At 38.2% G+C, this 71,937-nt stretch overlaps 2 protein-coding genes across 5 annotated transcripts in view; one reads left to right on the plus strand and one right to left on the minus strand.

The window, feature by feature from the left end:
* The first annotated feature begins 9,816 nt into the window (after positions 1-9,816).
* CEP162 (centrosomal protein 162) lies at positions 9,817-54,269 on the plus strand. Of its 4 annotated transcripts, none has more exons than XM_059842520.1 (28): positions 9,817-10,098; positions 10,635-10,811; positions 11,642-11,738; positions 16,385-16,520; positions 25,284-25,436; positions 25,693-25,879; positions 26,813-26,865; positions 28,064-28,179; positions 29,115-29,145; positions 29,518-29,640; positions 30,332-30,523; positions 30,690-30,771; positions 31,627-31,891; positions 33,055-33,322; positions 35,012-35,148; positions 35,977-36,204; positions 36,837-36,971; positions 37,875-37,987; positions 38,781-38,886; positions 39,622-39,748; positions 40,638-40,801; positions 42,208-42,312; positions 43,344-43,568; positions 44,712-45,382; positions 46,186-46,327; positions 47,306-47,404; positions 50,179-50,313; positions 51,978-54,269. In XM_059842520.1, the coding sequence occupies exons 3-28, from the start codon at positions 11,679-11,681 to the stop codon at positions 52,185-52,187; spliced, it is 4,263 nt and encodes a 1,420-aa protein (XP_059698503.1). In that variant the 5' UTR covers positions 9,817-10,098; positions 10,635-10,811; positions 11,642-11,678; the 3' UTR covers positions 52,188-54,269. The 4 variants fall into 4 exon arrangements, with proteins under 4 accessions (XP_059698503.1, XP_059698500.1, XP_059698501.1 ...); XM_059842517.1 differs by having other exon boundaries at positions 9,818-10,098; positions 16,385-16,523; XM_059842518.1 differs by having other exon boundaries at positions 9,818-10,098; positions 11,659-11,738; positions 16,385-16,523.
* Positions 54,270-58,193: 3,924 nt separating this feature from the next.
* Positions 58,194-71,937, minus strand: part of MRAP2 (melanocortin 2 receptor accessory protein 2) — a 15,063-nt gene continuing 1,319 nt past the window's right edge. The window contains exons 3-6 of the mRNA XM_059842521.1: positions 69,317-69,421; positions 68,777-68,926; positions 63,754-63,853; positions 58,194-59,453 (exon numbers count right to left, since the gene is read on the minus strand). Coding sequence (XP_059698504.1) covers positions 59,102-59,453; positions 63,754-63,853; positions 68,777-68,903 — 579 coding nt within the window. The 5' untranslated portion in view covers positions 68,904-68,926; positions 69,317-69,421 and the 3' untranslated portion in view covers positions 58,194-59,101. The remainder of the gene's footprint in view (positions 59,454-63,753; positions 63,854-68,776; positions 68,927-69,316; positions 69,422-71,937) is intronic.

Here is a 71,937-nt window from a genome sequence, read left to right on the forward strand (position 1 = left end):
ACCTATCCATGCTGGGAACCCACCAAGCTGTAGAAACATAACTCACACTGCCCAGAAGTGTAGGGAAATGACAGTCATGCTTCTTCTTTCACTGCGGGATCAATGGAGAAAACAAATCCCTTAAATTCTGTTCATTTTTGGCAATTTGAACAGTCTGCTCAGAAAAGAAAATAGTTATTTAAGGCATTTCCCATAGACTGCCCTCATTTTGAATATTCAGGCCACTTTTTGCAACCATTAATCTAATTTCAGGCTGATCTCTTACAAAATATTTTGACTTAAGCATTTTTTTTCCTGTGATCAGCCTGTCATATCTAATTTCCATTTCTAATGTATTCCCCCCCGGTAGGCATGTAATCTTGGAACCCAGCCTGGAATTATCCAACCTAATTCTTGGCAGAAAATTTCCAGCAGCATGGAAATGGGCACCTCTTTAGAAATGATTCTTAGCTTCTTATTCTTAAGTAGTTTGCACCTTCACACAGAGTCCGTAGATACTGACATTAAACATTCTATATTTAGAATCAGGGGAACGTGTGTGCCTTTTGTCCTCAATGCCTGTCCCCTTTGCATTCCAGATCTATATTTCATACTATGTCTTTGCTAAACTGTCCACATTATAGAGACACAAGCCCATGCTCACCTCCTCTGCTTCATTCTCTGCAATCCAGGGAACCCCCCCCCCCTCGAGAAGGGGATGAAATGCCCTATAGATGTGAGCATGTGTGTGCATGTATGTATGTTCATGGACACACACTCACTCTTTAAAGACATGCAGCAACTCTGCCTGTCTCTCTCCCGCAGATGACACTGGAAATACTGATCCTATATAAAAGCTGGGGAAGCAGTGGCAGGGAGAAGGGGTGGTAGGCAAGTGTATACATACGTTTCTTCAAAGGAAAAGAGGAATGGTTAGTGGAATATATACAGGGTTTTAAAATGGAAAACCAGAGAGGAAAAATAAAGCAATGGGAAAGTTTACTTGTCAAAGGTAGAGGACACAGACAAAGTAGGTTTATGAATATGGAACTGGGGACAGCTTCTGCTGTTCACATGCAAGTGTTTATATATAAGGTTGGAGTAAGGGAAAAGCATGCTGCAAATACAGAAAAATCTCTCCTGATTATCTCTGTACACATCCCATGTGAATCTAACAGCAGCTGGATGAGGCAACTAACAGAAGATGAGGTCAGGCAAGAGATAGGATACAGTCTTGGTTAAGTGAACTCTTCCCAGAGACAGGAATCCAGTGTTAGGTGAGGTGCTTTACAGTCCTTCAGAAGTCAGGTAAACAATCCGTCAGAGACACTGAACATCACCACTGCTCCTAGAGACTTTCTGAAGCCTCGTTCAACATTTCACTAACAAAAGTGTAAGAAATTGTCTCTTCTACCCTTGTACTTCACTACAGGAGGCACCAGCAATGTGAGCTGATCAGATATTTAATAGTGTCATGTACATGTAGTCAATATCTTTTTCTTGCTCCTCATTTTCCTGCAGCATCTCTTTCACTCCATTGTTCATTAGCCCCCATGACAATTAACTTCTGGCACATCAGTAAGAATGTGTATGTTAATCTGATTAGATTCAAAGCCCCCAAAAGAGGAAAACCAGCACCTGATGAGACTATCAAAAGTTTCTAGGCAATGAAATATATCAAGAAATCTTTCTTTTCTCTCCTGGGTCTGGACTGTGGCTTGTATAAGTTTCTGAAATGAGGGGCAGGTGTTTGGGAATGCTACTGCAAAGAAAATATGCAGGGGATTCTAATTCATATCACTTTTCTGAATTTGCACCTCTTTCCAAACCCAGCTATTGGGTGGGTTTATCGTTCATTACGTTTTGAACTTGACACTGTGAAGATCAAATAAGCAGCCAGTCATCAATTAACTTCCCAGAGCATATACTTCAATATTCCCAACACATATGCATTGCAGGCATAAAGGGGGGTGGTGAGGGCTGGTGGTGTGGGGGCTGTTGGGGGGTGTGTGCACATGTAGAAGGATCCAGGGAATGGGCTGCTCAGTTAACAAACAAGTTTCCAAATGTGAATTATACACACTTCTTCTACTTATTTTCTCCACATCTTTCACTCCAAATGCAGGCAGATACACATACACACACATGCTCACCTTTGATATAAAACTGGACCTGGCCCTTGCTGTGAATGTAATTTTCTTCTGCTCAGTGGTTCTCTTAAATGCTCTTCTGTAAATGGTCTGAGGGGGCCACCAGGTAAGGGAATTTTGGCCCACCATGTTTTAAACCTCATCACACATTAGAGCCAGAAGCAGCAATAGCTTCTCATTGTAAATTGTGCCTGTTATTGTAATTTATCAGGATCAAACAGTTGCTGGCAGCCTTTTCTATAATATCCAGTTTCAGTGTCTATATAGCATCGAGCAAAATCAAACATGGCTTGCGAACAGAGGTTTAGTGATAAATAAATCACTCAGGGAGCTTTAAAGAAACGACTCTTCAGACACACTAATGTTATGGTACTTGTCTTTATTTCTCTTCCAGCTTTCCTTTCCTTTCTTTTCTTTTCTTTTTTTTTTTTCTTTTTTTTTTTTTTTTTTTAATTTGATTCACAGTGTTCAGATGACATGTGTTTTGCCTTATTCAGCCATTTGGAGTACAGGTGCATGACTGTGTTTTTGATGGAGTGTTGCTATTCTGGAGTGCTCCGTCCAAAACACAATCCCACACATGTAATCCAAACTGCAGAAGATGAGTCAACCATCTTCTCTTTTCCATGATAATTAGACTTTTTTTTTTTCATTCAAAGTTACATAGTTATTAGTTGCAGATGCTATGCTTGAACAATATTGTTGAATCTTAAAAGGCTTTCACACCATGCTATTTTATCCCTCAGAGTAGAGGAAATGAACAAAAAGTCCAAGCTTATCCAACTTTAAATTAAATCACTTCAAATATTATTACACTAGGAGACAATTATGACACCTAAATACCTTTAGTATACATGTAAAAATCATAGCCTAATATTCAATTAAATAAATATAGCAGCTTGCCAGGGAAGGTTTGTCAAATTAAGGGATTCATGGAAAAGCAGCTTCCAGCCTTACTAATCCACGCAGGCCACACATGTAAGTCTCTTTGCTTTGAAAACATTTCCTAGTTTCTTATCACATTAAGAAAATGACCATTCCCAGAAGCCTGAAATAACAAAGAAACCTCAATATGTTTTAAATCCTTAAGCTAGGTATTATTTTCCAGACAAATGATTGCAAAAGGTTGTTTTCACAGGCCTTAATACACACTGTCTGAACCTAGGGACTGCTGGTGTTTATTTCTGGTACCTAAGGAGCTAATAGGTGATTAGTGGGGTAGATATGGAGAGAAAGAGAAGACACAGGAGAACAGGTGTCATGTCCTTTGAGGCTAAGCGTTAAGGACTATTTTAGTCCCATGACAAGCTGATCTCTTGGCATTTTTGGTACTAGGTGGGTGGTAGACAGACACCAAAGGTTCCACTGCTGGAAATCTCCAAGTAATGACAGGTCATATCCCTAAAGCATTGTTTATAGAGAAAAAAAAATAAATCTGTCTGTCCAGATTTGAATTCCAGAGTAGTGAGGTTTTCTATTCCATAGTCATAGTCCCTATCAGGCTGGCTCTTGTTTCACGTACACAGAACATCAGTTTAGAGTATCTTTTTTCCCAGGTAAGGAAAAATTAAACCAAAAAGCAGGAGACACATGCTGACTCCAGAAAGGTTGCTTCACCTGGTGTAGAATGAAACCTCCTTATACCAGCACAAGGCAACAAAGGAGTTGTGCTAGCAATGTGCTCAAGGTGAGGGACCTGCACCTATCTGAAATGTCCCTGAGCAGAGCTGGGGATGTGGCTGCAGAGAAGGAGATCTCAGATTTCCCTGACTTCCTTCTCCCCCATCTCTGTACCAACAGCATCTGTACAAACAGCATGGGACTGGGCCCTCTGTCTCCACGAGTGAGAAGATGACGAGTGAGACAGCTACATTAAATTGACAAAACATGTAAACTTGCTTCTCACAGAGAACAGACTTGTAAAAGTCACCCTGTCCTCCCCATCAATACTGGTTAACACATCCCAGGGTTTTTGTTATTACATGTGAACCTTGTTGTGAGGGGGTTATTCCTTCACTGGCCAAAGACAAAAAGGGGTATCCATGTCCACCTATCTCTCTTTTTTCCATTCATCATGGAAAAAAGTCTTCCTATACATTCACCAGGACAGTCTACAGATCAGCTGGTGGAGCATAACTTGTATAGGCAACAATTCCTGGCAAGAACCTGATTTTTCCCCCTCAAGCTTCTAAGATGTGATGCTCAATTCCCTGTGCAGGAATGTAAGACTGAACCTCACAGAGAGATGTCAACGAAAATTAAAAACTGTGGAGCAGATTATTTTCTGATGAAATTACAATGAGAAAAAACTTGAGGAGAAAGGTAATTGGGATAAATTTCAGACTCCAGCTCTCCTGCCCAAATGTACACTGTAACTACCTATAGCCTGATGAAAAGTACCACTTAGAAGCCCCTTAGCTCAAACATGAACACCCTCAGTCTGGCACGAGGGGCTGAGCCCCTGGAACAGTGCAAACTGCTATTGGATTACCAGTGGCTATCACACCTGTATGCATCTCCTGTTCCACACCACGTCTGTCCTATGGGAGAGACACTGCAGCTACCACACGAATGCCACAGTTACACGCAGGGAAAGAGCAGTTTGGAGGGACTTTTCTCATATGCCTCCAACATGAGGAACAAGCACAACATTTCTCAGCTGCAGGACTAGTTTGGGGCACACTTAGCAGTGGGCTTCAAACAGATAACACTCCCAGACTTTGACATAGACAAAGCTCAACATCATGGATGTACAGAAACTTTGAAAACATTTTGACTGATTTTCCTGAGGAAGTGCACAAATCTCTCTTTTGATCCCTTCCAACCCAAAATAAGCATCCTACACTGAATGAAGGGAAGCACAATCCTTGGCTGAGTGGGTGTTTCAGGTTTCCACCCCTCTAATAACAGATCATTTATAAATCAAGCCCCCCAAAAAACCGAACACCTCCCATTTGCACTAAACACAACAGTTTGATTCTTTTTCCGCACAATATGATAAAATGTGGTGTTATGACTAGCTGTATTTTAGTGGAAAAATCTCCTGTGCCCATCCCTAAGCTACCTTTTTAAAGAAAACACTGAAAATTGCAAATCTGTCCCTTAAGATCTTACACAGTTTCTATACCAACAAATCTAATTGCACTTGCCACGCTGTACTTCTTCAGATACTTATCTGAAGAGAAACGATGTTCCCCTAAATCAACTTTTTCATATAAACACACATGCATGTGCTGTTTATTGTACTTTAAAAATACAAAAAAAACCCCAAAAGTGGAGCACAGAGAAAGTTCCTCAAACTGCATTTGGAGAGTGACCTAAGATGTGGGAAAGTTGTCTATTGCTTATGTTATTTTTTCACCCACTTTTGAGTGCTTTGAGGCTACATTTCCCCTGAGTTATGACAGATATTGCCACCCACCTTAGTTCTTCCTGCCTCTGCCCTAACAGAACCTCTTTGTTGTTTTATCTAATCAGATTCAGAGGCCCTGCTAGAGTTGGCTCTTTCAGACTGTTCAAAGCGGTTATATTTCTTATTTCCCAGGCTTCAGAAGAACTAAAAATAACCAAGTGAAAATCTGAAATGCAAAGCTAACATTCCGGCCAGTGCTAAGCAGATATGTTGTCAGGATCAACGAAAGAAGTTACAGATCTGAAAAAATTTAATAAATCAGAATGCTTAATTTTTCTCTGCAGAATTTTCTGAGTTTGATCTTTCCTAAGCAACCAAGAAATTTTTATAAAAATATTTACCTTAACTTTTTCTGAACAGAACACATGCAGTGTGTTTTCACACAAAGAGAACAACTTACTACAAAGCTTTCTATATGCAAAGGAGAATATTCAAGGCAGATGAGGGTTTACACATCAAATGATCTCAGGTGGAAGTGACCCAAGTTGTTTCTCCAGTCCCACAGAGTAGGAATTGTAAATATGATGCCTGATGCCAAGAACTGAGAATTTTCACTGGCAAAAAGGGACCTACAGGAGGCACAGGGCAGCATCATTAGAGTAAATCAAAAGTGCTGCAGTTAGTCAAACCAGCCATGTTTGTATCTATCTTTGCATAATAATTTTCCCAGGATTTCTCAAAAGCAACAGAAGGGATCTTGCTCCACTAGCTGGATTACACAGTGGAGCAATGTTTTCCAATGCGCTCATAGAGAATCAGGAAAAGAAAGAAAAAGCAGCGTTAAATGTTGGAAAATGCACTTTAATCTGAGATAGTGATAAGCACCTTTAATTACTGACTGCAAACAATCACTCTCTTGAAAGAATTCTTAATTGCTTACAGTTGCTGGCGATAGGAGAGTTTCCTCTATGACGGTGAAGGAATTATGCCTGCAGCCAGTAATTACAGCAACTTTGCACTCTTCCACAGAAACTGAAAACTTGGCAGTACAGGGCACAATGTTAAGGCAATTAAACATTTACACAAATAAGCCAGAAGGAGGATCCATTTTCAAAAAAGCATGAGAAACAGTGCGTGTCTGCTAACTTCCAGAAAACGGGAAATGGGTAGCAACAGCCCAACTTCCAAACTCCAAACTTTGCGGCTCCCTTCAAAGGATGCAAGAAGAAATGAGATTTGTGACCAGTCAGTGTCTGGAATAATCTGAAACATGACACAGAATTTAGTCCTCAGCCCGCAGAGAAAAATCGTGATGGAAAAAACCATACAGTGAGATGCTGAGTTCAGGCTACTGTAACTGAATCAACCAAAAATCCAACCCTTGGGATCTGAGAACTTGTTATCAGTGACAGAACAAAATGAGACCTGCAGGGAACCAAAAGTGAAAGCATTAAAAATGAAAGTATTAAAAATAACTACAATTCTAGCTATGTGAACTATTTTATAACTAATCCTAATTTGACTACAATTTTCTCTCACATGGAGTATGGTTCCACACGATTCTTTATGTTTTCTGTGCAATTTCTAGTTGTGGAAGGCTTTCTTTTTTCGGATGTGCATACTGGAAAGAGCTTTTATTGCATCGTCACATAAGGAAGTCTCATCACGGTGAGCATACACAGAGAATGCAACTTTAACTTCTTAGTCCACCACTGTTTATTTCCTTTTGATTCAGTAGGAAACTGTTAACCCTTAAAAAAACATAACCAAGAATATGGTGAAATATTTATCATAAACTCGTATTTCACATATTTGCAGGCTCGGAGCTGAAATACTATCTGATGCAATGCTGTAGCCAAAGTGAATGTGGCAGAGGTTTTTGGTTTTTACTTGGTATCTTCTTCCCCATTGACTTTTATGGACGATACAAAATTGAAATTAGACAACAGAATAAAAGTATGAATATTTTATTCCTTTTAATTTTGCCATTAATCTTCAGAAATTACTATAATAAACCATGAAGCCTCATATTTTTGCTGTTTAGCAAGAAAAACATATGCTCTATGTGTGCACATGCCACATATTTAAATGAGAAGCCAATGGTTACAGCAGGAAAATCTGGTTTCATAGAAGCCAACAAAGGCTTCCCACCCATGTCAGCAGAGCCTGAAATTCACCTTATAATTTGGGGCTCTGTCCAGCAGGATCTATTTTAGCATTTGCATCCATCCTTCTGCTTTATTAGCACTGTTGCCCAAATTGCTGTGTTCCTGGCTGAAATTCATGGCTAGCCCCACTCTCCCATTTTTTAAGTTCTGCTGTTAAGAGCTCTTGAGAAAATTGCTCCAACTGGTTGGCATTAGAAGGAAATGAGAATCTTTTAAGTGGCTATTGTACATGTTATTTGAATGCACTGGATGACATTTCAACACCAGGCAATGCCTCCTCTCCACCACAGTCATCAAGAGTGGTTTAGGTTTTTTTCTTTCCCATATGGGCACTGAGGTTTCCAACAGCATTGATCCCTCTGCACATTTTTCTATACTTTGTACAAGGCTCTTTGAACATATTTCGGCAAACAGAAAAGCTTCAATGTGCAACAGTTTTTAGCAGCTTGAAGAACTGAGCCCTTGATGTGATTATTTGATCATATATGAAGTAACTCTCATGATCAATGAATGATGTCACAGCTATCACTTTGAAGTTAATAGTAAAATTTGCATTGGCTTAAATCTGAGCAGGATAAAGGCATGAAGCATGACTGACGTTCTTTTAATTAATTTCCATATTTCTTTTTAAATTCTCATGCCTCACTCCATGCATTTTCAAGCAACAAGAGAAAAAAGTAAATGTTGGAAATTGATGTTTTCACCATCAGTGGGCTGTCGTGTGTAACAAATAGTTCTAGTATATTAGTTTATGTGGGCATTCTGTCCTTGATCAGCTCCCACATTTCCCACAGACAGCAGCAGAAGTTGCACATAAAGATGAAAAAAATACTTTGCAAATGGAAACATAATACTCCATCTGCAGACAATAGGCCTGATTGAAAGAAGTGCTGCAGCACCTTTAGCAAAGTAATTCCTATAGACTTATGTGTGGAAAAATCAGAGCCCATATTTCTTTGCTTCTTTGAATTCAAACAATAATTTATACTAGCATTAAAAAATCTGGGATACATAAAGGCCATATTGGAAGCGCTGTCTTTATCTCTCAAGCTAACAGGAAATGAGAGGCAGTAATAGGACTTTAACTGGTTTCTCACTTGCAATGAGTATCCAAACACTCGTTGAAGAAAACTTCCTTTCAAAATCTTTTCGTTCCAAGTCTGCTGAACAGAGAATCAAAACGTGTGTGTGTGTGTGTGTGTGTGTGTGCGTGTGTGAACAATGTCCATTTGTATTCTTAAGTGAGCTTGTTTTATTTTGCCATTTACTAAATGCTGGCATAAAAATTCCTGAAGCAACGTGACTCTCACAACAAACACAACTGACAGACCCTCGCTGGAGAGCACATGCAAGCACAGACTGCAATTGTTCTGTGGTTATTTGAGAGGCAGTGGTCAGGGAAACAGGGGTCATTAATTTCCCTGCGTGTTTTAAACATTTCCAGAGATGTGCTAAAATGCATTAAAAGCACAACGGCCGACATCTAAGGCTGGAACATTAGGAAAACTTTAGAAAGGGATTTCTGTGAAAAAGCGAGAAGGGATGCTTTGAGTTTGACCTTTGCATTAAGGAATTAAACACACTTTTAACCCTTTCCTTGTTGCTTTTCCTCAAGATGAGTTGCACGACTTCTGGAGAAGTGCTTGGGGCGGAGGCGGAAGGAAACCTGCTCCGAACGTGCGACTGCGGGGTCGTGGAGCTGCTCAGGGCCTTCGGTGCCCGCTCGGGGGCTGCGAGTGTGAGGCCAGGCTGGTTCCTGAGTGTTCGGACATGGAAACCCCCCAAGCCCAGGCTGGTTCCTGAGCACTCGGACATAGACATCCCCCAAGCCCAGGCTGGTTCCTGAGCGCTCGGACATGGAAATACCTCTACCTCGTCCGCCCTGACCGCTCAGGGACCACCCCCACCCGCCAGGGGGCGCCGCTCCGCACGCCGGCCCCTTCCGCCAGTGCCGCCCGTCAATGGCGCCCGGCTCGTTCCTGTTCCCGTCCCCGTCCCCTCGGGTGTCCCGCGGCGGGCATGGCACCCCGGCCCGTCCCCTCCCGTCCCGCCTGCTCGCCGCCGTGCCGAGTGTCCCGCGGCGGGGCGGGCGGAGCAGAGGGAAGCGGGTGGATTTGGCGGAATCACGTGGCGCGGTCCCTGCTGGCGGGCGGGACGGTGGCCGGGAGGGTTTCCCGGGCAACCGCGCCGCGGACGAGCGGGGCGGCCGTGGCTGAGCGGGGCCCGGCGTGGTGCAGGTACGCGCCCGGCGCCCGGGCAGCGCTCGGCTCCGAGCCGCGGCCAATTCCGTCTCCCGCTGCTCCCCGGGGCGCCCGTCCGCAGAAGCCGAGCCCTGCCCGCCCGTGCCCGAGCCCGAGCCCCCGCGCTGCCGTGCGCCAGCCGCGCGTGTGCTCCAGGGAAAGCCGGAGGAGGAGGAAGACGATCAGGTCACGGCTGGGATGATTAAAAGGTTACGTGAAATGTGTTAGGCTATTTAAGTTTTCCTCCATCCCTGTGGTTTAGCCATACCTCCTCAAAACTTCCGCTTTTTGCGCTGTGTTGTAGTATATATCCCCGCAAGTGGCGCCTTTGTTTTGTGCGCGAAGTCATTTGTGAGCCGCCAGGTCTGAAGATGTGGCTGAAAAGTATATTTGCTAAGGTTAATGTTTGCCTATGATCTTCTGTTACCGAAATTGTAAACCTGTTTGTTGTCCTTTAAGTTACACATTGTTAGTTTTTATAAAAGATACAATTAGAGGGCAGGCAGAAGAAAGCCGTCATTCTAATGTAGGAAGAAGTAAAGATAATGTCAGGAGAATCACTTTGTTTTCCTGGCAAGGCTAGAATGAAATATTCCCCACTTGCTAAAGTAGCTGGCGCAGTTAGTAAACTGTTAAAGCATCCTGTGTTTAACATCAAGTGTTCTTTGATGTGAAAGTATAAAAGGATGCTGGATTATGTGTGCCCTGAGAGGTAACGTTCTTAATCTCCTTACCATGTTTTCAGAGATATTGTCCAAACGCTTACATAAGGATATCGTGCTGAATTCAACGCCTGGGCAGCCTCCTATAAAACTTCTTTTTTTTAACTGCCAAAGCCAAAGTGTCGGGTGGTCTATGGATGGATAAGGAGTGAAAGCAGGAAACAGTTGTCACAACTCGCCTGTCAAAATCAATTTACTAGGTAGGTAACAGTCCTGTGTACTGAGTGGGCTCCATACTGGGAGAAGTTTTATTTAATGGTAAAAGCACTTTTGCAAATGTTTAGCCCTTTTATGTTTACATCACACTTCTCAGGCTGGAAGATGCTAGTGCGGTTTAATGCTGCCATACATATGTCGTTTTGAAGGCAGCCATATGTGTTGAGCAGTGTGATACACAAAAGCTTTGCAACCTTTTGGTTGTTGGGCATATTTTATACCTGAGAAGTTGATGCAGACTTACGGGAAGGAGAGGGGGGCAAGTGCCATTGGCATTCTGTGTCAGGGTAGATCAAACCAAATGCCATTCCCTAACCATAAAAAGATTTACATGTATTTATTGTTTACTAAATCCAAAGCACAGTAGAGATGATGAAGCAAAACTAACAGTACCAGATGTCCCCAGTGTTGGAGAAGAAACATAGAAAGGAATTAAAACCCCTTAAAATGAAAATATTACTGCAGTAGATTCTCTTTTGATTATTAACAAAATGCTTGGGTTGCTAAGAGAGCTGTTTTTTGAAGAAAAATGTAAAGATGCTCAAGTGAATCATATTTTATTTATCCCTCAAAGTCTAAATGCTGAAGCTGGTGTTTTGGAAATGAGTATTTTGCTTGTAAGGAATTTGGGTGATCTAGGTACATTTGCGCTAATTGTCTCATTCAGTAAATAGTTTCATAAGGGATGGTGTTTGTCATCTCTCAAGTTTTGGATTGGGGTTTTTTTTGCTTATAGCTCTATTCACGCAAATCATTAGGTTACATCAATTTCAGAATGCATTTAATTAACTTGAATTTAAATTTTTGGTTTTAGACTCAGTTGTTTGGAAGGTAAAATCCAGCTGCAAATTATGGCTCATCGATTTTCAAAGGAAGAATTAGATGAGCAGTTTGAAGAGTTTCTGAAAGAGGTATGTTTGAGAGCAAGGTCACATGCCTATTCTCTATTAAAAATGGGGAAAATTGAGTATGGAAGAATATGAAATGTAAGATTCAGCTCTCCTTTTATCACATAATTAATGTAGCTGTCTTATCTATGGGTCTTAATTGCTAAGCTAAATTCATACTATTTTGCTGTACTGAAATCAAGAGAAGAGTTTTGTAATTAAATAAATATTTTTTCATTGCCTGGTTTTATCTTCAGAAACAACCAGGTTCTTGATTTTTGTTTTGGTTTTATTGTTGGTGCTACTTAGTACCAGAAGCTTCAAATTGATATATAATTGAAAATGAGGTAAAAAAAAAATCTGCCTGTATATAAACACAAGCTACATTTTAAAAAATTCTGTATTTTTCTGTGCAGTGCTTACTCTCACTGAATTATATTTAAAAATTCTTGTATGATATGAAGCATGTTGTAGTGATTAGAAAACTTGAGTTAGATTCCTTTAATTCCTCATGGTGCTTCATGGTTTTGAGTACTGGCAAAATCATGCAAGTCTGTGGGTTGTGACTTAAGCTAAGAATAATCAGAGATGATCTAAATGCCCTGACTAGGTATGTTTTTTTCAATGCAAATAGACCTGTAATTTCAGAACTTGCCCTCTGGTCTGTCAGAACATGGTGTGGTAACCCTAAAACATAAATACTGCTACATAAGACCTTTACTAGATCTTAATTCTGTATATAAGCATAACTAGTGATGGCAGAGAATATTTCTGGGGTCTCTGTTATTTGTAATGTATGCTTGAATTTTTTTTAAAGTAGAGGTTGTGTTACAATTTAATGACTTATGAGAAGTAATTTAATTTAATGATGTAACTAAGTTAGCACTCCTGAACTCACTGAAATTATTAATGTCAGTAAAATTAGAAAACTAGTCTTTACATTTCCTTCAAAATTCTTTACTTACTGTTGTTACAGAGGGAGTTGTTCTGGGGAAGAGAAAGGAGTTTTATTCTTTTATTTGTTATGCACATCTATCAAAACTCTGCATGTGATTGCTTCTAGTATTTCATTCTTCATTTGACATGCTCTTCTTCCCCCTTAGCTATTGCCCACATTGAGGATGCTCATAAAAAAATGAAATTCAAATAACTATTGAATTATTCTAAGTGGCATTTGCAATGTCCCAGAAAATGTAACTTTAACTATTCATGTCTTAATTTTTTTAATAATTTCAATCCAAAACTGTTTTCCAACTGCTAATCCAGTTATTAAAAATATGCATTGTGTTTTTTGCCAGCTAGATGCAGATCCAGATAACAATGGTGTTATCTACTCTCTGTTATTTTTACACAGGCATCTTCTGCTATGTCCTTCTCCTTGCTTTTGTTTTTTATAAAAAGTGTTTGGCCTTTTAATATTAGAAAGATGAGAAACTGATGTGCTCCATTTCTTGAAATCTCTCTGTAGGTGGTGTTTGTGTTGAGAGTGTCGCAGCAGGTGGGGAATAGTAAAATCTGTTTCTCAGTAGTTTGGGGCAGACTTAATATTGTTTAGGCAAATCTTTCAAAGAGGAAATGGAGCAGGATTTTTCCCTTTTAAATAACTCTTAAGGAATCTGTTTTTGGGGTGAGGCTGTGTATGGATGTTTGTGATTAAAACATGTGAAGTTAAAAGAAAGACTGTATATACAGCTGGATGATGCAGGTCTAATATGAGGATTAAACTTAGTTTTTTGGCATGTACAAAAGCTGAACTTTAAAATCTATCACTGGATTTTCTAGACTATTATTACACAGAAGGAAACACAAATGTGTAATAACAATGACTGCATGTAGGATAAATCCTTTAATTATTCCCTCTGCCTGGTCATGCTTCTTCCCAACCCCTTGCCAAGACAGCCTGTTGTCATCCATAATTCTTCCCATAATCCTTCCTCCTCCACTGTCTGTGTTCCTGTCGTCCATCCACTCCTCACCATCAGTATCTTGTTTTGGTATGCTTCCCCCTATTGTCAATTGGATTTCCCTTAAGCATCATCTGTCATACTGGTTTAGCTCCAGGTTTTCAGTGTTTGCTGTGTTGGCTGTGATGTTCTCTTGGGATCTGCAATGCGAGGAAGTCTTTCTAATGCACAGTGCTTCAATTAATTGAATTAATTGCCCTTTTTTGATGACTCAAAGCAATGTTGTGAAAAAGCTGTTGTCTGCTTCTAGTATTTTCAGTTGACCTTTCTTCTGCTTGATATTCATGGATACTGGAGAAGGAAGACTTTCAAAAGGAAAGACTATACCATCCTCATTAGAATATCTGTAGAATGGTATCTGGAAGAGACACACTGCACATTAGGCCATGTTAGAGAAACATTTCAAGTTTTTATTAAAAGATCAAAAAGATTAATATATTATTGTGTAATAAAAGCATATTTTGGAATAGATTTATTTAATTGAAAAATACTGGTTTCATGAATTAATTAGGACAACTGGTCATGAAGATCTGAGTGGTTTAGATCAAATTCTGTATTACCTATCTTTTTTTAAGTTCCTTCACATGCAAAGGAGGTGGTAAGCTGATGATGTGCCATGTAGTTGTTCCAGTTCTTAAAACTGCCTCTTTAGGCTTTTATTAATGTTGAGATTAAACAACTGACACTTTTTGTTTGTCTGTGTTCCTGGAAGGCTGGGAGGCTGTCTTATGGAGAAGGGGAAGGAACAAATTGGTGCCACTTACTGGTACTGAGAAGTCATTACAAGTCCAAAAAGTTGATGTATGATTGATTGATTTACCTTTTTTTCAAAGGAAAAAAAAAAAAATCTGGAAGTTTTGCTGTTGAGACAACTGATATGTTGGGAAAAATGCAGCAGTATTTTTGTGTCAGCATTTCTCTCCCAGCTGCACCTTTACTGTCTGCAGTTGACAAGATGGCTGGACATGGAAGGTTTCCAGAAATTGAGCACAGCCTGTGGGAGTTGCAGGTTCTTTAGTTACAATCCAGTATGGTGTGGGAGCATTCACTGAAGTTCTGCTTGCAGAGCAGAGGATACTGTTAGTTGTAAAAGAAACAGCAAGTGATAACAGAGCTTGTTTGCATCGAGCACCTGTCAGTACTTCCAGCTAGCAGGAGGTAGTCTGACCTTTGGGGACACTGGCACTAGTACTTGTGTTGTGACTAGTGTCAGGAAATTGTTATTAGTGGGATATTTATTAGAAGTATAAAGCTGTTTTGTTCTATGTTACAGAGCCAACTTAGAGAAATTGCAATACATCCTGTTGTCTAGCAGTTTTGTAATTTATTAAAATTGTGGTTTTTTGAAGTGCGAGGCTCAGAGCACTTCTTTCTTTCTGAGATGTATGACAGGCACTTAGTTTTCTCTAGTGAAACTAAAAGCTCTAAAGGTGTTCTTGATCAGAGAAACTAATAAGAATATTTTATTACAATTATTTTTCCTTAAATTATAGTTTTATATAATTGGCATTTGATTTTTGAATGTTCTTGTTAAGCCCAGAGAAGTTGATTTTTAGTCACATAGTAAAAGTAGGCTTTTATGGCACTGTTTTTAATGTAATAGGAGGCAGTGGATTGCAGAGGCTTGTTTTAATAAAACATACCCTTGTGTTTTACATGCTAAGCATCCACAATCCTGTTGCCTCTAATATTGGGTTTATACCATCAGATTTTCTTATTTGTGACTATTACAAAAGCGAAGCTTTTGAAATTTTCCCATGTGATGCATTTCATATGTGAATTCTTTATTTCTTACCTTTTATGGCTTTTACTGAGTCTGTGCACCACATTCTCTAAGACACTCTGGGACAATTGGTTTTAACAGTTACAGTTAAATATTTAGATTAAAAGTATTCCATTCCCCTTAACCCCAGTTTGCTGCACAAAGAATATGTAGAACATAAGGTTGCAGTGCAGTAGTTTAATGAATATTTCCTTGTTCAGTGTGTGGATAGCTAATTGTGACTCTGAGCCTGCTGTAGGCCATAAAGAGCTTTATTAAAGGAAAGGAGCAGAGGTTAGTTGTCTTTTCCTTCCTGTTACTTATCAGTAACTTAAATTCATATGGTGTCCATACTCAGGTTTTTTTTTCCATTGATTTAAGCCATCAGTCAAAATCAGCATGGATGACTATCACATATGAAAGTTTAATATACAGCTGGGTAGGAGTGGCTCTGGCATTTTTATTATATTCCATTAATACAAAGTATAAAATTAATTTCTGAAATCTGATTTGCCGGCAGCCAGAATGTTGCTAGTACATATTTATTTTTAGAATATTAATACTAATGTTCATGTACAAAGCAAGGACAAGGTAAAATTGTTTCTGCTCTACTTCATTATCTTCAGGGATATAGTCAGAGTCTTGGGTCTTACATGTCTTAACTAATTGAAAAAGAGCTGATGATGCTGTTCGTTTGAACATACATTCTCTGAAGCAGTCAACTTCTAGTATATCCAAATTCTGGCAGCGGGATTATTAAAATATACAGTATTATACCATATGAATATTGTTATTATTTCCTAATCAGTTTTGTCATGCATGTACAAAAAAGGCAAACAGTGGGGAGTAATGAGAGGCATCTGGACTCAGAAGCCCAGAATTGAGTGGTTGAAACCATGTAAAAATATAAAAGCTCACTTTAATATTGTATGCAATTTATTCAGTCTCTTTCAGATGATTCACTTGGAAATGCAAAGAAAAAGTCCAGCATTCTTGAGAAATTGGGACAGCCCAGGAAAAAAGAAAAGAAGAAAAAGGATTCAGTGCCCTGGTGGTTATCTGAGGAAGACTCGGATGATGGTGGTAAATTTAAAGTTTTGCAATATTTTGGCCACAGGGGGTCAGACTAGTTCTTTCTCATACGGCATGTTAGGCCTGGTTTGAGGTTAAGCTGATGCCACTCAAGTGTTTTAGAATGTTACAGTGCAAGTTTTTAAAGCATAAAAGTCAAATAGAATTGTATTTTTTTAATGATTCATATGCTAGCTGTCTGATGGGGTTTTTTTCTGTAGCTTTTGAATTAATAAAACTTGTAAAAAATAAGCACATTATAAATAGTAAAATAGTTAGAAAATATAACTTACAAACTCTCAGAAATATTGGTATATGTGTTTTGTAGCCAACCTGTTATTTATACTGACTTTTTATAGCTTTCTGTTTTCAAAACTGTAGTGGAAAAAGACCAGTTTGTATAAACATGCTAACTGAAACATTTGTAGTAGGTTGGAAAAGCACAAAGAAAGAAAAACTTTTCAACACCAGCTGAATCCAAAATGTATGTCTTCAGTATTCTCAGCATTTCCCTTGCCAAGAGCTGTGGCTCGGGCGAAATGGGCTGTAGATGACATGATTGCTGGTTCAGTATTGACATGGTCACTTCGTTCTGGAAGAAAATATATAATTGTTTGCAAGCTTTCCACCTCTATTTTTTTTCAATTTCTACATTGTCTTCCTGTTGGGTAGTAAAACCCAACAAGAAGTAGTAGTAGTAGTAGTAGTGAGTTTACACAGGATGTTTGCCTCTTCTTCTTGTAGTAATTGGTGGTTTCTTAATTCTCATGATTTGTATTAATTGCAAGTGGACCCTAACAGAAAGTTACAAAAATCAGTTTTTTCATCTGACAGAGTTAAAATACTGCTGGTAGTTTCAGATTTTAAGACTAGCTGTCAGTGTCATCTTAGTGAGGAGTCAAATCCTAGTCAGCAGTTGTGCCATTTAGGCTTAATCCTAATAGGTGGTACCTGGACTTCTTACCTGTCTTGGCCTTTTAAGATGTTTATGTAAAACTCAGATGGATATTAGAAAGTTCTTATCAGGTGGTTATGAGATATGATGATTTCCTTACAGCTTTTCAAATAATGTAAGGATAGAGTGTTCTTGCTGGGCAGTGTGAGAATTAAGAGGTTACCATGATCTCAATTTTCTACATGCAGTCAAAGAAAATTCTGATGACTTTAGAAGCTCAGCATGTTTCCATGGTTTTTGTGAGATGCTTGAGGCAACCCAACTTTGATACTTCTTATGGTAGAAAACACACTGAAATAGGTTCATAAAGGACAGGGTGATTACAAATTTTAGAGAACAGTGCTTGTGTGGTTAAGTAAAATTAAAAACAGAGTCACAAGAGACAATGTAGTTATATTGAGATGTTCTATCCAAACAATTTCCACCGCTGTCGTTTTTAAAATTAAGACTATCTTACCAGTTGTGCAGGTTGGCTAGAGGTAAAGCTATTAGAACTGGAACAAACTTGATCTACAATTTACTGATGTGTGAAATATCTGGTAAACTTTTCAAGGTCTCTCTTAAGAAAAGCTTCTCATTTAACAGAAAAACATTCCGAAGGTGAGCCTACCCAGTTTTGCTAGTATGGAATCAATTTACATGCAAAAGAAGCTAGCCTGTTCATATTCATACTGTTGATGAGGGGCTGGTTTTTGGGTTTTTTTTGGAGGGAGCTGAAAGTAAACTGTGTGTAATGCATTTTGACTCCATGATCCAACATCTTGGCAGCTGGACATAACAGAGCTGAGAATATAGGAGTGAACACCGAGTGTGCCAGATCCGTGCACAGAATTCTTCCATGAGCACTGTTTTTGCCTGGTAGATTATTAGTTTTATTTCATTTACTGCTCTGTCACCACTCTGCATAGAATACCACCCTCATGGAGCATATGCAATATGCCATATCCCACCTACTACTTTGATTTTGCCAAGCAGAGGGGCCTTTAATTCCTGCTAGAGGGCCTTCCTCTTCCTGTCTTAGCAAGAATGTGGTAACTCCCTGGCATGAAGTGGATCTCCTGGTTGTGGCATCCCTTGAGGAAAGGGATATATTTGTCACACTGGACACTTGGAAACGGTAGCAGTTGCAAAATGTGCTGTGCTGAATGCCTATCTGCAAGGTAGGGTCTAGTTATAGGGCAATTAACCTAGAGTCAAAAGAGAGCCATTTGCAGAGACCACCTTGGCCACCTTTGGGATAAACTGAGTTTTCCTCTGCAGTTTTATGTGGCTATAATTTTACTTCATGTAGATGTATTTCTGGTGATTTAAAATGACAGGTCAGGTGACTATAAGAAATTCAGTGTTCATAGGCTTCCAGAACTGCTCATGTTTTCCACTGTGTATCTCTCTGTTTTTCTTGTGTGCTTCCAAGTACTTTGTCAAATACCATTTTGCCATGTCTAATATTCTCAGTGTGTGTATGTTGTGTGGTGTGCTGCTCAAACCTATTAGAAGTGGATGATGCTGCAGCAACATTACTGCACTGGATGACTGAGAAGATGATGATTTAGACTTGTAGTTCTTTATAAGCTTGCATGTAAACATCTCCTAAATAGCAAAATAATTTCTTATGGGAGAAAATAATAACACCCCTGTGATGCTAACAAACATGAAAATAAGCTGAATTTAATTTCAGGAAAGTGTAATGTCAGCATCCTTCAAAATTTTTGGAGACCCTTGTGTGTCCTTCTAGGCTTGAACCTTCATGTTGGTTGCAGAGAGGACATAGTCAACAGACGATCAGCTAATAGAATTAGTGTTTTTAAAGTTGTTTTATCATCATGAATCAAACTTGTATTAATGCTTAAATCTTACTTTCACCCACAGTGTGGCACTGCATTCATTACAAATGCATGCTCCATATGTATAAGTTGATATCTTTGGGTGTGACTGTTTAAAGATAATGTTTGTGTAATACACCAAGCTGATATGTTGCTTGCAGTTTGAGGTTTTGCTTTTGAGTTACTTCAGTATCTATAGCACGCTTTCTTGAAAGACAAAGAGAAGAAGATTAAGTATGTGCTCTACACTTACTTGATGTCTGTTCTTTTTTTTTTCCCAAGACATCTTGTTGCAGAAGTGCCAGGAAATAGGTAGAGAGTTAAACTAATAGCCTGTTTCACTGAGAAATATAAAGTGCATTTTAAAATAACGCCACTAGTTATTCTAGGCACGTTTAAACTGTTTGTTCTTCAGCTTTAAACTGAAATGTGCAAATTATGATTCAAGACACTGTCTTCCATATTGGACAGGTTGGAGACCTAGGTGATGTCCTTTCTACTTGCTTTTGTCATTTAAATGATAGAAAGAAATTGGATACTAAATTTCCTGTCCTGTCTTGCATGTCTGTTCCTGCTGTTTGTCTTTTCAAGATTTTCAAATAAAATTTGTTAAAGTGAGAAAAGAGAAGAAACTGACAGAAAGCCATGCTGAAGTAGTGGAAAATACTGAACAAAAGAGTCCCCATTCAGATTCCCAGTCTGGTATTTGATTAAATATGTTTTGATATATTTATTCAGTATCAACCTTGTATTATTAGTGTGTTTCCTGTAGAAAATCCTTAGCAAACTGTCCATTTGACCAAGGTGCCACATACTTCTTTTATCATTTTCAGAAGAAATTAATAATTGTGTGAATTTTTGCTCGGTTGTTGTAGAATCATATGTCACTACATACTACATCTAATGGTGTAGTAGGACAGACAGTATTTCATGCCAGCCTGGGGAAAGGGGGAAATAACTTCAAAAATCTGAACAAAATGTACTAAGCATATCTTTAGTAAGTAGAAAGTCTGTGACACTTCCTGCATTTCACACTCGAGAAATATTAATATTCATTGTTCTACTTGTTTAATTTCAAAGACAGCAGTCAGATAAGCATTTTGCTTATTTTCTGTTGATGTGGTTCTTTTCTTTTTGCTGACGGCTGTGCTGCTTTGTGCATGCTGCCCCTGGAATGGAAACAGCAGTTGGTATAAATGAAAAACTTAAATTGATTAATCTGCAGGATTATTTTAGCCAGTGTAACTTTAGATTCAGCATTTTATGTGAGTCATTTTGTTAACTGAAAAGAAACTCTAGCAAATAAGTAGGAATTATAAGCATTGATCCATTAAATGCTTCTGTAAAAAGACAATAGCAGTTAACTTGTCATTGGTGTTAAATTCAAGCAGATCAGTAATTTTTTGGAGAGCCATGACAATGAAATATTTGGCACTTGGTCTTTGGATCATGTTGGTGATCTAGTTTGTAGCCTATAGAGCATCTCCCTGTATTAGTTTTCTAGAGTGTATGTGCAGTGTAGAAAAATGTATATATATGTTTTCATAAGCCTCATTTGCATAGAATGGCATAGAGAAGCATCTCTGGGAGATAAATGCTAAAAATGAATTTATTTCTCAAATTAGGATTAATGTTTGAATTATGAGCAGTAGGAGGACCTCTGTACATATTTCAAATTACTGTTTTAAAAGGTATCAGGTGTTTGCATTATTTACAATAGATGGTATGCTGAAAACACTTCTAGTTTGCCAGTAAGTGTGTGAGAAAATGGATTAGAGAAGCAGTGCCTTGCTAGTGAACTTACACATCAGTTGAGGGAATAAAGGGCTTATGCATTGTATCAGAATGGATTTCATACCATTTCTCTCCTTGCTGTACCAGCTTGCTTTAGGTGTCTTGGATGTTTGAGCCATGTTAAGGTCTGGTCACATATCCCTATACTCCTGTTCTAAATAGCAGAAGTGTTTGGCTTGATGTCCTAGACTACTCTCTCTTGTGTCAAGGTGAACTCAAAAGACCCATAACTAAGAGTTTTGTCAGAATTATTCAATTTTGAAGCCTCTTCCACTGTGACAATTACACCATGGCAAAATCCAATACAGACCGTCTGGCTAGCGTAAGGTATGTGAAGGCTGCAGTGTAGCTGTCATGTAAGAGTCCAGAGGAGGCCACTAAGGTGCTTAGGGGGGTGGAGGACCTCTTCTGTGAGGATAGGCTGAGAGAATTGGCTTTGTTAAGCCCAGGAAAGAGAAGACTTCAGGGTGACCTAACTGTGCCCTTGCAGTAGGTGAAGGGAGCATGCAAGAAAGATAGAGAGAGACTATTGACAAGAGCATGTAGTGACGGAACAAGGGGGAATGGTATCACACTAAAAGTGAGTAGCTTTAGATGAAATATTAGGAGGAAGTTCTTTGCTGTGAGAGTGATGAGGCACTGAATGGATTGCTCAGAGAGGTTGTGGATGTCCCATCCCTGGAAGTGTGCAAGGCCAGATTGGATGGGTCTTTTAGCAATCCGGTCTAGTGAAAGGTGTCCCTGTCCATGGCAGGGGCATTGGAACTGGATGGTCCTTTAAGGTCCTTTCCAACCCAAACCATTCTTGATTCTTTGATCATGGGAGCAGTCTTCAGCATAGGTAAAATTAATAAAACTGAATTCTGCTAACGTGAATGGAATTTGCTTTGCTTCTGAGCAAGTCCCCACAAGGGTTTGAGCAAACAAATGCAGTTCTTATATCTGACAGTGATAAAGACAGTAGTAATTTATACTTACGTACCTATGTTTTCCCACTTTTCTTTGTACCAGTCTACATGCTTCCTTTCAAACCTCGTAGTAAAAACCTTTTATGTTGAAGTAGTTTTACTAGTTTTCTTTGTTTTCAGGTCATTTATTGAGCTCCTAGGACAGTGTAATTGAATACAAAGTATACCTGGATCAAGAACCTTTTTAAAAATAAGAAAAAAAGGATGGAGAAGAGTAGTTCTATTTCCAGAAGTTATAAGTATTACCTTTAGTTTTTACTTACAAGTAGAAAATTAGAAGTAATTCAGTGTACAAGAAACTGAACTGTATTACTTTTTCAGAAGTGTCACTTTGAGGTCTCACATCTCGTTCTTCTCTTTATTCCCTGTCCACTATGTATTAAAATGTATAATGTTTATGTACACTTAGAAGTAGTTCCCTCTAAATCTTCCAGTGCATCTCGCAGCAAGGCTTTGTCTAAATCCAAAATGTTGGAAAAATTTCATAAGGACAAGAAATATTCGTACTTGAACAAAGAAGAAGGAGCCCTCGCTTCTGACAGTCCAGACAATTCTGAGGGTAAAAAATTTACTGTATTTTGTATGATATTAAAAAGGTAAAATGACTCAATTCTGACAGTCTTGGTCAGATTAGAAAAAAATAAGTTACTTTTTGAAGTAGATGTTTGTCATTATCAGTTTGAGTCCTTTGTATTTATGTTTTCAAATGTTTCTCTGTGGGTGTGGTAGTAAGAAATATTTTTCAAAGTGAAACTCAGGTTCTTTTTTTAATTAATTTCAAGTGGCTGTACTTTAAAAAAGAATACTCTATATCATTAGCCTTACAAAATGTTGATTAGAATCATACAGGTAACAAAATATTTGGCATTTAGGATAACTACTTAAGAAGCTTTTAAGAGAAGTAACAAATACCCATCCCACAAAAACAAATAACTCTTGCTAGCCTCACTGAAATCCATGGGAGTGTTCAAACAGCCAAAAATACAATGAAGAGACTGTTAAATCCATATGAGTTGATATTTTTTCCAAGTTTGTTAAGTTTCTCAAAGTTCAGGTTGTGTACCGTGAGAGAAAACAAATACCGTTGCCTTCCCTAGCAGTAAGGGGTGTGCGTGGGTGTTGAGAGTGGCTAAGCTGCAAAGTTTAATGGCAGCAGAAGCAGTATTTGATTTTCAGATTATTAAGGAAGGTGCTTTTTAAAAAAACCTTTGATTTGACTCAAACCCTGACTAGCGAAATATTTAAAAATGATTAGATAGCTTACATAAACCTTGTGAAGCCTTCAAGGCCAGTGTACATCTGCTAAGAAATTTCACTCGATATGTGATGATTTAAATTAAAAAAACACAGGAAAATGTTTTCTTTAAACTTTTGTTCTATTAAACATTCTAATTGGGGTTTTTTACTGTTGTATAATCCCTTCTTTCTTGCAAATCTCTACATAGGAGGTCAGTTGCAGTTAGCATTTGATTCTGCTAAAGTAGTCTCATTCAAAAATAAGGTGTTGGAGGTCTGGTGAGGGTATGGCTAATCTAAAGCTCTGCAAAAAACTTATGACACAGCTGCAAACAGACTCCTATTTGCTGTCTTGATAACTAGAATAGAGTGCTATCTGAGTAAATGACTTTAAATTACTGCATTTGGCCACCTGAGAAACAGGCTATTGATAGTTTTTTTACTTCTGTTCAGCGCTTTGAGCTTTCCATTTTCTGCTTTTCAATGTAGCAATATGTATTTATTTAGGCATTAACTTTCTATACGTGTGGAGCTTGACCTTTAGACAACATCTCTGACATTTATTTGTTGAATGCAGGGCAAGTCAGTCAGAGCTCTGTATTGAGGACAGAGCTGAGGTTAGATTCAGGGATGTGGATTTCAGGGTGTGGAATCTTCTGCACTTAGCCTCCCAAAGATACATGCAAGGAGACTTTGTCATTAAAATCCAGAAAATAAACCTATTCTGGTTTTTTGAAAAGGAGGCTCTTGCAATCAGAATGAACGTGCTGAGGGCTGCTGAGTAGGGAGGGTAAAGATGTTGAGGCTCCTACTTTCCCGCCTTCCCTCACCTTAAGTACATTTTCAGTACCAAAAGGAAAGGATTCTCCATTGTCATGATATGGGCAAGTATGGCATTTTTAAATGGGACTTGTATGGACTTGTAGAGCAGAGGAAGATCCCAGAGCTGAAGCACTTGGTCAGCACATGGAAGACTGATGTAGTGTTGTTGATGGATGGATCTCCTCCAGTCTCCTGCAGCAGGAAATGAGCTCTTGTCAGTGTCTTCACCCCTTCTGGTGTGCTCAGTACAAGGACACAGCTACATCTCAACATCATGTGGCCAGGCAGGACAAAAAATTCTGAGTGTTACCAACTGGCGATTCATGTTGGAAAAAACAGACTTAGTTTCTGTTCCCTTCTGTGAGAACTGTTAAATAATTTCATGTGTCCTTTGATAAAATGCATAAGTAGTTTTTCCCCTATCCCTTTTCCAAAGAGAACTTATTCACAATTTAAGTATAAACGTGTGTGTTTTGCAGGCAGGCAAAAGGGAGAATTTTAACTAGGAGTGTCCTGCAATATCTGGCTTTTAGTCTTCCATGAGGAAGTAGATATGGCAGTGTTCTGCCTGAGAGCCAGCAAAAAATTGTTAAGGTGATGTTGAACCCTCACTACAGTGAAATTGCAATTACGAGAGAGCAGCTACAAGTTGTAGTTGCATAAATGTGTAGAATGGCATAACTGGTGTTCAACAGGGACGTTTAAGAGACTTTGATTACTATTTTTTTCCTTATAGCCTTTAAGCAACAAATGAAATGTAGCTGCCAGGGCAGTGGCTTAGCAAGTTTAAAAAATCTGTGGTGATCTGAGGTAGTAAATCAAATAAAATGGACTGGGTTTTAAGAGAGAAATGTCAGTGTCTGTATAGGGTCTATGTGTAAGATTGTCTTTCATGAGTAATGTGACAGTAACTCAGTTGCATATGACTCATGCTGGACTTTAGGCGTGTGTGCAAATATGAAGGATAGGAAGATAGTGTTTATAATAGCTTAATTAATTAAACAAAATTTACATATAGAATCAGTGGAAATTAGGTGAACGCGACTCGTGAGACTGCATATCTTTGCAGTTGCAATGTGAGATTAAAACTGGTGGTTCTGGAAGGAGACTTGAAGACTATGTCATACAAGTAGCTTTTAGATGGTAGTCAAGAATACTGCAACTTTTTTCCTAGGAATGCTTGAAGCCAATGGAAACTTTGTCAAGATGCAGAACACTTCACAGCCTGTGGGAGAAAGTCATGAAAACATGGATGTGGAAAAGATGGAGCTTGAGAAGAGTAATGGAGGTGCTGCCTCTCTGAGTAGAGACAGCCTGGAAACAAATGGTGAGAACTGAGAGCCCAACCATTTTGTCAAGTTAACTGGATCTAAATAAGTTACTATTAAAAGCAGTTTACCTTAATTCATTTCAAGATGGGATTCTTCACTTCTGTCAGCTGTGTCATGAAGTCTCCTAATACTAGTTTGTGATGATTTGATACCATTAGTACTGATAAGTCTGTCTATAGTTGTTGTTAACTATTATGGCTATTCTGTGTGGACATACAGCACAGACAGTTTATTTTCTTTTTTGAAATTTAGATTCAGTTTTAGCTTCTGGGCCTAATCAAAGTATCGTAGGAGTTGGATTGGATACCTTGGAAGAACAAGAAGAAAAAGAGATCTTCTTTGCCAAGCTTGAACGAGAAGCTTCCTCTACTATTGATTACTCCAGATTAAATAAAGAGCTGGATTCTAATGATTCTGTCATACTGGCACCATTTGTACGGTAATTTAGAGGGAGGAAAAGTTGTGGACTGTATTAGTGGGCACATGTGGATTGGGTATGGCCACTGAGATCTGGATGATATTCTGTATATAATTTCTATCAGTTTTTTGTTTGTTTATTGTGGTTTGGCTTTCTTTTCTTCAAGACAAGGAAAGAAATGAGCTTAATAAATAAAAGTGAGAGCATGAATTAGTGATGAGTGGATGTAGCTCCACAGTTTCTTGCATAACTCAGTAGTAACAACTCAACATTCATAATTGTAAGGAGTAACTAAACAAAGAGGTAACAACTGATAATAGCAAGGAAATAGATCAGGAAACATTCTGTGTCACTTTTTGTGATACTACAAATGAATCTAGAGGAAAAATACTTAACGTTCATAGACTAGGGCAACCCATTTATAATCAGTTACATGAAAATCAAACATCTGTGAGAGAAATGGATGAAGGGGAAGTTCAGGCTGCTGTTGCTGAAAATGCTGAGTTCAGAGGCAAATTCTGACGTGAAAACAGTTGGAGGAGTAGAATTCTGGAGAGCTTTAGATAAGGACAAAACTTCTGTTTTATGGGAAAAGGGAAAGAAAGGAGAGGTGGGCAGTTTTAAAAATTAGTTTGTTAATCCAGAATGACAGGATCAGAACAGGAGGCAAACCTCAATGATAAATTTTTTGAGAAGTTAATGTAAATGTTGAAGAGAATGCAGAAAGGGAGTGGTTTTAAGAGTTAGATTGAGAATTTTAGCTGGGAAATACTTTATTTTAATAATTGCTGACACTTTTACAATTTTTCTTACCTTTGATTTGATTTGTTGGCCAAATTACAATTTTTCTTTTATTACTAATTGTAAGAAGTATCAAAGGGTAGAGTTCCAAGAAAAAAAGGTATATTTATTTGCTGTCCAAAAAGAGAGTAGAATTTTCATTTTATTTCTCAGAAGTGAAAATGCTGAAAAAGAAGAAGAAGAACCTGCACATGAAGAGAAATCTGGTAATACAATCTTTTATTTCACCTGTCGTTCTTACATCAGCCTTTTAGGCTGTTGTTGCATTATGACTGTGCAGCTGTTATTCATACAGAGGGGTTAAGGTGTTTACTTTTGCTTCTGTGCTTTTTCTTTTCTTAAGTGTATTTTAATCTATTGTAAACCAAAAGACCAAAAAAAAAAGGGGAAAAAAAGTAATAAAAAGCCTGCATCATTCATGAATGAAAAAAAACCCTCTGATGTTCAAATTTTATTTACTCCAGTGTCGTAACTGTCATCTGTATTTTTGTGCTATCTTCTGATACCTGAGTTTAATCTCTGTAATCGGCAGTATTATTCTTACCTGATTTCCCCACAAAATTTTCATGCTCCATTTCTTGCTTATTTGCCTTTCACTTGTCGCATCTCTTTATTTTATGCTTCATTGCCATCATATGATAGTGTGTATTCATGTAATTTAATGGATTGTATTTTCAAATTTATATATTCAGCTGAACTTTTGAGAGGTCCTGTTGTCAGGATTGAATTTCCCAAGCATAAGGAGGATTTATTTGTAAACCATAAACACATAGAGAATACATTATGATCCAGTGTTTTGCAAGAGTTCTAGGTTTAAGTGTTACAGATAATGCAGACACTAGAGCCTGTTAACCACAGGAGCTGAGTGGGAGAGATACAGCAAAAGAGAACTAAAACTTGTGAAAGATCTAGGTAACTGAAGGAAAGGCCTTTGGCTGGCTTGTAAAGTTCATTCTCTGACACACTTGGGTTTAAATAGTGCTTCCTCTTGACAGTGGCTTTTGGCCCACCAAAGCAGGTCATAAGAAGCCAAATTACAGATTCTGAGCCTCAACATTGCTATGTACAGAGTACTTTATCTACAGGGTTGGAATTGGATCATTTAACCCCTAAGTGAGAGAGAGTAATTGAATAAAAGGGGTCAGTTCAAGTACACCTTGAGGAGACAAAGCATATCTGATCACAAGGCAAGCTTCCTTTAAGTTTAGAGATACTATGTGTGACTTTCACTGCAGTTTTAGTACCACACTCAGTTTTGGAAACTTTCTGTTGCCTTTGTAAAAGGAGTGACATTAGCAGTAGCTGTTTTTAGACGAGGCATTGGGGAAAAGGAAATAGCTGTCTCTTAGTGCTTTATCTTCCTTTGGTATTCATTCTATCTAACATTTATTTTTACTCTTTTAGGTAGCTACAGTGAAGATTTTGAAGAAGAAACAGATACTAATCCTGCCCTTAAAACGGAGGGAGATCAGGTGAATCAAAACATGGTGTCAGAAGTTGATATAAGTCCTCGAGAACAGGTATAGCTCGCTAAATTGTTTCTGTTACTTGCAGGAATTTTAAAAGTTCTGTAATATGTAACTAAATATATGATGCATACTGTCTGAAAGAATATAGTGGCTCTCAGACTATATCTTTCTATTAAGGATATGCACTTCCCTGTGCTAGATCATAGAAGGGGTTAAGTTGTTCACAGGGTTTCCTGCTTACTCCTCCTTTGAGTTAAGAAATGAGGGTGGAAGTGCACAAATGATGAGCTCAGGTAGAAACTCAGCCTCAGGATGGGTGGTGATTAATCTCTCAGAGCTTTTGAGGTGCAAGTGACACAGACCACTGGAATTAATTCTGTACAGAGAAGCCTTTTGGACAGAGGACCCAAAAGGCTTACCTGTATGAGCTGTGAGGGCACTGCTGTCCACTGGCTTGGTCAGGTGTTCTGATGTGTAGCACATGTTGGAGCACATGGCTGCATCCCTGGAGCACACATGCAGATTTGGGTTTTTTTCAGAAGAAGTCTATAGAACATCCTATATTCATTTTCACTAGGTAAACTTATTTGTGCTTTTTCTTATTCTTTTCAAATAAATTTATTAGAGTGGTATTTCTAATAAATGTTTGAAAAGTTAGAATGGAGCTGTAAATAATGTCCTTACTGCTACTTAACTTTTGTTTCTCAAGTTACAATAAAAGAGAAGGTGCAAAAATGTTCCTCTATGCAGAGGAGCATTTAATTTCTATTCACTTGTGAAAAGATTTATAGAGTACAGGATGTTGAGAACTTTATGGCATCCTAAGGAGGATTTTTGAGAGAGGTGCATATTCTTGGACAATGAATAACTGCTTAGCTCTGAGTTATAAAAACTGTTTTAGATATTGGACCAACTTCTAAAGTTTGTCCAATTTTTTTTTCCCTGATAGTCAAAAAGTAATTGTTTGTTTTTTGGTTTTTTGTTAGGAAGAAGCAAACACTGGCATGCTGGCTAACGGTAAAATATAAACTTTGTTCAGTGGAAGAAGATTAAATGAAACTTTTTGAAACTTGCTTACTTGATTTTTACTATTTTGATATTTTTCACCTTATTTTATTGTGTTCTACTGGAAATGTTAAATTTAAATAGTTAAAAATAATCTACATGTTAACACTTCAAGGTGATCATCATTGTATTTTTATATTTATTACACCTATTCAGAACTCAGACTTGTAATCAGAGTTCATTGGTTTTCCACTAATGGCAATAAAATAATCTACGTAGTATTTTTTGTGTACTAAAGACATCAAGCTCTGGTACACTTCTAATTCCAGTGTAATGAAGTATAAATAAGAGAATTTGTGTTTTCTTTAACATTTCTCTTCCTAGTTGTATTGCTTGATTCACAAGATTCTGCTGCAGAGCTTCAGAAGGCCGTTGAAATATCAGATGTAGCTCCAGGTGAACATGATCAGCCTGAAGAAGTCAGTGCAGTTGAAATGAATGAAGCAGGTGAGGGATGCTTTAGAGAAAGAAAAAAACCAAAGAAAACCCCACCACACAACAAAACTCAAAACCTAAAATCTTCCTTTGTTAAAATAGGTTACTCCAGTGTCTTCACTTCTTAGATTACTGGGGAACATGAAGCCCTTGGCTTTTGCCAACAAATCTTGAAAGCAGGAGGAAATACTTCAGGAAATAGTGATGTTTCTGCTAAACCCTTGGTTGTTGCAAAGTAGTTTTTGATGCTGCAAATTTATGTTTAAATACCATCCCCTCTGGTTATGTCTTATATCTAAAATTCTTCTTTGACAGCATTGAACTGAATTATTAAATACATTCTCTTGTCAAACTTCGCACAACGGTACAGGCCACTTTATCCAGATTATGGCTGTGATGGCACCTGTTCAAATAGTCATTTAACATAAGCTGTTAATTTTGGTGCTGTTAAAATATTGAGATGGGGGAGAATGGGAGAGAGGAATGCAAACTCTAGATGAGATTGTTTAGTAGGCACTAATTAACTTGGCAACTTTTCTTTTCATAGGAAGAAGGAGATTTTAAATTATTTTTTTAATGCAAGTGATATCACTGTTTTCCTCACATAATAGACCAAGCTAGTAACTGAAACAGAGGCTCCAGTGGATTGTGTCCCAAAACAGAAAATCCAGTAGTGTCTCTTACAAGCCTGCTTTTTTCTCAGGTGCTTCCTATGGACAAACCACCAATGACATGGAAGCGCTATACCAGGCATATCATCACATTGATCAGTCTTTGGGGGACACTGGCGAGCAGAAACTGCACAATTCTGCAGTGGCAGTCTCAGAAGGCTTAGGGCAGAGTATTTCACAAAATAAGGACATCTATGCAAAAAACATGTCAACTGTTGATTCAGGTAAATAGCTCAAAGGAAGGCATGTACTGTACAAGCTTGTAAAATGAGTGAACTAGTAATATCTATAACACTTCATTTATGAAACATTTTTAAATGTTGTCCTTGTAACAAATATTTTTTCTAGGTTGTCTTTAAATTTATTTTATATTTATTTCTCATTACTTAGATTTACCTACTGTGGAAGAATTGATGAAAACAATTACAGGACATATGTATAATACCAGAAATTTTGATGTGGACCCTGAACGGTATTTATTTCAAGATGTATTTTAAGAATTGTAGTAATCTAAAGCTGCTAATGATTTGTGAAAAATAGCTTCCTAAATAACTTATCTGTCTCTTTCTCTAATTAAATACTGGAATTTTGTGACATCCTGCACTGGCATTATGGCATTTGCAGAGAACTGTTAAATGAATTATACAGTATTAATAGGTTTAGACCAGGGATTCCCATACTTACTTCAGGTAATAAGAAGTAATGTTTGTCAAATCATTTAGAAGAGTGTTCATCACTCTCACAGCTAGGATCTCAGTCTTCCCAATCTTCTGCTCTTTCCCCTTTCCCATACAAGGATTTCAGCCCACATCCTATCCTAGTTCTCCAAACTCCATAATCTAATATTCAAATCCTTTTAAGATCAAGCCCCACTGTTGTGATTCTTACTAACCTATGCTCCATACTTCCCCCTTATTTGCTGCAGCTGTTCTGTCTAGAGCAGACAGCACAGGCCTTGCAACTGTCAGAAATACAGCTTATGCTTAGCAGATAACTTCAGGGAGCTTATCATAGTAGCTGCACTCAGCAGAAATACTGCTCATTTTTTAATTAGTGTTAATTGCAGGCTTACAGGTGTTTTTCTTGTAGCCAATTATGCTACCTCCACAAAAACAGTTGCTGCTGGGAAGTGTCTCTTTTTACACAGCTGGGAGCGAATCTGTATGACTAAATCTACAAGATGGGTCTTAAAAGAGGCTTAGTAGCTCTTTGAAATTCAGGCAGTTTTTACAGCTGATACGTAAGGGAAAAGTGCCCCACTTTTTCCAGAGTGATAGAAAAGCAAAGGGCAAAAGTCTCATTATATATGACTTCTTTTTTCTTGTAGTCCTGTGAAACTGGTAGGCAGCACAGACAATGACCTCATTAGCCACTCACCCTTTGAAGACCCCCAGAATAATACATCTTGGGAGAAAAATTTAGTTGAAAAGTTTAACAGAGAAGAAAGCATCTTTCTACAGACAAGCTTGAATGACGGTAACTTTCAGAGGATGACTGAGAAAGAAATTCCGACCAGTGAAGTACAGCCTGATCTACTAAGAGAAAACATAGGACAAGACTATCTGCTTTCACAAGGAAGCAAAACTAAAAAAGTAAGTATTACCAACCAGATTTTTGTTATATGGAAGTAATTTTTAAAGGTATATATTTTTAGACTGCCTGGACTTGATTATGCTCTGATGTTAAGAAATTGAGAGGCTGTTGTTCTTTTTCTTGAAATTCTCATGTTGCCATTGCTACCATTAGAGGTCACCAAATCCAGTCTACAGTGGGACCAGTGGGATTCTACTTGTCCCAGCCCAACATATGGAAGGCTGCTGGATGCCGTGTCTCCAGCTCAAGACAGTGATGTCTCTGAGCATGTGAGCATTGGAGGGACACCTGGAAATGCACAACAAGCTCAGAACAAGGAACATTTGTACAGAGAGAGCAGTTAGAAATGCAGTTCAGTAAGAATGTGGGAGGGGCTGCAATGGTCAGTGTCCAGCTGAGTCAGACAAGTGTGCTGGCCAGCAACCTGGTCATGTCATCAGCTTTTTTAATCTGTTTTTTTCCTCTATTTCCCATACTTGTTTCATTACCTATATTTTGTTCTTTCCCTAGAGATCCTGGAAATTTTGCACTTTCTTACAATCATCTCAGAACAAGGTTTATGTAATCCCAAATCTTCTCCCTGCATCCCCAAATTTTTTTCTCCTTGCATCCGTAAATTAGCTTCACATTCCTTTTGGCAATCATCTTTTGTGTGTGCAAGGCATTGTAGGGACAGAGGTTTGGCTGATTTATCCTGGTGGATTGCCCATCAGGGCAAACAGGCTAAACTTTTTCATTTGTTGGTCTTGGGAGTTGTGTGCTTTGTTTTTGATGATCAAGTTTAGCAGAGTTTCTCTGCCTGCCACTGTTCCTTTATTCATGGCTGGGTTTCTGTATTCACTGTGTTTATTAGCCTTCAGTCATGACCTACCTTATTTGGTAAGCAAAAGACCCTGTAATGTACAGTACAGTTAAAATAAAAATACAGTTTGCCAGATCAATTAAATAGAGCCAGTACAAGTACTTGCCCTCTGTAGTTCTGAAGTAGTACAATTCTGCAAAATTACTTACTACTAATTTGTTTAAAAACAGTGCTTGCCATCACCCTGAGTCTTATCGTTGTGTAATTTTGGTAACTGGTTCTATGTTTGCCACTGGTGAATGCTACCCTCAGTTTAGGCAGAGCCTAAAACTTGTTTTAAACCAATGTGTTCTGTCACAGGCTCTTCGGTCTTGTTCCTTGAAGAATGAAAGATCAGAATCAATGTCAACCAAACCAAAGTTATATAAGAATATTAGAAGTCCAGCACCTGTACATAAAAAGAAACCTTCACACAGTCCTCATGGACTGGTTAGAAGTTCTGGCTATGGGAAGCCCAGTTTACTTTCAAAGCAGTCTTTTCCAGTCAGTGAAAAGAAAACACCAAAAGAAACTTTCAAAAAGACCTGTATGAAAGCCAAAAGTCCTGCAGATAGAACAAAATCTAAAGGTAATTCTAAGTTTTGAGAGTTTTAATTCTGAGTTTAAGAGCCAGAGAGGTTTGCTTTTTGTTCTTCACATTAAAAAAAACCCCAAATGTCATAGAGAAGTCTCAACTCAAATGCAGTTAAGTACTGATTTTTTTTTTTCTGTATTAGCATGAAATGGCTGTGAGAGGGACTTTTGTATGAATCTTTTTAGTCTTGCTGTATTTCCACTCACATTTACCACCACTATGTTTGAGACTTACCTATTGTTCACCAGTAGGACCGATAGAGTAAAAAAAGCTGGTGTTCAAAAATTATTATCTACAAGTTGATATTTTTTCATTACAGTAAATACAAAGATTTGCTGATTCACTAACTTGTATGTTTGAGGCTGAATTCCTGTTCTCAGCTTCTTCTTTTCTCTTTGCTTTCCTAGAGTACAAAATAAGTACTAAAAAGGAAGTCCTATTTTCTGTTCATGTCTCTTGGAAACATTGTGGAAAGGAGAATACCAGTGTAATCCTGTGAAAGTTGGGTTGCAAGTAAAGGACTGAACCTTTTATTTTGGGGTGAAGCCTGAAGAGTTTCATGAGATAATTCATCTTAAGCTTATTCAGCTTAATTCAGACAATGTTTGCTATCCCTGAGGCATGAGCAAGTAACTCTACGGCTATCCAGGCTTTAGTGCACTTCCAGCATGCAGTGCTTTTAAAAACTCTGCAGGTAGTGTCAGGAAAAGCAGTTTTAGGGAGGTGCTTCAGTGGCAGCTGTTGAACTGAAGGACCTCAGTTCCTCAGTACACTGATGTGTCTCTCCCTGAGGAAGAGGTTTTACAGCCTGGTGAAGACGGTAAAGTGATTGACAAGTACTGAGAAAATAAGACCACAGGCTTCATTCAAACTTGCTCTTCCCTCTCTGGCTATAACTGTTCATGATAGCAATTTTGTGTGATTTCAGAAATTAATCTCACCTGGCTGCATTCTGCAGGGGCCTCTTCTGTAGCTAGGAGGAGAATAGCATTGAATCAATCAAGCAATTGCCAAGTCATCAGTGCTGAGGGGGCACCTTTCCGCGGGGTGTGTGACACTAAGAAGGCATGAAATTTGGAAAAGAATCGTTGTCTGGTGGGGTTTTTTTTCAGGTGTAACATTCCTTAGCAGGAGCAGTTGAAATGGTAGTTGTAGTTACTATCAGAAGGCTGAGATATGAACAGTTCCATGTATGTTAGTGACTCTAGAGGGGTCTTTCCTGATTTCTTACTCCAGTCAAGTTGTTATTTGATGCCACAAATAAATGTTGCATTTCTTTCTATACTGTCTGCGCTCCAAAGTCTATTTTGAAAATTGCTGTGTCTTATCTTCCCCATAGCTTGAAATATTTTGTGTTTATCTATACTTAGATAACTGGCCACTTCTGAAGCGGAGGAGTGAGGTTAACCTTGTTTCATGAAGGATTTATTATCCAGCTGCTTTTTCAGTTGTTCTCTTGGGTTTTGTTTTATCTTGTCAGCAGTTCCTTACTGAAAAAAAAACCAAACCCTTCCAGTTTTTCCATAGTATATCATCATTCTCAAGTTTCTGTATTTGATTCAAAATACAGGTTGTAGAGTACTTTATATACCTGCAGGTTGGATCACATGAATACATATTTTTCTTAAAGGACATAAAATTCTGGATTTAATTTGTTCTATCTTATTTTCTGCCTAAATGAAGAAGCCTTATTTGCTACTAGGATTATAAGATCTGCAGCAAATGAACCAACTTTGGAGGGAAGTATTAACAGAGTTTTGTCTGGCCAATCAGTTGTTAATAATCTTGGACACCAGGCTGTGGATTATAACAGGCGACATGTGAGTAATAACCAGTGATGCTCCTAATTATAGCATGTACAATTGGGTTTGCAAGCCTCTTTTTTCAAGGCTTTTAACAATTATCACAAGGTTGGCAAATACTGAAATAGTGAATGAAGACTTCCCTTTGGTCAAATACTACTTTTTGCTTTCAAAATATGCAGATTTTGAAAATATGCAAAATTATACTGCTTTTCAGTTGCTTGGATAGTGCTGTTGCTTTGGTGGTTCTATATAATTAAAGTCACTTATTAAATTCTAAAAATTACTATTTCATTGTAAAAGAAGGTTTAAATATAGCTTCTACTTATAATATTCTGCTATGAATGTTTAAACAGTACTACTGTTCAGGGATTTTTCCTATTTGCATTGCATTAAATATTTAATAGTACCTTCTGACTTCTCCAAGATGACTTAATTTACAGTACCATAATGGTTTTTCCTTCTCCTTTATCAACTGCATAAAAAAGCTATTAATTGAATACGTAAAGCATTGCTGCTTTTCTAAAAGTAAGATGCATAATATAATAATTATGCAATATAATAATTAAAGCAATATAGTGGCTGTCAGATGAGATGTATTTGTTTCTTTTTGGATTTTTGTCTTATTTTCCTCATATATATTTTGCAAATGAGAAGGTCACTCATTAAAATGAATGTAGGATGTTTTGTTATTAAAGTCTTGGGGGCGGGTTGTATTTTGGGTTGTTTTTTCAAGTGCCTGGTGTTGTTGCTGACAGCTAGACAAACCAGTTAAATAAAACTGATGAGCAAAGTTCTGGTAAACAATCAACTCAGTGTAATGTTTCCCTGGATTGTCTACTCTAGGACTTATCATTTTCCCCTCTCAAAAGCTGTGATAGAGAGCTGTATTTGTTAAAGCGAGTACAAGCTGCAGAGGAGGACCTGAACAGAGCTCGCGATTTGATTCAGCAGCTGGCCAGCAAGCTCTCACAAAAAGAGAAGGAGATGGAGGCCAAGGTAGTGGAACTGAAAACACAGCATGAAAAGGAGCTTTCCCATCTGGGTCAGGAAAACTATGTTCTTCAGAGTAAGGTACTTTATCATCTTGTATCCTGTGCCTATAGAACCGAAGAAACATTGCTTCTGAAAATTGAATCAGTGTTACTTTAGATGAGGTGTTGATGAGCAGAAAATCCAAATTTACACAGACACTGCAATTTTATAAATGCCTAACTGCTGTTACGTTTATTGCCTGTAAGACATGAGATTTTTTTTTTCCTGGAGATAAACCATGTTATCCTGAGTTCCCTTACTTTGATATTTTGAGAGTCTTGCAGCAAGTTTTTGCAAAGATTTAATTCACTCCCACAGGTACCACTTGTTATAGATAAGTACTATATGCTGAGATATTGTTTATAGTTCTTGATACATTTTTCAATGTTGTGTTTTGTCTGTATGAAATATTCCCAGAGTTATTCCACTATACCCTTGTTGAGGGTAATTCCCTGCATCATAACAGACACTCCTCTCTAGAGACATAAGAACAGAAACTTCTAGCTTTTCCCAAACATTTTATACCTTTTCTCTCTTTCATAATGCTTCTGTAAAACTCCAGTAAGAGCCACTCGTTGGTCTGCTCTCATACCATAATGAAGAGACCATAGTCTTGTAGAAAAGTCCATGCTGGTAACAAAACTTTCTTATTGTGTGCCTTTTTCTCAAAGCTAAGAAGTATGGAAGAGATTACCCAAGAAAAGAGGTGGACCCATGCAACAACAATTCCTATAACTGAGGAAAAACTGGCCCAAATACAAAAAGAGATTGAGGATCAAGAGGTCATTATTCAAGGTTATCAACAGGTAACACCACGCATCACGTTGAACTGTGTTCTGTCCAGTTTCAAAAGCAAAATTGTTTAATGATTACTACTTTTCTGTCAAAAACAGGTATCTTGTTTTCTAAAAAATGGATGGAATTTGGATGTAAAGGGCAAACATATTGCAGGTTTAAAAAGTCTTTCACATATCTAGTTTGGACTGAGCTTTTCCACAGATCCATGTAAATGTTCTAAATTGTAAAAATCAGTAACTTTTCAGTTGAGAACTGGGAAAATACTTAATGGTCAATGAAGAACCACAAACTTTTTGTCCAAATGTAGCTGAAAATTAGTACATTTAAGCAGCATTTGAAATCTGAAAAGATTTGGTTTTTAAAATGTTTCTCAAGATCTGAGCAGCAGATTTCAAGGTAACTTTATTAGCATGCCTGATTTTTATTACTTAGTCAAGTGGAGAAATAGATAATTCAATAGATAATCATTTTGAATACTTGCAGCTGTAAAATCCAGTGGGTAGCTCAGCCAGCTTCCAGCTGATGCTCAGCATAATTCCTTGATATAAACAAAATGTCTTTCCAATATGGCTGTGAGCATCCCAGACAATGATGGTTTGTGTCCCCAGGACTGAAGCATGGGCAGGCTGAGCTCTGATCTGTCAGCACTCACCCCTGAACATGTTTTTAGAATATAGTTGGGATAGTTTGCAGAGGATCTGTCTTAGCTCCGTCCTGCAGAGTAAACAGGCACGTGGATGAGATTGTAGATAGTGAAAGTAGATACCCATTTTAGAAGCTCAGTAATTAAATATTCAGTGTTTTCTTCCACTGTTTCAGCAGGCAAACTATGTGATTCATAGAAAATTGTTTTATAACTGAAGAAAACAGTAACCTGTGAACATTCTTTAACTTTGTCCATCTCAACTTAGGAAAATGAGAGGTTATACAAACAAATGAAAGAACTACAAATCCAAAACAAAAAAAACGAGGAGCGAATGTTTAAGGAGAATCAGTGTTTAAAGTCTGAATTAATACAGTTAAGGTAGGCTCATTTGCATATCTGACCTAAAATTTGATCTGATCTCTAGAATTTTCTGCCTTTTTTTTTTTTTTTTTTAATGAAGAACCATTGCAGAGTCTATCAGGTGCATGTTTTCTAATGTTTCTCAGGTTTGTGGTCTTGTTTCTTCTTTTGACAATTGATTTGTGTTGATTATGGGCACTTAATTCTTTGTTTTCTTGATCATGTTGCAAAAGTGTGGGAAGACTAGAGACTTCCACTTGGGAAATACTTCAATGTTCTTATTCATATCAGAATGCATAATACATTACTCTGTGCTTGTTCTGATATTTTGGCTCTGCTGATGTTGTTAAGATGTTTTGATGCTGTTTTAAGACACACAGTAGATGAGGGGGCACAAGAGGTTCTGCTCGTGGCGAAACAATTCTATTCACTGCATTTGTAGGTCCTGTGAGATTTGCATCCTGTGCTAGTAATGAGGAAAAACAACCTAGCAATTGTGTGTACTCCTAATCTACAGCTCTGCTTTGGGGAGGCCTGTAAATGAGTTCCACTGATGCAGGGTAGATTTTTATTTCCTTCCCTTTGTGTAGTCCAAATAAACTAGTTCATGTGAGGTGAGAGGACTTCACCATACAGTGAATTTTGTTTGTGTCTAAATGTTGTGCATATTTGCTTCTCTTTTTGTTTTGAATCTGCACAGATTGAGTTTGTGGTACAGCTTAGGGGGCAGGGGGCTGTGTTTGTTTTTGAGTCCCCACTGGTAGTATGCTGAGTCACCACATTGCATAGCTGCTTTTCTGTTGTTGTTTAGAGAAAAGATAGAGAAGATTAACAACCAGTCACGAGCCATGCAGGATTCTGAACCAGCCAGAAATCAGAGTTTCACAGAACTGATTTCAGAGCTTCGAGTAGCACAGGTAGGTGCATACCAAGCCTGTAAGATAACAGAGCAGTGCCTTTGCATGTAGCACAGAAATACAAATAATACCACTGGAAACATGAGGAGCACCTGTGGGCTGATGCACACAGGCCTGGTGTGGCCTGCTCAGCAGTTCAGGATAGGAGCTCACTAGCAGTAAGATACCTACGTGTACATGCCTCGACACTTGGTCTGTTTACTGGCTGCTCCCAAAATCTCAGCCCCTCCAGCTGATTTTTGCTGTACCTGTGCAACCAAGGGGCTCCATCTCTAGAGGTGGCTGTGGCACCAAAACCTTTTGTCTTACTTGGTCTTGAAGTTTGCTAGTGTTCATGTGTAGCAAAAAGAGAGTCTGCCTGCAGAAAATGGCAGGAAGTAGAATATAGTGGGGTGAACTGTTGGACAATACATTGTCCAGTTATCCTAGTCTTTAGTCTCAGAAGGAAGTCAAGCTGTTTTCTTTATTGACCCTTTCAAAAGGCAGAGGTTTTCTACTTCTATGACAGTTAAGTAGGGCTTAAAAAATCTGGAGTTTGGGGTTTTTTAAATGTTTAGCTTATGTTTTCCCATGCAGGGCCTGACAATAATACCAGAATTAAAATACCTTATTGTTGCTGTGGTCAGATGTAACTGTTTTGATTTAATCTTGGTGTGATGAAAAAGCATGCTCAAGAGTTCTGTGTGATATTATGTGTTTAGTTTTTCATGTTTTACTGTTTTCTCTAAAACCTAGAAAGAAGAAGCTAAATTACAAGAAGAGATAAGACGTCTAAAACAAGATAAGCAAGCTCTTGAGGTAGACTTGGTACAAGCCAAGAAAGAGAGAGATTTAGCCAAAGTCCAGATTGCATCTGCATCAAGTAAAGCACCTTCATTTTGTTGAATAATTTTGCTTACTTTGCATTTCAGTAAATAAATATGTAACAAAAACTTGTTTCTTATTAAAGTATTACTTGCGGAAATGTATCTAGATCATTTCCAAATATTGTCTAAACTTCTAACCAAAGCATACAGTGAAGGACATGCTGCAGTACTTCTGGTACTCTGTCAGAAAGTATCTTCCTGTATCCAACCAAACTCTTTGTTGTGACCTGTTAACTTTGATTTCTGGCCAGTCTTTCACTGGATGTGGAAAAAAAATTATTTCAGTTATGTGACAACTCTGTTCATAAGAAAAGATTTACTATGTTACATCTTTGTCTGCTATTTAGTTCTTGCCCTTTTTTACCTATAACTTACACCATGGGACTTTTTTCAGCATTCTTATCAGAGCTTTTTCCACTTTGAATTAATGAGAGAGGGCTCAAAATTGGACTCTTATTTCCAGTGTCAGGCATCACAAATGCTAAGTGCCTTAATACTGACCTTCGTGTCTCTTCTGAAAATGCTTGATGCCTAAATGGGAGGATTATGATCAAAGCATATATTCTGTGTTGCCATTCATCTTGATGCTGGTGGTCTGTTTATTAGAGCATGATCAGGAACAGATCTTCTGAAATTCTGTCTTGAATACTTTCTGTAGTGAACTGTAAGCCATTGAGTACTGCTGTGTATGAGAAAAATAAAGGGCTTTTTACAAATACTGTTGCTTTTAAAATCCCAGTTAGGATCTGGTTTTAAAACTACTGCAGTAACATTGTTGTCAAAATGGTAAATGTATGAAATACGCTGAGGAAGAGAATGTTGACTATTTACTCCTTCAATACATAATTATTAAACAATAATTCTAAGAATGTTTTATTCTTGTAGGTGAGAAGTCTTATGAATTTAAAGTTATGGAAGAATCATACAAACAGGAAATTACTCATTTAAAAAAAAGACTTCAGTGGTATGCAGAAAATCAAGATCTTCTGGATAAAGATGCAGCCCGTCTTAAAGATGCAAGAGAAGAAATTGAGAAACTAAGACTAGAGGTGATAATATCTAGCTTTATCTAAGAAGTTGGAACTGAAAATTGTTTCTTTTCCAGTGATGAGTGTAATGCAATTATTTCCTTCATAATAATTCCTTTTTTTGGTATATTAGATTGGTTCTATTGGGCATCTTGCCGATGCTTCTGGGAGCAAAAGTAACATGCTTCCCTAAAACCTTCAAATTTCTTGACCTAAGGGAAAGAAGTATATTGTTCTGTTAACAACCAGGAACACCCTTCTTCTCATTCTCTCTTCCTACTTTTTGCTCCATAGTAACTTAAAAGAAAAAAAAATGTGTTGCCTAAGTACCAATTCTAAATTCTTTCTTAGGAAAAACTCCTTGTTACTGTAGTAGGGAGGAAAAACCCAAAACACTTGAAATCTAAAACAAAACTAATACATGAATCTTGAATACTGGTGAGATTTGCATTGTCTGCTTTTCAGTACATTAGACTTAGGATTCACAAAAAAAAAAAAATTTACCAGTGCTAAAATACAGCTGATCTTGGAATTTTTAATGGTCTTTTATTAGAGAGATCACAGATGAAAGGAGCTGCTTCTGAAGGAGCAGCCAGGGACAGACACCACCATATCAAAATTTGATCAATGTGCCATTCCTGTGAAAGAAAATATTTTTATTGGCATTTTCTCTGGGCTGGACTAATGTCTAAAAATTCTGGTACCTAGAGCTGTGACTTCATAGAAGTAATCCAATCAGTCAAACTATAAAATGCTGGCATAAAAGCATGACTTAGCATGACTTGGTAATATTACCAATCCAGGAGAGAGTTCAAGATAGGAATATTTTAAAATATTCAGGATATAGTATCTCTGTACAGCGATCATAGTGGCTAATAAAGGCAGGAAATGCAATTTTAGATTATAGCTTTGAGTGCTCATGACCAGGCATCACAGGAGTGCAGGAGCATGAGTTATCCAGGTCCTTCCCCTGATTCTGGGATTCAGCTTTTATTTAGGCACAACATAACATTGCCTTTGGCTGTTTCTATATCTCATCACATAGTGTAGCATTGCAAATCACAAACCATTTCCTAAACTCATCCTGAAATCATGAAATGCTCTGTAGCACTTTATATGACAGCTTACAAATCAAGCCTGTATACTGGCAGTATGAAAGAAAGAAAACAGTTTTACTGGTATAAAGACAAGAGTGTCCCAGAGCTGAAATTCTCTTTCAGATTTCCATATCTAGTTTCAGTTGCTTTGGGGGAAGGAAGCTGTCATGTGGGTTTAGAGTCTGAAGAATCAGTTAGTACAGAAATTACCATTATGAGTTTTTAAGTGGCAGAATACTTCCATTGAACCATGTGTGTTTGAAATGCTTTTGTACTACAGGACAGTGTTTCTGAATACATATTTCAATTTGTGTCCTCATAATTGGACAGGTTGAGAAGCTCAGAGCTGAAGCAGGAGATCAGTGTGTGCAACAGAAGAAACGTTTGCGAGACAGAGCAGCAGATGCTAAAAGAATTCAGGATCTTGAGCGACAAGTAGGCAATAAAAGAACTGTCTTTCATTTAAACTTTGTTTCAGATAAGGTCTTTTTTAAAACCCCAGTGCTTTCATAAGGATAAAACACAGCATGAAGTTCTGTCATAAAGTAGCTTGTGTTATTGGACACTCATAAACACAAGAGCTGCAATTATTTACTTAGAATAACTAAATCTTATTATTATATTCAACAAGCTGGTATCCCTTTTAAAATCTTTCAAAATAATTGTTTAGAGTTTCTTTAAAAAGGGCAAGAGGGCAAAAGCCAAAGCTTGCTAAGACTCCTGTCCACATTCAGTAATTCCTTAACAGTATGACGAATTTCAGCCAAGTTGATTCAAGAGTAGGGGTTTAAATTCTATTGGATTCCTGCAAGATTCATGAAAACTGGGGGAGTGGAGACCTTAAAATCCATGTTTCTACTAAAAAAACATCTAGTGGAAGTGAGCCTTCCTGAATTTCAGGAGGTGGTATTTGCATTGGTTAGGGATGTGGGACTCATGGGCAAGAGCCTTTGCAGAATTCTGATATGAATATCTTATCCATAGATAAGAGAGGGACTTGTTATTAATGTTGCATGCAAAGTGTTACTTTTACATTATTGCATACTACAAAATAAAAGATATGTAATCTGTTATGGGAGAATAATAAATATCACTATGACATATCCTTAACAGTTGGAAAAGTAGAATGTGAATGCAAATCCAGAAAAAAAGCATATTCACAGCATTAAGAGCCATTCTCAAATCCCTTTTTTTTTACTTTCTTTAGGCTATTGACATAAGGTAATCTGAAGACCAGAGCAATATTTTGTTTAAGATCATTTGTAAATTAGTCAGTAAGAGACAATGAGTCTTGCTTTTTTGTAAACAAAACCATAAATGTGAGGAATATAAAATAATTCTCAATATATGCATCTATAGTTTTCATTCTTCCACCTTAAGGGAATAAAATTTGCTAACTTACTTCTGTTCCCTTTTCATCAGAACTTTATTATTTTTAACTTTTGACTTAATTTTCTCATTAATAGATCAGAGAAATGGAAGGAATTCTAAAAAGAAGGTATCCAAATTCTTTGCCTGCTTTGATTTTTGCTGCTGCTGCTGCTGAGAAAACAAATGATATTTCAGCTAAAACAAACACAGTTGAATTTTTGGAGAGAAGAATAAAGAAATTAGAAACAGAACTTGAAGGTAAAGATGATGAAGCTAAGAAAAGCCTTCGTGCCATGGAACAACAATTTCAAAAAATAAAGGTAAAAGTTGAGTACTCCACTTTGCAAGTAACAGTCTCAAGGCAACTGGGGCCCAACACAGGGCAGTGATTAAAAGTGAAGGCAAAGACCACATTCAAGGGTAAAAAAATACTCAAAGAATTTAGAACCATAATTTCAGTACCTTCAGCACCTAAGATAAAAAATTGAAATTGCTATGGTAGTAATGAAATGAAGAGGACATGTTCTCTTATATAATAATAATTTAATAATAATTATTAAGTAATAGGCATAATAAATTAAAGCATAATAATTTAATTCTTACAATTAAGATAAGACCCACCCTGTGGGTCAGAGTAGCTGCTTCTCTAATTCCTTGTTGTACCAAAGGCTGTGATTTCAAAGGTCTGCTGGCTGAGCATTTCTGCAGCGAGCATTTTGAACCACTAAACATACTGTCCAAAAATTACATGATAGTGAGCCTAAAGACTCAGGTTAGGAAGCATGGAAGTCTGGCATTTTACTTAAAGGAAAAGGTGAACTGCACAGGTGCTTAATGGGCAAGAAAAGAAAGCATTGGGCAGTTGTTCCACCTTTTCTCCACAAGTCACTCATCATAATTTCCTAAAAGGCCATCCAAGCTATTTAAGAAGGTTAAGTTTTCCTCAGCTCATGAGGAGGAAAGATTGTGTCTCTCTCTGAATTCATACCTCTTTCTTCATACGTAGAAATACATAAAAAGAAAGATCTGTTCTGTTAAAAATTAGGATGTTTTGAAAAATGTGAAATACAGCTTTGAACACGTGACATGAATGTTTGCCAGCTGACATATAACAAGTACATAATGACAAAATTAACATTGGTAACATCTGAAGAGAACTCAATTACATAAAAATGAAATATTTTCTTGACAGTATAATTGTCTATCCCCTAATTACTGCATCCATTGTCATTAGATTTTTTGTAGTAAATTTTTCGAGTAAATCTGTTTTACAGCAGACTTAATTATTTCACTCACTAATTTCTGAACTGATTGAGTAGTTTGTTAGTAATCCTGATTTGTATTGTGTCTTCTGAAATCTTTCTTCAGAAGGGCAGTAACTTTAAAGAATAATAGGAAGAGCTAATAATAACAGTACACTTATGAAACTGCTGTTTAGTCACTACTTTTTACTCCCCTCCTAGATACAGTATGAACAAAGACTTGCAGAGCTTGAGCAACTACTTGCCTATGAGTTTATGAATGAAACACCAAAACTGAATGGTGATAAAGCCACTTCTGCAGAACTTGAGCTGGAGCTTCAGAATCTAAAGAAAACCCATCAGATCACTGTTGGAAACCTTCAAACAGAAATTGAAAATCTTAGAAGTCAGAATTCCCAATTAAAACTCAGAAGTAAAAATGATAATAAAGATTTAGAGTCCATGGACTCTAAGATGAAACAAGGTAGCACAAAAGACAGGTTGTTAAAACTAAATGAAGAACTGGTCACTAAAAATAGAGAAATACAAGACCTCACAAAAACTGTAGAGAAACTTCAAAAAGAAAGGATGGTGATGTTGTCTGATAATAATTTGAGAAATAAAACAAACACTAATGGGAACTCTACAGAGGTCTTGAAAAAGAATACCTCAGCAACAGACAGAAGGAATTCCAACAACACTGGATCCTGTCTAAGCATTTTCAATGATGACAAGATACACCAACCACGTACCTTTTCTGAGTCTCATCTCTCAGAAGTTTTGCAAGAAAATGTCAGTCTGAAAGAGGAGCTGGAGAAACTGTCCCTGGAAATGAGCCAGCAGCGGGTCAAGTCTCAGGCAGCTCTGGCTTATTCTGAAAGCAACATGCGAAGGTAAATCTCAACATATTCCTTTAAAAACTTTCCTAAAGTGTTGGCAAACATAGGATTGAAGTAGCACTTTAACATGTCAGCCATGTGTGAAGGTTGCTTATGCCTTCATTTGTGCTGTTTCTGGCTTTGGGAGGGGTTTTGGGGGTTCTTTTGTTACTTTGGGGTTTTTTTTAAAGCAGTGCACTGTCACAGTTCTTTCTACAGGCAAACCTGTGTTAATGCTTTTATTAACACTACATTTTCTTATGCTTTTAAGTAAAATATCTCTGTGTAAATCATCATATCTTAAATGCTTTGTGTTGTATGGCATTAATACTTGTCCATGTTCTTTCCTTCAAACCTGGAGTGTGCTTTCAGTGGAATTTACTTGGCTGCTATAGAAACCTTTTACTTCACCTAGTCTCCCTTATATCCCTTCACAATCAAAGTAGAAGAAATTGACATGCAATTTAGATTGCAACACATTCTTTTCTAAAATAGATATCTAAAAGAAGATAGCTGCATTATGATTAAAAAGCATGTTTTCTCTTGCCGCTGTTTTAATAAGAGGAGCCAGCAAAGACGATGGACTGAATTTTTCATATCCCAACTGCCTCTAGTTAGATGATACACATATCCACCATTGTAGGTTTCCCACCCTTTTCTCCCTTCAGAGTAATAGAAGTAATGGTGAGCCTGTCTTGCAAGGTTTTGTTATGAAATATACAAGATATGCTGCCTTTAACATTCCCATTATTTTGTGTGTTCAAGTGAGAAGTCTGTAGCTGCTTTACTGCATCTCACTTTTCTCTTGCTCTGTTCAGGATGCAGGAAGACACAGCAGAATACATTGCATCTCTGAAAGCTTCCCACCAGAGGGAAGTCGAGAAGATTGTTTGCCAGCATGCAAAGGAGCATTCTACTTCTAAAGTAGCTGAACTGAAGAACAGAATTTCAGCACAGGAGGTAAGATACAGTAGATACATTACTTACATATAGATATGTTTAAAGTTATTTCTTTCTGTATTATTATAAACTTAGTCTCTTTGAAGTAGGACCTGTTGTTTTAAAAATCATCCTGTGCCACAGTATTCACAGAATCCCAGAACGGCTGAGGTTGGAAGGGACCTCTGAAGGTCATCTTGTCCAACTGCTCTGCTCAGGAAGGTCATCCAGGACCATGTCCAGGTGGCTTTTGAGTATCTCTAAGGAGGGCAATTCCACCACTTCTCTAGGCTATTTTACACATGGTATAAAGGGTAGAAAGAGCTGTTTCATTCAGATTATTTAAGAACATTTTAAAATGAGGAAAGTAACTTGAAGATTGAGGCTTGTTTTCATATACTACATATGTACCTGTGTGCTATTTTAACAGCCCATGCACACATGCATGTTGGAGGCCGTGTTGTTAGTGCACACAGCACTTACACCTGCAGTACTACAATCACAGAAACTTAGAATGTTAGGGGTTGGAATGGACCTCAAAGATCATGGATCATACTTGTGATCATGCCCTCTTGCCATGGACAGGGACACCTCCTACTAGAACAGGTTGCTCAAGGCCTTACTCAGCCTGGCTTTGAACAGTGCCGGGTTTGTGGCATCTACAGCCTTCCTGGGCAGCCTGTTCCAGTGTCTCATTACCCTCACAATAAAGAATTTCTTCCTAATATTTAACCTAAACTTCCTCCATTTCAATATGTACCCATTACTCCTTGTGCTATCACTGCAGTTCCTGATGATGAATCTCTCTGGATACCCTCTAGGCCTCTTCAGATACTGAAAGGTTGCTATGAGGTTTCCACACAACCTTCTCTTCTCCAGGATGAACAGCCCCAACTTTCTCTGTGCTACTTATTTTTTTCTGTACTTCTCCTGCATTGATTTTCACATGTTGTCATGGGTGTGTATGCTAATGACAAAATATTTTTAAACCTTTTTTAGATATTAATAAAACATCTTCAAGAACAACTTGGTGAACAAGAGAGACGTCAAGAAGCTCTTTTAGTTTCACAGATAAGAGAGCAACTTCTACAAAAAGAGGTATATTTAAATTTCAGTGGGAGTACCTTAGTCTAGTAAGAGTTTTCATCCTAATTCATGTCAAGCCTGAAATAATATATAGTAAAATAAGTCTTAGAAACAAAGTCTTTGTCAGTTGCTTCTACATGAATTATCCCTGAGAATGCAAGGTTTTGCTAGTGTGACTAGGAGAACAACATGGAACAGAATGCAGAATTTTGAGCTTTTTTTATGTTAATATTTTTATTATTATTTTGTTTGAGATGTCTGACATCTGTATGAAGTTTGATCAGTAGGTTAATCCAGGTTTTCATATCCTTTGAGAGTTATGGTGGGTAGTGGTAAGTAGACCACAGGACTTTTTCTTTATTCCTCTTAATTAAGAGGATTTTTTATTACTGTTTTCAAAAGCTTTTCTTTTTTCATCCTCCATTGCCATAAAACTAACTTAGGCAGTTATATTCTTGGCTTTCTCCTCTGCTATCTCTGAAACTTAATGTGTCTTAAGGAGGGAGAGTTAGCTATAAAAGTTATGAAATTCAATGGGCTTTGAGAGAAATACATAGGTTGGTTTTTTCTTATCTACTTCAATAGCAAATAATCTAAAATTTACACTTGTTCTTATCTTTGCATTTGGGTTAATGTTGGGTCAAATTGCTGTCAACCTTTTAGCTCAAGCTTTTAGAATCATTGGCTATGCATTTGTTGTTCTTGAAGTACTGCCAGTCTTTGTTGCCATTTCCCATTCAGGGGGAGGATGTAGCCTCTCAGCATTGTGCCTGTGCTTCATTCACCATCTCCTTGATGTATGAAGATCACTAATTTTAACTTAACTTTGATAATAGTCTAACTTGCAAGGGTTATTAAAAGTGATTAATCTTAATCTTACTAAACTCCGATTTATCTGGATATTTATCTTACACATGCAAAATTCCACCTCTGTTGTGAGGTATTTCTATAAAACTGAGTTTGTAGGGTGAGAAAAAAGATGTCCTAATAAACAAGTTCTGTGTTTGCAGAATAGAGGCTGAGACTTTGGGTTCATGTAGATTTTGGTGTTCCTTACAAAGGTTGTTTCATTCCAGTGGTGTCAGTATATGTAATACTTCTTCCTGGAAAAACAGAGCATGAGTACAATGAGACAAATGCTATTGTTTCCTTTATGGCTGCTTTACAGGTTATTGACAGTGATGGTTTAAGAGACCATCCAATGTGACCCACATGGTAGAGGCCAACTTCAAGGTGCTGGTATTTAAGAAAATGTAAGGAGTGTCTTTGTTATAGAAATCATTGCAAGACTGTACAGAGAGAAATATCTATACCTTGCTTTTGCCCTCTAGCACAACTTCTGTGCTGGTTTTAAAATGCATCTTTAGCATTAAATGATTCAATAAGTTTTGCTGAGAAAAGAAGACAACCAAACCTGCAAATGGAAATAGCAGTGATAGGGGAAAGCACCCCTGGGAATAAGATTGAGTCCTGTGTCAAAAATGGTGGTACATCCAAAAAGGCAGTTTTTCCTGAGGCTTCTTGGAAGATTGTTATTTGAATACTAATCTCAGAAATGCTGTTTATGGATGTTTTCCATTTACTGAGTGCTTCCTTTCCCTAACAGCTTGCACATAGCACTGCATTCTATTTGATGTGATTCTGTCCCTGGCAAAGTACACAGAGCCTATTTTCTCCTGGGGTTTTTCCCCCTCATGAGATCTTTCCACTATGATTTTTCAATTGTATTTAATTATATACTTCAGACCATACATCAGCCCTTCCCTTCAGTGGGGCAACTTAGCAGCCAAGCAGACACTCATTTGCACAGACCTTTTGAAACTAAGACTTTAGCTCCTCTGAAAAACGTGGCTGAACAGGTTCAAAACTGCTGCAGTAATGGACAGGCAAAAACATACTGACATAGGCCTTGTCATTTTAGAAAGCCACCTTGAAATGTGGAAATAATAGTAAGCTGCCTCAGAGTCACTTCTCAGTAAGAGTGATAGCAGAGTGTCTTATGAAGACACAAAGCTTCCAGCTACCTGAATTCACAGCAGAGAGGCAAGGATGACTATTGAGTGCTTGAAGAAGGGTAGCAGCTCTCAAATATATTGGCTAAGGGAAGCTAAGGACTATCATAAAGGATAAAGATGTCAAAGTTGTCACTTTAGTTTACTTATTTTTTGGTCACTCTTAATGGGTATACTTTGGATGAAGGAAGTTACTTTGAACAGGCAAAGAATGAGAATAAACCAGTAGGGCTTTATAAGAAAACTTCCCTGAATTTCTGGAGGATTAGGAAATCAGTTTTAAATCATTGTCAAGTTACTTTACCTGGTAATTATTAAACTTACATGCAGGCCTGTAATAATCTCTCTTAGCAGCATGTCTTTAATTAATTTAGTCCTTAGAAATACATTGGTATCTTTTGTATTTGGTCTTTATCTTGGGTGTGAGAAGGGAAAGTGTAAGAGCATCTAATAATATTCTCTGTTAACTTTTGTTGTATGAAGTATAAAATGTGACAGAACACAATCCCTTCATAACATTATTAACAGGACTGGATTTATCAAAGAGGACTAGACTTTCGTGTCCTCAAGCTACTTCTTAGAAGTTAAAAACCCTAACATAAGTCCCTGAGTCCCTGTCAAAGCTTTTGAACAAAGGAGATTTCTCTTTTATGTCTTCCTTTCTACAGCTTTTGAATGTAATGATTAAACAGTGCAAATACTTTTTAAAGGAATCTGGTTTATACACTGCCTAACACAATTATAACAATTATCATCAATTCTCTTTGACTGTAGGTGACAAAATTGTTGGAAGAACTGAGAGAGGCTAGGGAGAGCCAGAGTCCTGAAATGAAACATTTCTTGTGCCTGGAAAAGAAAATCAAGCATATAGAGAGCAGACATGCAGAAAGAGAGCATGAAATTCAAAAGGTACACCAGTGCATAGCTGCATTTACTTCTCAAGAGCAATTTATTGGCTTAACTATAATTTTATGGTATTTATTCAGGAGGAAAGTAGTTTTTATGCAGCCATGGTTTTGTCTTTGCCTGCTAATGCAAGTGAGTGTAGGTGCTGGCCTGGCCAGCTCGACCCTGTTGTGCTAATTAAGATTACTTGTGTAACTTCCTTGCAGCCTGGTCTAAGAAGGCCTTGGTGTCCTAGAAGGTTGGACTCCAGACAGATTTAAGTTTCACAATGAAAGCAAGCTACTGAAAACTGACAAGAGTTTGGAGTGCAGAGTCTAACCTATGATATATTCCTCAATGGAACTGTAATTATCTAGTCCTTGCAGCCCTATTCACAAAAGCTACATTAGAAGTATAGTAATATCTTATTTTGTTTTAAAACCAGATCTCAAGAAATATGTTTTTAATATACGGATTTTTTTTGTTTAAAAGGATTTCTTCTTGTACATTTCCATATCAGATACTTCTTTTCTTTCAAAAAAGACTGGTGCATAAAACAAGTCATTGGATTAAAAATAAATCCTGTTGCCACTGTTGGTTTTGTTATTTTTGTTCACATTCTGTCCTGCTGAAGGTGACTGTAATACAGTTCATTTTTTGCTATTAATTTGCTTTTATATAATATGAGGATGTCTTTACCATTTTTGTGAAGTGCTTGCTGCTGCCTGCTCTGTGATCTAGCTCCACTGAATATCAATAAGTAAATAGTAAATACCAATAGTATTTACCAAGATGTTTTGTAATTTTTGGGCTTTTTTTAGGAAATAATAGTATGCATAATTAATACTAAATTATTTCATCTTTTTGTAGCTTCCTGCCCTTGTTATGTATTGAGCTTTGGGTTTTGTTTTCTCCTGGTTTTTCTCGTTTAACCATCAGCAGTGGGGCATTGAACAGCTGCCCAAATGAATTATATCAAAATGAATAGTGTTGAAAAGGAAACTGCTGAGCATGAAGTTAACAGGTTATCCTTAGTATCAAACTGCAGATATGATAATTATGGCCTTTAAGTGATAGGCTCTCTTTAAAGGATCTATTACAATTAATTGTGCTGTGGAACTTTTGATATCTTGTGACACTTCTTATGAAGTGTAACTTAATAGGATTATGTCAGGGATTCGTGTTAAAGTTATTCAGACCTTTATCTGCAGCAGCATCTGATTGGACATTTTCTGATAATTCCTAGAACTTGTGGTTTTTAAAAGTAGAATAGTAGGCTACAAAATGTCATTCAGATTTAGTTTGTTTTGCAGAGCATTATTTTAATTACCACATTTAAGTGGAAATTTAAAAAGTTAATTTTAATTTATAGAAGGTTTTGTGTTATATGCTCACCTTTGCCTTAAATATATAAATCTAATTGCTGCTTTGGAGAGGATAAATTAAATTCTCCTGGGGCTCATTAGTCAATAATCAATTCTACCCTTCTGTCATTAATGCAAATATTTAAAGGAATTCTTTGCTATCAGAATGATTTTTGTAATATTCAGAACAAATTGCTTCCACTTAACGTGAGCATTCAGCTTTGAGACTGAGCATCAGACAAATGATGTGGCAGATTTTTGCTAAGTGATTGCACTGGCTGAGTATTGGCATAGGAAATCACGGTGCTTCCTTCTAATTTGCAGGCAACCCAACTAAGACAGCACATTTCTGAAATAAGGCAAACTCAGGAGGTTGAGAAGTGGCGAAGGCTGGCACAGCAGAAGAATCAGGAACTGGAGAAATTCCGAATGGAGCTGGATTCAATACTCGATGTTTTACGTGAGCTGCAGAAACAAGGGGTTGTTATTCCTGCACCTGATTCCAGTGCATTCAGAGTGACAGACAGCTGTTAGAAGACAGGATTTTGTAGTAGTTAAATAGAGCAGCAGAATTTTAATATTGAGAGTTATGTATAGAAATGTTATTGAAAATCGTTATTGCAACATGTATAAATTGCATTGCATTTTGATCTTCTCTGGAATCTCTCATGTCCAGAGGCAGATTTGCATTGAGCAGTACTCTAGTCATACTGTATGTCTCCTATTTTATTAGTAATAAATTTACATATTTTTTTAATAATAGGAATCTTGAGGTTATTCCATAAATCAGCTACCATTGAAAAGTTTCCTTTTTCACAGACTGTAGAACATGCCTGAATATTTTTAAGTTTGATTTCTAACTTGTCTTATAGTGATTCCTTTGTGAAAAATTTGAGTAGTAAACTGTTTGGTTTGTAGGTTTAGTGTGTGGCATTGATGTATTTCATTCCATAGGGCAAGAAAAGCATATTTTTCCAACATTTGCTTCTCTCCCTCCAATTCATATCATATTCCTTCCCTTAAGACTTCTTTCCACTTTAGTGAATGATTGGAGGGCTGGAACAGAGCAGACATTCCTGGTGGTGCTCACATTCAAGTTTTCTTTGTTTCCTTTTCAGATTATTCCAACTGTGCTAGTAAGACTGATGGCAGAGTGGGTCTGGCTGAATTCTTACAGGGCAGATATAGAAGAAACCTAGAAAATACAGTGTGAGTGTAGTTATGGTGTCCCTTTTAAAAGGGAAGGTTTGTACAGTGGGCTGCTCAGGATCTGACATAGTAAGTACCTCTGCAGGTAATCTTGACAGGCTAAGAGATCAGTCAGATGTGAAGACAGTGTGCTATAAAGTTCAAACTTCAGGGATGTGTAGATGGGAAAATTTAGAGTTAAAACATTGAGAAAGTTAGGAAAGAGGCTGGAGGAAGGAAAAAAAAACCACAACTGAAAACCAAACCAAAATACCAAAGGTGGAGGTAACTTTCTGCTGAACTGACAGGCATCATGGCAGGTAACACCCTGAATGTTGGAGGCTGTTGTTTTCTCCTTAGGCCCTGCCAGTTACACACCTGTGCTGTAGAGCTGGTACCTAGGGGCAATTCCTGCTGCAGCACAAAAGTGTGCCTTAGGGTGCTATGCTTTTGGTCTCTTCTTTCAAGAAAGAGATGGACTCAGTGGAGGGAGGGAAGAGTCATCACTTCAGGAAATGTAGCCCTAGGAATCTCTGAAGCCATAGGAACTGCACTGCTCCAGAGAGGAGCCTGGGGTGGGGGGGAGGGGGGCTGATGAGCATGGCTTTACATATATGAAAAACCTGCTGCTAAAAGCAAGAAGCAGCAATTAAAAATAAAGGAAATTAAAAATAGATGATGATAGCTATGTGGTGGTTGGAAGGCATGCTTTCCCAATAAATCAGTACATTATTAGTTTGAAGTTTCAGTGGCTGCATGTCCTTAAGAATTCCCAAACACATATACTGAGGTTGTATTTCAATCAAGTCTACTTATTTAGGGCAAAGAGAAGATGAAAGCTAGACTGTACTCCTTAGGTCCCTGAGGACCTGCAGTATTGGTTGAACCTAGCATTTAAGTCAGATGTGAAATAGTTCAGGTCTGTGCTTGTCTGTTTATGTATTGTGTTCTTCAGGGATCAGCAGTAAACCTGCATTTTCTCTCATACAAGCATGTGGCATAGCATGCATAAAAACAAGAGTATAATAAATTATACCTTATAGACATAGACAGTGCTTAAGTGCAAGGTTTTTTCTTTCTGGCACATACACAAACATAAAATGAGCCTGTATACACATAAATATATATAGATACTTTTAAAGGATGATCAGTTGCCAGTTAATATGGTAATCTTGATTGTTTAATGTTCAGATATTTTCAGTATTTTTATTTTGTCCCCATCTAACAAAGTGTTAGTCTACATTCATAAAATGTGTAAATATAAAAATGGTTTGTACATAAAATATCAGCTATGTGTAAATATAATGCATTTTCTTGATTTGGGTCTGTTTTGCAAATGAAAAGGATAAAAATTGAATCATTTCAACTAATTTATTTCCTGTATAATTTGCTGTATGTGTAACACTGTATTAAAGTGTGTGACCTGAAGTGAGAGATGTTTTTTTCAACTACTGCAAGCCTCGTGTCCCCAGAGAGGCCAGGTCCTGGGACAGGAATCCTAGAGGAAGCATTTCTAGTCACTGGAAACTCTCTCATGTGTATGGTGCTTAAGTCAGCAACAGAGGGTTGCCCTAGTGTTCATGCAGTTCATTCAAACACTTTTTACAATTCTTACAGTCAGTTCTCAGCAATTGCTGGTATCTTACACAGCTGGAATTAAATTCTCTCTCTGTGGGTGTTTTACTGAGCAGGGGCAGTGTTATTTACCATTACTGTAAGCTATCAGATGGTTTATACCATTTTCTTTCCTAAAAACGGAAGACCATGCTTCAGTGAGTGTAAAACTGCATAAATACAAGTATTTATGCAGTTTTACACTCTCTGAAGCATGGTCTTCCGTTTTTAGGCATTTACCATGAAGGGGGGTCCCTCTGCACAGTAACAGACTCTCTCTGGGCTTCAGTGGCTGCTGTTAGGGTGTCCTTTTAGAGAACTCAGGTGCAAGTTTTAAATTCTCTTCTAAAGTTGTGACTCTGAGGATTTCAGTGTGCTCTTTCAAGAAGTTACATAATTATATACTCCTCAGGTATATTTTTCCTCTTCTTGTGCTGTCCTGCTTCATCATGCATGTCCAGGAGGCATCATGGATGGATTAAAAGAATTAAATGTTGTATCTTTAAAGCATTGCCTAATGCTTAGCTGGACTTCATCTGTTTACAGCAAAGCAGCTGTAGTATAAGAATTTGAATTGTGTTTGAAGCTTTTAAGAAATCATGTGAACAGCTGGCTAGGTGACTTGGTGACCTAGATTGCTTCAAAAGAGGAAAACATGTGCAGAAAAGGATCAGATTTCATCATGGCACTTGGGGCAGAGACAGCAGCAGCAGTGTGTTCCATTTCAAGTTCTATGAAATACATGTCAAAATTATTCATGTAACAGATTAAATAGGTTCTTGTGAATGAAGACTTTATTTGATAGCACATAATACATTATGAAGTCTGCCCCTCTATCCCATACTTAACCTATTCTGGAAAGTACAAGGAAAAAGGACAAATATACCAGCACTAGCTGTGCAAATCCACTTCTGCAGGGAGTGAGGGGGTCATGTATCAAGTGCTGCCCTGACTCTTGGACAGAAATCCAGTGATATCTCTGAATTGAAAGTAGCCTTTCATATAGCTAACTACGTATCTCTCATCCAAAAATAAGATTGCTCTCATTGGAAAACGTGTGGTAGAAGGTTCTTCTCTGCTGTCCTTGCTACCTGTCAATATCCAAGGCTAAAAACTGGCCAGATATGTCAGTGTCACACTATTCAAGGTTGAGGGCTCAGGTGCATAAATACCTAATTTCATTATAAATATACCCTGTTTACTTCACCTGGCAGTCTCAGAGACTGTATGGCTCTGCATTGTAGTAGAGACAATCACAGTTTTACCATTCTCTTTCTCTTCTCTATGAGCAGAATTTGTTTATATAGAAGAGCATTTTGCAAGTATTTACCTTTGAAAACAGAGATAAAAAACTTGACCTGGTAAGTTCTTCCAGAATACAGGACATGTTTAGGCAAACAAATATATGGCTGGCTTAGAGGAGCTATGTCCCTCTGCAGTTAAATCTGCTGCAGGTGATGCATTTATAGTGAGTTTTGAGAAGAGGCTTGAGGCCAAGCACTAAGAAAACTCACAAGAATTCAATTTTCAAGCACCATTAATTCCAAGTACTCATTTTGAAGATTACTCTGATTGGAACACTTTCTATTCTGTTTCTAGTGCATCGATGAGTAGATTTTCTGAGAAAAGATGAATTTTTTTAACAGGTTGTATATTGCCCTTTCCCCTGAGGCAAAATATGTCTGTTCTTATTTAAAAGGGAAAAAGAGGAAGGACACTCTTAAAATAGCTGCTTTTGAAGACTGCAGAACATTTTTGTGTTTGCCTTTGCCTCTGCTTTGAGGCAGAGCGAAAATCTGAATCAGACTATTGCTGCCACAGTGCCTGGAGTGGTGTGAGAGCTCTACAGTGGGGACTGACAGGTTATTTTTCTGAGAAAAGCAGCATGAAAGACTTTAAATATAGAAGGGAGATAGATGAAAAAGTAGATCGGTCATCAGGAAAGAACAGAAGCAGGAACAAAACACTTAAATAGCTTTACAGGATCGATACATGCTGCAAAAGGATATTAACTATGCAATTCAAGTGTGTTTTAAGTTAAGTTGGCATCATCTCTGGGTCATTTTATTAAGTACCTTTCATCTAGGCATTATTGCCAATATCCATACACAAAATGCTTCCTTTTTCTCTCCAAAGTAGTAGTTATGCACCCAAAGAAAAGCCACTGAGATTTAAGGTAGCAGAAGAAAAGCACAGGCTAGCCTATAGGAAATAGCAGAGTCTTTTTTTCTAAGACCCCATCTGCATTATTTTGAAACTTCTGAAACTTTTGAGAATTTTTTCCCCCCAAGGGGTTGTGGAGCAGTGGAACAGACTGCTCAGGGAAGCAGTGGAGTCACCTTCCCTAGAGGTTTGAAAAAGCCATGTGGCACAGTGTGAGATGATTTAGATGGGGACTTGGCAGTACAGAGTTAATGGTTGGACTTTATGATCTTAAAGGTCTTTTCCCAACCTAAATGATGTATGAAATGTAGTTTTAAATGGCTTAAAAACACCCTTCATTTCTCCATTGCAAAGGAGATGGATTCCACATAGATTTGCCCTTCCTTCAAGCAGCATTGCTGTTTTCAAGTACAGCAAAGGAAAAAAAAAAATTAAAAAAAATAGCTCAAACATTACTGAAGGCAGCTCACTCATCCAGAAATCAGCTGTAAAAGCCCCATTTAGTACAAGTCCCACAATGTGCTAGCAAGAACAATATTGAGCTTCAAAGTTTAACCATCGGATAACTGATAGTTACTGAGGTGCCTCAGCAGGAAGTAGATGCCATATTCAGAGACAATTTCCCAAATTTAGGAAAAGGAAAGTCCACATCTACAGCCTCCATAGTTGTAGTTTTGTACTTCCTGTGAAATAAGGCCTTACCTGCACTGGAAACATTTCACTGGAGCTGTGCTCATTCAGAACAGGGTTCATTTCAGTCTTTGGGGACTATTTTCAGCAATAACCTGCTAGTTTTAGAGTCTCCGCTTTGTTTTAGGTGTAATCCTGCTGCTTTAAACACTAGCAAGTCCTGCAAAAATCACATTTGAAAACAGGAAATTGAGCTGTAAGTGGCCTGTAATAAGGGCACAGGACATAAAACCAAACGATGTTTCCTTGCACTCTTCCTACACAATTTGTATTCTTTAAATGCTCAACCCATTCCCTCTTTTTCCTATTTGTAAGGTGAAGAAGGGGTGAACTAATCAGCATTTTAGTGGCTGAAGAATGTATCAGCAGGTCTCTAATCTGGAACACAGATATGTTGGATACAAAGCATGTTAATTTCAAGAAAATGCAGTTAGGCATGTTTGGTATCCACTCTTTTCATCTCAAGAACTTCGTGCAGAGCATACTTGAAATCAAGCAAAGAGTTTGAACCTGGTACCCCTGCATCTTATATGCTTGCTCTAAAACCATTCAGTCATTAGTTTTGAAGAAAGCTGAAATTCAATTTTAAGTACTCTCAAAGGTTCAGAACTTAATTCCATCTTTAAAAAATAAAGATTGAAACTATACCTATTCCAATCCTTACCAAATTTTTCACTGGAGAACACGTGGGGTTGGAACACTATCCCAATTGAGTACAAAAAGATCGAGCAAGCACAGCTTATCTATACTTTTGGAGTTGGTCCTCTCAGCTCAAAGCCTGCTAGCACTTCACTGGCCAGTGAGTAAAGAAATGACTTTTTATAAAGGCAAAAAGCATAGGAAGGTTCAGCCTGTTAGCAACACCAGCTTAACATACCACCACCATTTGCATGTAGTAACTTTATTGGCAGAAGAAAAATAGGTTTTTTCTTATTTCCTGTGATTTAGCTACTGAATCCTGTAATTACTGAACTGGAAGTTCACATCAGCAATTAGCAGAAAAAAAAAAAAAAGAAAGAGTCAAATCACAGTTTGTGTTTGTGTGTAGAATACTAATTCCATGTCATCACAGGCAGCTGCTGAGGTGTCATAAGTATAATTACAGGCACCAATTTGCTTTTACTCAGCATCAGGTGGTGATAGCATTTTGTAAACACTGTAACCAAACAATTTCAATTGCAAGGTATTCCCTCTGGAAGCTTTGTCAATTGGGTTTAACCTGCACCAAAAAGCAGTTAGGGATCAGAAACTGAAGTTAGTCCCAGGCAGGTATATATTGTGGTGCTCAGCTTCAGGCATCCCTATTGGGAGCAGGAGAAACTGCAGAACATCCCCAGGGGCTGTTTATTCCTTTCTTCAGTCTTCTTTGAGATTTACACTTTTCTTGGCCAGCTAATTGTCACAGACCTCCCAATGCCAGGCTCCATCCTTCACAGTCCTTGTAAATTATTATCCTTCAGAAGCTGATCATAAGTAGTCATTTAAAAATGAGGAACAATACAAGAAACAAAAAAAAAAAAAAAAAAATCAAAAAGCAGAAATAATACTGGGCAGAAGTTTTGGACCACAGAAAGCATCAGAATAAAGCATTCAGTGTCTATTTCTTGTCTAAACTGAGTTCTATCAGTACAGCCAGTCTCACAAATAATAAAAAGCACATGTCTGAAATACTTTCTGTCAAAAGAGCAGGAGGCCCAAAAAGGCTTCAAACTGGACAATAATGGGGATGTTTATCTTAAAGTAAAGGATTTTCAATCAAGGATCCAATGTTAAGATTGCGTAACCAGTTGGTTTTATAAAATGATTGGTGGCTCTGAGATGAGGAGGTCATCCTCACCTAATGAAGAGTTCTGTTCAGTGTTCACAAAATTAGGAATGTTAAATTTTGTAAGACAATGTAGGTCTTCCTCAAACATTCCACTGCTCTTGGGAACCTCCTGGAAGTGGGTATTATTCTCCAGACTTGGACCTTTCTGACTCTCTTTTTCTTTGTTCATATGGTCCACTTCATTAATGCAGAAATGGAATAGTGACTGGGATTCTTCAGCCATTTGCTGAGAAAAGACTCTCTCAGACTCCAAAGGTCTTCCAAAATCTGCCACAAAGCTGTTCATGTGAAATCTTTTTTCAGAAAGTTCTGCATTGCTATGGAGGAAAAAGAAAAATGCAGTAAACACAAAAGTAGAACTATTTGTGTTCTTATTAACAAGTTTGCTTTCAGCAACCATTATGATCAGGACAAAAGGAAACCCTACAGTTTATCTACCATAGACATTTAAAGCCAGCACTATTTCTTATTTTCTGCTGAAGCAATTTTAAGTCTTCATTTGTCGTGACAATTTTCCATGGGAATGAGTTAATACCAGCACTCTTAAATGGCACTTCTAGTAATCAATATACTGTAATAATCACCTCACTGAATGAGTTTATAAACACTCTTGATTTCAAGTAGTAACAATTGTTTTAAATGGCTCATAAGAACAGTTTGAGAAAAGTCCTTGATAGACAAAATGTTTCTGAGGCACAGGCAGCTCTGCTCTCAGCGAGGGCACTGAGTGCTTGCTTGTCCAGACATCAAACCATCTTTTCCGCTGACTTCAGTCAATGGCGTTAAGATTTACAAATTAGGAGAGTTGGAACTAAAGACTGCTTTAAACACTGGCAGTCTTAACAATCCAAGCAGCCCAGGAAGGATAGTTTAATGTTTTTTGGCAGTTTTCTTTATAAATCTTCTCTCAAACCAGCACCAATCTGCATGGACTCATGCGAGAGCCATTTGCAGCTGGGGGTGAGAAGAGCTCAAGCTAGATAGCAGTTCTACAGATTCATTCTTTGTCAGGCTGAATTTATATGCTATCATCACAAAATGCAAGTTATTTGCATTTGGAAGGCAGTAGAGGTATTCAGAGAATGAGCAATGAAACATGTTCTCAGCATATGAATTTGGTTAAGAACTAATAAATCATGCTGTTTACATCTGGAGATGTAGCAAATGATGCTGGAGTCAGATAATTGGACACCTAAAGGTCCACCCAGCACCAAAGAGTTTTTCAGTGGAATCTCATTTCCTCAAGCCTGCAGTAGGAGATAAGTGCCTCAGATGACACCTTCAGAAATCCACCCACTAAAATTCTCACAGGTTACCTACCATTAGTCTTTCAGGCACAGTTAAAGATCCCTGCTTCTCAAGAGCTAATTTACTTCCATTACAGGATGAGGGAATTCTGTCCTCACAAAATCATTTCCACTAGCCTAGAAATCAAAGAAGTTCTTTAGTTTGTCAAAACTGTATTGGTTCACTCTGCATTTCAAAGAGAACCAGGTAGAAGAATAACGTTAAATTGATGTAAGACTGACCAGTAACCAAGTCATAATCTACTGTATACACAGCAGTGGGCAAGCAGCCTGGAATAATTCTGAACTGACAACTGACATTTATGTTCTTATAATGCAGTAAAAAGCACCACTCTGAGTTTAAGTTTCATAAATAATTTGGCAAATCTGTCCCAAGAGTTTCTAGGTAGTGTTGTGGCACAGGTAGTAGAAGTGGCAAATAAACACAGAAAGAAGAACAAGCACTGTAAGCCCAGGAAGAAGTGACTGCAGAAGAAAGTTTAAAATGCATCCTCTACAGGAGTAGAATTACTTCATAGGTGTGGAAAGTGCTTCATAATCCAGTGAAGTATGAAGGAGAAAAGGCTGACCATGCAGAGGGGCACACAAGACTGGCAATGGCAACCTAATCTTAATGGAAGATACAAATAAATTTTACAATGCCCCAGAATATTGAGGATCTATTATGAAGCATAAACCTGTGTTCATGAGCAGGGAACACACGATGTAATACAGTGATATTTTTGGATTTTGAAATTCACAAACACCATCTTTGAATTTCAGAGTGGAATTTTATTACATTTTTTTTAAAACTAGACTACAAACTTGCATAGTCTTGCTCATTACAATCTGCAGTAATTCCTCAGCAGGTATATTTTCAGTGTACTCAAGAAAAGCAGCCTAAAAAATCCCAGGTTTACTTCACCAAGATCAACTGATTTCTTAAAAAAAAAACAAACAAAAAAAAACAACAGTCATCTAACATTTACTGCTTTAAGATTACACCAGCCAATATTTTATACAAACAGGTTGCATGGGCTCTTGCATTTGTTGCAGGAACGTGCTCTTTAGGACGTTTTCAAATGCAGAAACAAACATGGCATGCTTTCCTGCCTAGTGATGAATAAAAGCATTTTTTGGAAATCCAAACATTGCCAAAAATTTTTTTTTCAGTTGCACCAGCTCACGTTCCCCACATACTTATATATGCAAGTGAACAAAAGAGAAATGCAACAGACAATTTCCTAACTCATTAAATTTCTGCCAGTCCCCATCCATACTCTGTCCATTCAAGTCTGAGAACATACCTAATTCTGAACATCTTGTGTAATTTTGAAAAGTACATCCTATCACGGCCCTTTATATTGAGCCAAGAAAAGCATACTATTAGAAAAAAAAAAAAAAAAAAGAATCAGAGTATTCTACTTTGGATCCATCCATCTGAGCTCAGATACACTTAATCTCTCACATTAATGGTACTTTGAAGAACAGCCAAATAGCCTTCCTGAAGTCAGAGACTTCATCCCTCAATAAAGCTGACTTTCTCCCAGGACATGGGAGTCCTGTTAACATCTATTTTGAAGGGAGGGCTCAAGGCAGCTCACTAATGAAATGCCAAGCCATGAAGAATCCAGTCAGGTATGGAAGTAGAAGATGCAGGCAAACTAAAACAAGTGGTTTTACAGGTAGCTGTTCTCCAGTTTTTATATACATGTATCAAAAATTAGAGAGCCCAACGGTATCCAGTGCCATTAGCGTATTCCCAGAGGATCCATGTTCAGCACCGTGAGCATTTCATTACCAAATGTCTAAAAAAATGCTCCAATTTGTTAAAGGTGCCAACTCAGCATGCCTTTCAAGTGGGCAAGCACTCAGGCACACAGCTCCCAAAGCTGCAAAGACATTATAACAAATACAAAAAGGAATAATTGGTCTCACTCCAGCAGCTAAAGAAAAATTATAATAAGGTGTAGAACAGAAGGGACTTCTGGAAGTCTCAAGAAAGGCAAGTCTGAATTCTGATTACATTATCTGGATGTAGAAGATGACCAAGGGTGGACATTTCACAAACCTTTTAGGACACTGTTCTGAGAAAATTGATGAAAAAACCAAAAAAAAGTGGAGATATCAAGCAGGCATCTGCTACCTGAAAGTAAATTTTTACAAGTGCAAAAATGTTTTACTAATATCCATAAATTCTCTCTATATTTGTATTTTTGACTTCATCACTTTTTCTCCTCTCAGATTGTCCACATGAGATCCAGGCTCATGCTCAGCTAATAAATAAGATCTTTGTGAAAAGGAGGCAGCACACCAACAATTACAGGGATTTTAAATCTGTTTGGGAGCAATGTCTGGCTACTTCATAAGAAACTCTAGGGGAAGCAAAAATACCAGGACATCAGTTCTGGTAAGCTGGATTCTTCTGACTATTTTCTTCACACAGGAGCAAAACTTTAGGAGTACAGAAGAGGCTCAGGATGTACATCAGCCATCTCTAACATGGCCCTGTCTCTGGAGATGTGCTGTTACACAGAGTTCCAGAGCCAGTTTACATGTGATTAAATAGCAAAGGGGCTCCAGGAGGCAGAGACAGGCTGCTTTAGGAAGTGATAAGCAGCAGCAATTGCCTTTTACAATCAGCTTCTCATCATTGCTACCTGCCTGCAAGCAATCTCACACTCCAGAGAGGTTTTTTATTTCCACTTTATGGCACACAAGCCTGAGAGGAAATGTGGGTTCAAACTTTCTCAGAGGAAGGGACACTGACAGCCTGCATCCTGTGCAAATGCAGATAAACCACTGAGGCAAGGCATGGTCTGCACATATATCAGCCAAAGGACTTTCAAGGGACCCTGGCTATAAAGAAATGTTGAGCTGGTCTCTACTTCAGCATCTATTGCAATTTCTCAGCAGAAACGAAGACACTCAGGTCTCAGGGGTTAAGGGAAGATTTTGCAAACACTACCCAAATCTGTCTTTGGACTTGAACAAGCATACATTTGGAAACCAGCCAGGCTTCCTTAGTTCAACATCTGCACTGCATTTTATCTTTAAATACTCTGTTGATATTCACAGTATCACTCCAGGAAAACTTGAGCCTACTTAGAACCATCCCACTAAAGGCACCTGTTTAGCAGCCTACCCTAAACATCCTTTTAGAAGGAAAATGCTAAAATTTCTTGAAATGAAGACAGGCTGCACTGTTTCATGAGAGCAGACTCTAACAAGATGGTACAGTGTCAGCACTGTCACTGCTTGTTTGGGGGCTGCAAGAACCCAGGGGTGCCACTTAGCAGGCTGGATTTGTTAATCCCATTTTCAGACTCACTCTTGATGTGGTGCTCCTGTCTTCGTCAGCAGGGTCAGGACGAAAAACATGAAGATGACAAAAACTGCAAGACCAACCCAAAATCCAATCACAATGGAATCTGGTGAAAGGAAAAAAAAAAAAAGAAACAAGATGATCAATATTTTACTTGCACTTGCAAGAAGTTGCCTTCTACAGGCAGGACGAGCGTGAACCCAAAACAATTTGCAGCTTATTTCTGGGTGACAAAGAGAAGGGATAATCAAATTTATCATTATCTATTTTTAAACAGAAAGCTGCCATTGAAAATCTCATTTCCAGACCAAACTTTACTGATATCTAGACAAACCAGACAGTAGATAACAGAGGGAAAACAATTCTCTTGGTAAATAAAATAAGAGGAGCTCCCTGTGTGATGCCAGGCCCATTTCCAAGCATTGCTTTGGAACTTCAGTGCTAGAACAAGGAAGGGAGGATTATTTGATTTTCCTCAAAATCCTCTGTCTCTGTAGAACTGAACTCCTGCTATTTTAAGTTATTTCTGCCCCAGACCATTGAGTTTCTGGATTTAAATGGATTTCTTTGACAAAATATGTTTAGGAAGACCTTTCAGTGGCAAGACAGAGGGTTCTCCAAGAAACAGAACCACAGATAAAACGATTTGCTACTTCAATAAATATCAATAACCAACAGATACCAGATGTTTTTGATTCATTTTCAATTTGAGTTTCCAACTTAGGTACAGAAAACTGCAACACAGTATCAAAGGAGCACAACAGAGTTAGACAAATAAGTCAACCAAGCAGTTAATAGGAAAACACCAGTGCAAGAGACAAATATATCAGCCATTGGGAAGAGCATGGCCTAAACTCCATCTACTCTTCTCATTTATAGCTAATGGACCACAGCAAATTTGCCAGTACTACTGAAAACAAATCTATGTCCACTTACAACTTCAAGCTGGATCCACAGTTGCTCAAAGCTGTTCAGAGTTTCCAGGAACTTGATTTAGAGAGGTTCAAGTGGAACAAAGATATTTCCAGACACACTCAACTGATTACCATGAACCAAAATTATAGAGCACCATCTGTATTACCTGGCTCAGGACCCATCAGCATCCAGGTATTTGTTCAGCTGTCATTTCAGTTAGTTTTTCTTTACTTATACAAATATTCAAAACTTCCACTGTAGAAATTCAAAAACATTAACATGCAAACATTCAGGAGGGAAGGCTTGGTCAGGAATCCTTTCTAGCCTTCCCTCTCATTACACAGCCACTACCCAGCCTCAGAGATCCTCGCTGGCTGTAGTGTCTGACCCAGTGCAGCAGGCACAGCACAGAATTGTTGAATTTCCTACAGGACTAACTAAAGACACTGAAAAACAAGGAATCAGCTATCCTACCTGGTGCTTGACCCCAGCTGTTAATCATGCTCCCACTGTGAAATATCTTCCATGCTAAAAGGCAGATGTGGAAACTGGAAATGAACTCAAACCATTCTCTCTTTTTTCTGCAAAGTCAAAATGCCTGCTGCAACTTGAGATTTTCTCCCTGAGAAAATACTTTATCACAATGAAGTCTCTCCTTAATCCCTTTCTTAGGTAAGCTAAGGAGGTGAAGTTTCAAGTCTCCCACTGCAATATTTGTTCCATCTCTCCTATGCCATATCTTCCCCTCTCAATACCTCGTGTAAAATAACTGGGGTGTGGTTTGAGTATAGGTCTCTGTGAAGGAGGGGGAGGAGATTTTAATACCCCTTTCTGCTTAAAGCATTCTGCCATGAGCTTTTGTTCTGCAATTCCATATATTATGTGCACTAAATTACTTTCAGAATCATTCTGTAAGCACAGCCTGTATTCACTGGTTAAAGATATACCTTACCTACCTAATACAAAACAGTTCATCCTGCTGGACTTTGTAGTACCTGAAGATTTAATCTAAAAATAAGAACTGCCTTTAAAAAAATTACCACTTAAGCATTTATAGCTACTGGTACCTTCCACTTAGTCAGACATGCTTGGATGGTATGCAGCTGCATTAACAACCAGAATGTAAAATGCAATCAAGGTGACTAAAAAATATGCACATTGATTATATCAATCAAGGTGAAAAACTTAACTAAAAGGAAAAAAAGAAAAAAGAAAAAAAAAGAAATTCAAGGCTCCAGTAAACTACTGCTCCCTACAAAAATCACACCTGCTATTGTGTGCTGAATAACAAGCCTATTTTGGGGTTGGTTTGGTGCCCCTGCTCCCAACAGAATTCTTAAGTTTACTGAGCCTAATGCTACTTCTTCCTTGCTTTATTGATCCTCCTGACACACCTCCAACCTTCTGCTGTATAAATTACATTGTTTGAATCTGTTTAAAATTCAAGCAGGTATCCTGAGTTCCCTTCAATATTTGATTTAGGTCTCACTCACTTAAATGGAAATTATTCAAACCTACTAAATCCTAAACACTTATTCAAAATTAGCAGTACATAACCCAACTTTTGTTCAAAAAATATGGTATGAAGGACATTTATACTGCCCAAAGTTACAAACAAATATTCATAGGATACTTTTACATTATCAAGCTGCAGTTTTGGCCTTCCTTTTCTTCATTATACAGACTCATAAAATCCTGGCAGCAGTTTCAAGTCCTCTGATCACTGCTACCTATTTTTCCTCTCACTAACATAACTAACATACTGAGGCTTCCTCATTTTCAAAGGCAAAAAAAGAGATTTTGTCCTTATCTTTGCCAGTCACAAGTATTTCCTGGCTATCTTTGTCTATTTACTTTCTAAAGCTTCAATGTACAAGATATCTGGTCTCTACTTTTCCAATTTTTTGATTTCTAGTTCCTGCCTTCACTTCTTTTACAGCAGAACATACTTTTTGCCCTTTTTTTCTTTTGCAGTCATATATTTCAAACATCACTGTGGCATCTTCTTTTTTTTCTCATCAATCCTTTTTCTCACAGGTCACTTCAAATAAATCTTTCTCTGCTCTTGAAAACAGGCTTCTGAATTCCTTTCTGTTTAAATCAAATCACCTAAACTGGAGTCCATTCCCTGTTGAGCTCTCCAGCATAAGTTACAAACATTCATTGACTCCTTTTCTTTGTAAGTATTCAAGGTCTCCCTCCTGATACAACCCTTGTTTAATCTCCTGTCCTTCTCCCCAGTTAAGGATTTCAGAGAAGTTCATGTCTGGTCACACTGCCTGCACATTTCACAACGATCTCAGAATCTCAGCTCAGCTGGCAATAGCTGGAACAAGAACACACCATGCCAAGAAGTATCATGCCACACACAACACAGACTCTTCCTTTAGTAGATTAATCTCTGCCCTCTGGGGACTGCATGCAATAACAGCGAAGGAAACAGAGCCAACTCCAATCTCTCAGTTAAAACTAACAAAGAAACAAACAAAAACTAAAGAAAATCCAGCCTAACTAGAAGGGACTTCCTAGATCGCTGATTCAAGTACTGCTAATGACATCTTTCATCAAGCTCCACCTGAAAAGCAGTTTTTACTTCTGTCCCATTCTCCAAGAGCTGTCCAGGACCTTCTGCTCTATCAACAGCAGGCAGGGAAGCTCAGCTGCCATGCTCAGCATGGCAATCACTGGTGGCAATCCAAGACCTGACTTGCAGCTGTGCTTTCTGCAATCCAGAGGCAGATGTCATTTATACCTTTTTGTCCCATCATGCTGCTTGAGACACCAAGCTGAAAAAAAGATGTGTACATAACATTTCAGCTGATCTTTGCAACCAGTAATCTCTGCAATCAGGTTTAACCTCTGATTAAGTGGAAGAATGGAAGATAAATTAAAAACATGATGAAAGCTAGCCCACATTTTTCAATTACCTATCACTTGTAAAAATACAGACAGTAACCAGCAGACTTTTTTGAGGGGAAAAAATTAAAAGTAAATTCGACTCTATTGTTTTTTTAGAAGTGTTAATAATTTCAACAAGTTTCTTCTGTCCCTTGCAGAGCCTCCCCAAAACCTTCTGACTGTGTAGAGGCAAGAGAGATGAGCCTTTCCGGGCTGCTGTCTGCCAGTGCAGGCACTACTTTTTCCCAATCTGAATGCTCATGGGACAAATGAGAGAAAGTATGTAATCCATCCTGGACCAGTGCTCCAGTACTGGATAGGGACCCTTCCCCAGAACTTTAAAGTCTGGAGATCAAACCCTTTCACAGTGTATCTATCTCAGAAACAAAGAAACAGGATGGTTTTTTCTCTTCTGCAAAGTGCTTGCAAGAGCCATCAGGCAATTGAGTCGGCTTCTGTTACTTTTTCCCCCTCTCTGTTGTTTGTCCCTTACAATCATCTCCTCTAAAAGGAAAGATCATCAAATCCATCCAAATGTCTAGTTTTTAGAAAAATATTGGTCCAGCTGTACTAGCTTGTCCTAGTTACACCTTCTCCAAGTTCCAATCCACATTTTTCATCTTTCTGGTACCTATCCTCCATTTTTTGCTTCTACTGTAAAACAACTCCAGTATTAAGAGAAAAGTGAATTTAGCACACTCCTCCTATGAAGACAGTAACAATGGCAAGTTTGCTTATAAGGAAAAAATTCTTCTTTTATTTTCAACCTTCTAAAACCAGAAAATTTATTTTCTATCAGGAAAAGCAAACATAGGTACTGCAGGTAAGGCTCCCCCCACCACTGCCTTTTTACCATTAAAAGAAACAAATACAAACAAGCAGAACCAAAACAAAGCAACACTGACTGAAGCAGTCACCAGAAGCAGCAGTGTATCTGTATTTGTTGTTAACTTTTCCTGACAGTCAGATATTCCTCAGTATTGACAAACTCCTTCCACAGCCAATAAATCCATAGCTCTCTCATGCACAAGAAAAAGTCAACAAAAGGATACAGAATAATAAACGATGATCTGATAAAGAGAGGGATACTGCTAATTGCAGAGAATCCTGGGAATTAGGAGAGAAATGGTTTTGTACAATATTCAGTCACAAGTGAAGAACAGGAGCATGCAGACAGGAAGCTGAGCTGCATGAAGTGTGTCTCTACTGAACTTACACTTGTGAGCCTTCAGACCTTCAAATGACACCGGACCATACTCGTAGTACTCGTAGTCCCAGGTGTAATCAGAGTTAGACAAGGCCTGCTGGGAGGTTCTGTTAGAGATCAGCCTCAGGGCAGACATCTTGCACCTCAGCAAATACAGACCTGTGGACATGAAATGTGTTAGTAGAGACTACATCTAGCACAGCTTTTGGGTTTTTGCTCTTTCTCATCTCCTGGACCACTTCCTCACCACTGCTCCCAAGAGCAGCCGCTGCCTCTTCAGACAAGGCTGTCCCATCCCCTCCCATTCCTTCCCCTAATTACAGACACAGACTCTGGGGCCCAGTGAAAGGCAACCAAGGTGTTTAGGGAGCTGAAGCACAAAGGGTTTGTTCAGCCTGGAGAAGGGACAGCTCACAGCTGTCTTCACTTGGAGGGTGCAGAGATGCTGCCGCCCGGCTCTTCTCAGAGGTGCAGAGTAAGAGGACAAGAAGCAATGGACAAAAATTGGGCAATGGGAAAAATTCATATTAGATGAAAGGAAAAGTTTACCTGATCTAGTCGAACATGCTTTGAGCAGGAGGTTGGACCAGATGACCACCAGGGGTCCCTTCCAACCCAAATTTCTCTATGCTGATAAACGGGCTCAATATGCCACTACAGAAGGAAAATAAAACAGGAGTGATTTCCCTCACAGATTAACAAAAGCTGCAAAGCAACACTGAGCATCATGAAATTATCCTGATAGATATCTCTGTCATTACCACCATTCTGTCCTAGAGCCTTGCATTTTGCAGAGTAATTTTTTTCAGAATATGAGACAGTTTTATGCACACCAAAAGAAAGCACATCTCTGCACAAAACATGTGCTGCAGTAGCTGGAGTCAGGAAATCCAAATTGAAACATATTTCAAAATACTTCTTGTGAAAGCAAGCTGAGCTTTGGGTAATTCTGGATTCAATTAAAACCCAGCAGGATTGACTAACACTTCAAGTGCTAGGAGAGCAATTGTAAAGAACAAAAAAATCAGGTACAAAATACTAAACACTTCACACAGTATTTCAAATTTGCAAAATAGTTCTTTCTGCAGCTATTTTACCATGACCAAATGCTGGCAGTAATGCCTCAAAGCAATTTTAAATAAGTACCATGCCTGAAAAAGCAAATTTCACACTTAAATACAATGTTCAGAATTTTAAACACATGCCAAAAAACTTGACTGGTAAATTATAAATCTTTTAAAACAATAAATGGATCTATTTTTCAACACAAACCAATTTAGTTTTCAGAATGAGCAACCTGACAGGAGGAAAGGTGAAGGGGTGGGGAGAGAAGTGATCAACCCCATTCTTGGATCAGGATAAGAAGCTTCACCACATTATCCTCACCCTCTCCTTAGCCATTTAGAAAGCCTCCAGCATTAATAAACAGCCTGAAGCACAGAGGTGAAGGAAAAAACAACATGGATATTGTGGACAACACAGTTCATGGCTGAGGATGTTTCCCATCTTGTACTTCCAACCCTTTCAGAATGGACAGAGAGAAAGAGGTAAGTCTAACTAAAAGTGCCTCTGTTGGCAGTAAAGTTCCTCCTTGGCTTTCCCATTTCTTCACATTAAAGAGAGAATGTCTGATTAAGCTTTAGACAGAAGCTTTGTTATTTTAATCAAGAAAAGCAGCTGCTGCCCCTGGGAGAAGGAAGTGGCACAGAGAAGACCCTAGGATCCTGTCCTAGTTTGCTCCCATCTCAGCTCTGTCAGTTGTTTATTACAAGACTCTGTGCTTTGTTTTGTGACAAAACATGGAGCCACACAGAGTTCCCACCATCTTTTTTCCCCCTTCTCCTCAATGTTTTGTTGATGACATGTCCCTTGACAATACTGATTAGTCCTGTTTAAAGGCTGGTTTTCTTTTTTATAACTTTCCAGTGAAGCATTTCATTTCAATATCCCTCACATAGCATCACTAATGGCCATTGTCTCCTCCCTCTTTTTAGTATTGCAAAAAGAGCTGAAATCCACTTGTAGAAAACTTCAGAATAGAGTATGGGAACAATCTGAAAAATGCTGTTTCTTCCATTTTAAGTGTTTCTTCCCAGCTCAAAGCAGACGGGATTCATTGGGCCACATGCAGAGCTCCCTCCCACTCCAGTCACTAGTGTCCTTTTATGATTTATGGGGAGGATAGCCACTTCCAGGACACAAAGAATCTGTCCCAGTACAGACTAGGTTAGGATTAGAAGCTCCAGCCTTTCACCACTGACTGCCTGCATGTGGATACTTGCCTTCACTGTACACAAGCCACTATCAGAGGGAGAGGTGCTAACAAAAAGCTGAGTCACCAGCTCTCTGGCTAATCTGTGCTCTGAAGGACATATAAATATGCTTCTAAATCAACCAGCAGGGCTAAGCATAAGCACTGTTCCAAACCACCTTTCAGCTCACTTGGAAGCTTTGTCTGTCTGAATACATCCAAAAACTTGGCCTCAAACATGTGAAAAGTTTTTATTCTACTTCAAAAGCCAGTCTAGTGGTGGTACAAGGACCAGCACAGTGGAAGAAGTGGCCATTTAGACCTTGCATCTCCTGGGGAAGAGCAAGGCAGGCTGAGCTGGCACAGTAGCAGCCAGTCAGGTTCATCTGCCTGGCTGCAGCAGGTCATGCAGGGATTCAGGTAAGAGGTAAGCACTTCTAAGAAGGAATTCCTCCAGGAGATGCTCTCAAACACTCTTTCTGTCAGACACAGAGAGCCATGATTCATCCCACAGCTCTGGAGCTCCACAGGGACCTCCTCTAATTGACTTGGCCGAGGGTTTTTCTGGAAGGTACAGGAGTCTTTTGAGGCAAACATGAAAGTCCCTCTATTGATTTTGATGTGTATGGATGCAGACAGGCTTTCCTCACTCCAGCTCTCTTCTTTCAGGAGCAAGTCAGGAACAAAAAGCTTTGCTTTGATTGTTTGAGAAACCCCAAAGCAGGACTGTGTTCAGTGCTGCCAACCAGAAATTTAGGCAGGTCTGCATCCTGGAAACTAAAAAGGGCAAGTGCTCAGGGCTTTCTTCTGGAGCATTGGGTTGCTCTCTGCAGATAAATGTAACTAGATGCTCCCCATGGAGAACCAACTGCAACTCATGGAGTCGAATTATGCCTTCATGAGAACTTGTTTGTAATCT

This window comes from Haemorhous mexicanus, chromosome 3 (assembly GCF_027477595.1).
Source record: "Haemorhous mexicanus isolate bHaeMex1 chromosome 3, bHaeMex1.pri, whole genome shotgun sequence".
In the NCBI taxonomy this organism is placed as follows: domain Eukaryota; kingdom Metazoa; phylum Chordata; class Aves; order Passeriformes; family Fringillidae; genus Haemorhous; species Haemorhous mexicanus.

Excerpts from the sequence above, each read along its gene's own strand:
- CEP162 (XM_059842517.1), top strand. The coding sequence starts at position 11,679 with ATGGCTCATCGATTTTCAAAGGAAGAATTAGATGAGCAGTTTGAAGAG. Across the intron at positions 25,880-26,812 it reads ATACTGGCACCATTTGTACG|AAGTGAAAATGCTGAAAAAG; the intron begins GTAATTTAGAGG and ends TTTATTTCTCAG. Across the intron at positions 40,802-42,207 it reads TTGAGAAACTAAGACTAGAG|GTTGAGAAGCTCAGAGCTGA; the intron begins GTGATAATATCT and ends ATAATTGGACAG.